This window comes from Tasmannia lanceolata, unplaced genomic scaffold (assembly GCF_043159265.1).
Source record: "Tasmannia lanceolata isolate RefF3 unplaced genomic scaffold, GAP_Taslan_0.1 ptg000023l, whole genome shotgun sequence".
Lineage (NCBI taxonomy): Eukaryota > Viridiplantae > Streptophyta > Magnoliopsida > Canellales > Winteraceae > Tasmannia > Tasmannia lanceolata.
The window spans coordinates 28,052,641-28,124,729 of NW_027518700.1; the positions used below are offsets into that span (position 1 = coordinate 28,052,641).

The 72,089-nt window shown below is 38.4% G+C and overlaps 1 protein-coding gene and 1 long non-coding RNA gene across 3 annotated transcripts; both read left to right on the forward strand.

The window, feature by feature from the left end:
• The first annotated feature begins 10,293 nt into the window (after window positions 1–10,293).
• On the forward strand, window positions 10,294–19,181 carry LOC143856408 (uncharacterized). 2 transcript variants are annotated; one of them, XR_013238191.1, is made up of 4 exons: window positions 10,294–11,473; window positions 16,215–16,424; window positions 18,436–18,491; window positions 18,965–19,181. It is a non-coding gene; the product is annotated as an uncharacterized LOC143856408 (long non-coding RNA). The 2 variants fall into 2 exon arrangements; XR_013238190.1 differs by lacking the exon at window positions 18,436–18,491 and having other exon boundaries at window positions 10,309–11,473.
• Window positions 19,182–33,627: 14,446 nt separating this feature from the next.
• LOC143855986 (uncharacterized) lies at window positions 33,628–38,758 on the forward strand. The gene is made up of 6 exons (XM_077366027.1): window positions 33,628–35,796; window positions 35,884–36,960; window positions 37,663–37,766; window positions 37,860–38,122; window positions 38,288–38,682; window positions 38,735–38,758. The coding sequence occupies exons 1-6, from the start codon at window positions 33,628–33,630 to the stop codon at window positions 38,756–38,758; spliced, it is 4,032 nt and encodes a 1,343-aa protein (XP_077222142.1).
• Window positions 38,759–72,089: the final 33,331 nt, after the last annotated feature.

The window sequence follows — 72,089 nt, forward strand, 5'->3', positions numbered from 1 at the left end:
AATCTAAGAACCATTAGAGCCCAATTTAGGAACACTGGTGTCGTGCCGTGTCCTAGGTTTTAGGGAGTCCTAGAGTTAGGAGTCCAGCCTCATCACGGACGCTTGCTATGAATAGCAACCGTACCATAGGTCTAGTTACACTAGTCACCCAATCTTTCCTTAAGACAAGCCTAGTAAACTAGGATGTAGGCAAACCTGCATTAGTCTAAGGAACAACTTGCATTTAGATAAGAATCATACAGCATCTTAGATGAAATCCTAAGATAATAAAATCCTCAACTTGAATTAAATAACTACTTTTAAAACTGTTGAAACAGTCAAATCCGTTTAAGTCGGTGTCCTAGTTGAGTTAGGCATAAGTAGCTTAGCTTAGGTGCACCGAACTACGTCGACTCTGATCCCAGTGAGGCTTGGGTACGTAGGCAGCTTGGATGTCAGATGGCATACCAACCGCGAGTCGGCACCACAACAAATTGTGGTGTTTTGTATTTTAATTTTATTGTAAATTCTTAATTAAATCACTTAGGATCTTCCATGAGATTAGAATCTTAGGAGAACTTGCACTTAGATTGAATCCAGACAAATCAAGAAATCAAAATACACATTTAGGATTCACATTGAAATTAAATCATAGGATGCATGTCCCGTAGATAACATATTAACATAGAGTTGAATGAGCCATTTAAAATAAATTTAAAAGAGTTAGCTTTTGGAATCGAAGACCGATTATCGGGCAGGAATGGTGCATGTGGTGGATAAATCCCCATACCTTCCATTCTTGTAACCAGGTAGCGAGTCTAGATTTCTGGTTAATTACGGGTCCTAGATCCCACATCTAGGTGGCGACTCTGTCAGTCTCTTTTATGTGGAATTCGGATTGCCTTAGTGATCCCAAGTTCACATAAAAGACAAATCTAAATCAACACTAAGAAGCACACGCCAATCGCGTGGGTACTAGAGACCAAGAGAGCGCGCGGCGGCTCGCGCCCCACGCCCCTCTCGCGGGATCTGGCTCCCACAGTATGGTAATTTTTGCAATCCCACTTGGTATTCCATGCATATGATTCCTCTAGTCACCATGTTAGCTCTACCTATGCTTATCGTGTAGTCATTGTTAAAAATTTTAAATGAATGCATAAATTTCTTAATCATCATAATTAGGATAAGCATATATTGAGGGGTAGGCAAATTTTGCATAATTGTTTTACTAAGGGGGAGCCTCCAACCCCACAATCAATTTAGGTTTGTCATCATAAAAAATGGGGAGAATGTAAGCCCAATGATACATCATTCTATTGTTTTGATGATCAACAAACCCAAATTGATGGTAGTTTGTTAATGGCTTCTCGAGTGTTGTGATTTAGACAGGTTTCATTCATGTCAACACTTGAAGCTAGCTAAACCAGTCTAGTCTTGGAGAAAGTCAAGTCTTGGTGGTCATCCTTCAAGCCATATGGTCTATCAAAGATTCAAGGGAACCACAAGCGCAAGGACAAGGTTAAAGACTATCTCAAGACAAGAAGTTCATGCAAGTGTCCAAGAATATTAAAGATCAAGAAGACTCAAGGTTCACATAGTTTAGAATGCATTGGAGTCCTCTTGGCATTTAGTGTTTGCATGAGTTAGTGTTTTCAGAATTCTTTGAAACTTATCCTTACAACTCATAAAAGGTATTTGAAAACACATGTACAAAGCCCACAGACCATGGCCCAAAGTCCCTTAGATCAAACTTTTCAAACCAAGTTTTTAACACAGGGCCGGTCGACCGGGCTAGGCCGGGCGACCGCGGAAGGCTTGCTGGAAATCCAGCAAACTCCGAAATTAAGCGGGCCAGTCGACCGGGTCAATCCGGACTACCGCGGATTGCTCTTCTAGAAATCTAGAAACGTCAAGGAAGGTCTTGGCGGACTACCGCAACGATGTGGTCGACCTCAAAATATTTTGAGCCCAAATTTTTATCAAACAGGTAGCCCTCGGCGGGTGACCCCGGTCGATCGCGACGGTTTAAATTTTTAAAATAAAAAAGGGCGCCCGATAAGGGCGGGCAACCGCCGTAGCTAGGTCGACCGCACCGTTCTGACAAACGAGTCGTTAGGGCCTGCGCAGGGTAGGTATGCTTACCCAGTTTATGACGGTTTTGCCCCTGAACAGTCCTAAATGAACTTGGGCTATTTAAACCTCATCAAAGACCTTCTTTTACACCTTTTGAACATTGATTATTCAAACCCTAGAGCTTTCTTCTTTGAAAATCAAAAGGAATCTTCTTCTTCCTTTTGTGCATTTAAACTTGCATTCATTTCTTGTCAAGAGGATCTCTCCAAGTATTTAGTTTCAATCATTGGGAGAATATTGTGAGCATGAAAGTTGTATATGCCTTAAAGAGGCTTCAGAGCTTTTAGTTCTTTTCTTTCTTTTGGAGTTGCAAAGAAGAGTTTATTTCTTCAAGGCGGTGGTGTAACGAAGAAGAACGTTCTCGGAGGCGGATTGTATACAAGGGTGTGTCTCCTTGTGGAGCAATATATTCAGCCTCTGTAGTGGATAGGGCGACTGAATTTCGCTTCTTGCTAAACCAAGATACAAGAGATCTACCTAGAAACTGATAAGTGTCTGCTTGTACTTTTTCTATCCACTCTACATCTGGCAAAGTCAGCATCTGAATACCCTACTAGGTTGAATTCTTTGGAATTTTCACACCGCAAACCTAGACTAGGAGTCCCTTTGAGATACTTGAATATTCTCTTGACAGCTCGCACATGGGATTCCTTAGGGCCTGACTGAAATCTATAATATAAGCAAACACTAAACATAATGTCCGGTCGGCTAGCAGTCAAATATAGTAGACTCCTTATCATACCCCTATACTTCTTTTGATCAATAGATGGGTAAAGATCATCTTTGCTTAGTTTAGTAGATGTACTCATAGGAGTAGGCTTTGTTGGAGAGCTATCCATCCCAAACTTTGTAAGCAATACTCTTGTATATTTTTCTTGATTAATGCATATGCCATTTTTCAATTGATGAATTTGTAGACCTAGAAAATATTTGAATTCTCTCATCATGCTCATTTCAAATTCATTTTGCATGCATTGAGCAAACTCATTACACATACTCTCATTTGTTGAACCAAAAATAGTATCATCAACATAGACTTGCACAATGAGTATGTCATCTCCATGCTTCTTGATGAAAAGGGTTTTATGAACCTTATCCATTACAAAGCCCTTGTCTAATAAGAAGGAACTAAGCCGATCATACCAAGCTCTAGGAGCTTACTTTAATCCATATAGGGCTTTGTCCAACTTATTAACATGGTTAGGGAATTTGAAATCTTCAAATATGGAAGGTTGTTCAACATAAACTTCCTCCACTATGAACCCATTTAGGAATGCACTCTTGACATCCATTTTATATAGCTTGAATCCTCTATGACTAGCAAATGGAAGAAGCATCCTAATGGCCTCTAACCGGGCAACGGGTGCAAAGGTTTCATCATAGTCGATTCCTTCTTCTTGATTGTAATCTTGGGCTACCAATTGAGCTTTATTCATTTGAATCTCCCCTCTTTCATCTAGCTTATTTCTATGGAACTACCTAGTACCAATCACTGGGTGGTCTCTAGGTCTAGGAACTAATTTTCAAAGCTTATTTCTTTCAAATTGGTTTAGTTCATCTTGCATGGAAATAATCCAAAACTCATCTTTTTCAGCCTCATCTATACTTTTGGGCTCTATGTGTGACAAAAAGGCAGCAAATTCACAAACATTTCTAAAGTGTGACCTAGTTGTAACTCCTTGAGAGGTATCACCGATGATTTGGGTACTTGGGTGACCGGATAGAATCATTTTCCCTTTCCCTTGATCATCAAGCTCTTTAGGAGGACTTTCTAACTTTAGTGTCCTAAGTTCTCGCTAATATTATCAACTTGCACATCATTTTCAGTTTCATTTTGGTTTGTGTTGTGAGGGTTCACTTCATAATTATAATTATCATGGGAGTCTTTGATTTCTTCACTAAGCTTCACATGAATTACTTCTTCAACACAAAGTGTTCTTCTATTGAATACTCTATATGATTTACATCTAGTAGAGTATCGAAGGAAGATACCTTCATCGGATTTAGCATCAAATTTATGAAGGTTGTCTTTGATATTCAAGACATAACACTTACACCCAAACACCTTAAAGTATCTAATATTTAGCTTTCTATCATTCCAAAGCTCATAAGGTGTTTTGTGTGTGTGGGGTCTAATTATGACTCTATTAATTACATAGCAAGTCTATTAAACCCTCTTATTTTCAAAAATCAGATTTTAATATTAAAAAATAGATTTTCCAAGAAAAATTTCAGATTATGAAATAACTTAAACCTGACCTTATCTCCCCAAAATTTCACATGCAAACACTTTCATCTTCACAACTTTTCAAAGAAAATCCTAAATTTACTCCTACCATGCTTCTAATTTAGACAACATGAAAGAGGGTTTAGAAGACCAACCTTGCTAGCTCTCCTTGTCTCTAGGGTAAGTGATCCTTAAATATACGCTTTGACTTACCCTTTTTATCATAAAAGAAGACCCCGAAGAATAATAATATAGCATCCAATATGTTGAATATGTTGAATATATGAAAGCACTTTGTGTAGAACACTTGGGGAAGAAGAAGCAAAGCACTTACAAAGGGGAAACAAATTTCCTTGGGAGAGCGAAGGGTGGGACGAATTTTCTAGTGGGACAGCAGGTTGGATGAATTTCAAGAAGAGAAAAGTCTTCGGTGGGTTTACTTTTATAGGCACAAGGCTAGGTTTGAGTGAATTTGGAAGTTTTCAATGTGAGCTCTCTCATTTTGGCTTGTTTCCAATTTGTGCTTTGACTTTCTTATTCTTTGATTTTCATATTGAACTTATTTCTAAACCATGTTTCTTGCAAGCTAAGCAATGCTAAATTACACAATAGAGATCCTTGAAGATCAATTTAGAAGCCTTCTCACATCGGAAACTAGCTTTTATAAATGATTTTCGTCCAAAGAGGGCTGCCCAACGTTTGAGCTCATTTTTTACCTATTTAGAGTCTGATTCAGGAAAACTCGTAAACTAGAAAGTTGTAGATCTTTTCGAGACGTTCGAAACAAGTATATATACAAATTTTTTTAGACAAGAAGGTAAAACGTTATGGCTATTTTATTAACCTGACCATACTAGCCCTTTTAATTATAAGTCTTCCTTCTTTTCATTCTTTTATTCATTTTTTAAAACACATCAAATATGCCATCACCATCCTACCTCATCCATATTGTGCACCCAACTAAGTGGGCTACCCATGTGGGGCGCCCACTTATGTGGCCGACCCACATGGGTGAGTCCACTTGGGCCCCTTCCTATGTGGGCTTTGCCCAATGGGCCTTCTCACATGGGTTTTGGGTTTTTCATAAAAATTTAATAAAATTCTTTTAAATTCAAAATTTTATATATGGACCCAACTCATTTAACATTTATGGTGCACCCCTAACTCGTGATCCAACCATCTTTTTTGGGAAAATAACTTTTCGGACCAAAATGCCCCTATTTGACCATTACACATCCAAATGCGACCAAAATACCCTCAAATTGGTTCACCAATAAAGGGGAAAGTTAAAAATAGAAAGACTTTGTGGTCAAACTTAAAAATAGAAACTTTTAAAGTTGGGTCCTTTTGGTGAGCAGTATCAAACAGGATCATTTGGTATCCCCTGAAAATACCCAAAATGCCCTTAACACAAAATTTCCAAATCAAGTGAAACCCCTGAGAAATTATAAATTAAGCAGGTTTTCCGAAATTCATGAAATCATCTAAGATTCCTTATATACACCTTAGAGGTCAATGAAACACATTGGAAATGACCAAATTACCCTTGAGGTGCAAAATGTGGTGAAACTAGGGAAAACCCTAAGAAATTCCAAACATAGCAAGTTTCCTAAAATTCACGAAATGACTCGAGATTTCTCAGATACGGTCCAGGGATCAATGAATCACACACGAAAAGACCAAAATACCCCTGAAGTGCAAGAATAAAAGAAACTCTAAGAAATCTAAATTTGGCAAGTCTCCCAAAACTTATGAAATTACTCATGATTCGTCAGCCATACTCTCAAGATGATTTTGGATATAATGGAAATGATCAAAATATCTATAAGAAGATGAAAATGTGGAAGCCCTATGAGTTTCTAAAAATAGCATGTTTTTTCACTTGTTTGGAAACTTGAACTTTCATCTTCCAGATACTGTTGGGAATACCCTAGAAACCTTTAGAATTGCGAAAACTTCAAAACTCCTTAAAAACGCAAGAATACCTAATCTAATGCGGAAGACTGACTGAAGACTCGACGAAACTTCAGAATCTCTTGCTTTTCAAAGTGTAGCAAAATGGGGGTGTCTACATATATGAAACAGGATCACTTGGAATCCCCTAAATATGCCCAAAAGGCCCTCGACACACAAAATTTTCAAATCAAGTGAAACTCTTGAGGAATTCTAAATTTAGCAGGTTTTTCAAAATTCACGAAATAACTCGTGACTCCTTAGACACACTCTAGAGATCAGATGAAACACATTGGAAATGACCAAAATACCCCCGAGGTGCAAAAATTGATAAAAAATAGGGAAACCCTGAGAAATTTCAAAAATAGCAGGTTCCCTAAAATTCACGAAATGACACGAGATTTCTCAAACACGGTCTAGGGATCAAATGAATAATACTGGAAAAGGCCAAAATACCCCTGAAGTGTAAAAAAAGGAGAAACATTGAGAAATCTAAATTTAATAGGTCTTTCAAAGTTTATGAAATGACTTCTCAGCCATACTCTCGAGATGATTTTGGATTTATTGGAAATGACCAAATTATCCCTAAGATGATAAAAATAGAAAAACCCTGAGAGATTCTAAAAATAGCAGGTTTTCTCAAATACTTGGAATCAACTAGAACTCCTCAGTCATACCTTCGGGATAATCTCAGACATATCAGAAATGACCAACATGCCCCCAAGATACACAAAATAGGGAAAACCCTAAGAGATTCTAAACATAGCAGGTTTTTTCACTTGATTGGAAACTCGAATTCTTATTTTCCAAAGATCAACGGAATCCCCTAGAAACCTTCAAGATTGCGAATCAACTTCAAAACACCTAAAACGCAAGAACGCTTGACCTAAGGCAAAAGACCGACTCAAAACTCAATGAAACTACTAAATCATTTGCTTTTCAAAGTGCAGCAAAATGGGGGTGTCTACAGATGCCCCTCTTTGGTAGAGATGACATAGTCATCGTATACCAAAGCAAAAGTGACAGAAGCATTTTACGTAGCATTAATCAACAAGAAATTCACTTGATAATGCAAATGTATGCAACCTAATGCAAAATCCTAAATGAAGTCCTAGAACATAATCAAGTATCAGTTATGCTTACCACCGTGAGCTGGTAGTTAGGATAACGAAGAACTTGGAATCGGTTTAAGGGTGAAAATCACATCGCTTAGAATTTATTTTTTTGGTAGGTAGAATGGGAGATGATACAACGCCGTTTTAAAACGGGCAAATGAGAATATAAGATTCAACTCTAAAATGGATTCGAGATAAGAGGCCGTATTCATACGGACTGGAAAGATTTGAGAAACCATAGTCATATGGATTCGAGAAGAATGAGACAAGAATGAGACACCGTAGTTATACGGACCAAAAAGGAGATAAGAGACTATAGTCGTATGGACTCGAAAAAAATGGGACACCATAGTCATACGGGCCCAAAGGGAATGGGACACTGTAGTCATACACGCCCAAAAGGATAAGAGACCGTTGTCGTACGGACTCGAAGAGAATGAGACACCATAGTTGTACAGGTCTCGAAGGAAATGGGATACTGTAGTCATACAGGCCCAAAAGGATAAGAAACCATAGTCGTATGGACTCGAAGAGAATGAGACACCGTAAGTGTACGGGTCTCAAAGGAAATGGGATACTGTAGTCATACAGGCCCAAAAGGATAAGAGGCTATAGTCGTATGGACTTGAAGAGCATGAGACACCGTAGTTGTACGGGTCCCGAAGAAAATGGACTACTGTAGTCGTATGGACTCGAAGAGAATGAGACACCGTTCACAAACGGGCTCAATGAGGATATGAGACCATTCACAAATGGACTAAGAAGATGAGACACTGTTCACAAACGGGCTCAAAGTGGATACGACGCCATTCATAAATGGACTCGGAAAATGAGACACCATTCACAAACGGGCTCAAGGAGGATATGATACCATTCACAAATGAACTCAGAAAATGAGATACCGTTCACAAACGGGCTCAAAGAGGATACGAGGCCATTCATAAATGGACTCAGAAAATGAGACGCCGTTCATAAACGGGCTCAAGGAGGATATGAGACCATTCACAAATGGACTCAGAAAATGAGATATCGTTCACAAACGGGCTCAAGGAGGATGTGAGACCATTCACAAATGGACTCAGAAACTGAGACACCGTTCACAAACGGGCTCAAAGAGGATACTAGGCCATTCACAAATGGACTCGAAAAATGAGACACCGTTCACAAACGGGCTCAAAGAGGATATGAGACCATTCAGAAATGGACTCCGAAAATGAGACATCGTTCACAAACGGGCTCAAAGAGGATATGCGACCATTCACAAATGGACTCAGAAAACGTGGCATCATTCACAAACAGGCTCAAAGAAGGTGAGACAACTTCGGTTGAGATGAATTAATGAATTCAACAATGAAGAATTTAGAGTTTTTTCATGAACTTGAATTTGATGCGAAGTTGAATTTGATGAACTTTAGTTTCTTGAAACTAGTGAAGGCTGAAATCGGGGACGATAAAGATCGTGACCGATGAAAACATTGACACTAGGACTTTCAGGAATAACGAGACAATAAACATTAAGAACGATGAAGTATGACTAACAAGAATGGTTTAGGAACGCCTTCTGGAAGCTTCGACAAGATCTATACACTACAACAAACGTGACATTTAGGGGCGGACATGTAGGAGCGGTCATAAAATCCGCCACCAATTGTGGATTAGCCAGCGGTCTAGACCGCTGTTGAATGTCCCTCGAAGGACTAAACTCTGCAGCGGTCATGACCGCTACTAAAGATGAAATATGACCGCTCGTATATACAAGCAAGTTGGGCGCGAAAATTTTATTCGCCCCGCGCGAGTATTTTCTCCGTCCCTCATACGTTTCATCTCTTCTCCCTTCCCACCATCAACCGAACCACCCAAACCCATTTTCCCCTGATAAATCCCTACTCAAACCCTCTTCTTCATTTTCTTCTTCCTTTAAAATTCCATCAGCCACCTCTACGGCCCTCAAACCCACCTTAGCCAATACTCCTTCCCCACCGACCACCTCATTCTTACCACTACCAAACCCTCTTCTATCTCCTAAACTCATTTTCCCCATCATCGCTCCACCATCTTCTTCTTCTTCTTCATCTTCTACCTCAAACCCATCTCAGCCAACACCCATCACCATCCCAGCCACCCAACCCTAACCTCCTTAAACCCTTCTTCCTCATTTTCTCCGGCAAGGCATTGCCGGATTCCGACCAATTTCCCCTCCCCACGTCAGATCTACTATTTCTGCCCATCTCCTTCAACCACCATCTATCCCCCATCTTGTCTTATCTGCTCCACCCCATCTCCACCTCCATAGAACCCATTTCCATTCCCATTTTTGCCCAAATCAACCACCATCAAACCTTCCTCCATTTCTCTGAACCTTAAACCCTCTTTTCATCTCTCCCGTTTAACCTCCATCGGCCACCACCTCTGCAAATCACCGTCACAGCCCTTCTACCATCTCCTCTGAAATTTGGGTTTATCATCTCTATCAATCTCTTTCTCAACTTTTAGGGTTTGGAAAAAAGGGGAAAAAGCTTTTGAGGAGAGGGTTTTTGCAGAGAAAGAAAGGAGGATGCGATTCCTTTAAGGTTTGGCTGAGGAGAAATAGGAGGAAGAAAAACGAGAAAGGCATCGGCTCTGTGCTCAATGGTTTCTTCTTGTTACTTCTTTCCCTCTCTATCATCATCTCAACAGACAACTATTTCGCCTTTCCCTCTCTTTCGATATTGCCCTAAAAATCTCGCTCTGTTTTGGAATTTCGTAGAAGAAATCCGTGGATTTCGATTTCGGATAAAGGTAATCATCTGTAGTGTTTCCATCTTTATTTTATAGGATTTCTTCTGTTATTTCTTTTTTATTGTCTCATTTCTTCTATGATTTTTCGTTTTTCTCTTTTCAGGGTCTTCAGGGTTTAGGGTTTGAAGAAGAAGAAGAAGAAGAAGAAGGTATGTTTCCTATTCGATCAAAGAGGTTGACACATTTTTTCATTAAAAATGGCCATTAATATATTTTGAGTTTTTGCACATGGTCCTTCTGAATTTTTAAAATAAATTGAACATTAAAAAAATTATGATACTTTTATTTATTAATAAATTTATTTCGACTTTGTTGAATCTGTCACTTATTCTAATTTTTTTTTTTTTTGCAGGTCAAACGAACAGGAAGCACTTAAGCCAGTTTCTTGTGTCTGTTCTATTTTTGTTCTTTAGTACATGCATGGATTTTGGTAACTTTTTGTATGGGGTTTTGATGTACTTAACCAAACACGAAGCACTTCACTCCCTTTGTCTTATTCCATTTCTATGGTTGATATATGAACCTTTATATTTCATTTCTAAGTTTGAAGTAGTGCATCATTACAGTCAATCTACACATGTAGTGTATTTTGCCACATTATGTTATTTTTATGTAAGGTATTTTGATGTACAATTCGTACAAATTTAAGCTATTTAATGTCTCTGTGTTGTCTATTCCAAATGGGAACTTTATAAGGTATAGAGATGATGGTTGTTGGGATGTATTGGAGAGGGGGCTGATGGTGGATTGTTGAAGGAGGTGATGTTGAGATGGAGGAGAGGAGGCTGATGGTGGATTGTTGAAGGAGGTGATGTTGAGATGGAGGAGAGGAGATGTGTTGACAGGGAACTACGAGTTCCATCATGACATGTAACAGATGACTTTTAGAGCATGGAACTTTGATGAATTTAACTTGATTTCCCTATACATACTTTAGTTGTTCTCTTCATTGTGTGATGGTTTTGCTAAACAGGCACTGTTAATTCAGCCTATGATGTCATACTTGAAAGAGATGGTTTAGTCAATGTGAACTGTGAAGTGTTCACTTCATTTCTGATATAAATTGATGCCATAATTTCTGCTTTGATATCTTTTCCATCTGCAGGGATGACCTTGCTATCTTGCATTCATGCTTACTGAATTCCATTTCACTAATATGATGGGTCTGCTTCTCTGTAAGAAATTTGAGGAATTTGTCTTTCTTAATACAGGTCAGTGATTTGAAAGAGAGTGAGGAGGAGCTAAATCTATTTTTAGAAATGTATAGACGTGAATGCACTGATTCAAGGTCAGAATATCTTGTGCTTAACTTTCATTTCAAGGTCTTGAATTTTACTTGCAATGTTTCATCTTATGATATTCTAAATACAGATTGATTCATTGCAATAGTTTGAAAAATATGTTGAGTAGTTGATCGGTGGTTATAATTTATTCTATGCAATGATTTATTCTCTATGCACTATTGTCATCTCTTGTTATACTTTTATTTCTCTTTTTAACAAACACAATGAAATGCGTATGTGTGTTATTTGCTAGATCTTCTCATTGTTCGTTAACACAGAACCAAGACTTAGTTGGAATACAAGAGCGCATCAACATGTCAATTTGTGAAACTTAGAACCAAGAAGAAAGTAGTTTGTAACTCCTGCTTTGCTCTTAATGCTCCATGCCTGCTAAAGTTGAGTTGCACCTGGGTGCACGAATTACTTAAATTGCTATTTGTCGTTGACTTTTCTGGCCACTTGAAAGTGGGTGTTATGCTACACCATTCTTCTTTGCTCATTAGAGATATGTTGGGATTTAGCACTTAAAGCTTTACAATGTTTCTGATCTAGGTTTTGGAGCATCGGACAAGAGTGGTTTCTCTATATTGGGTTTTTAATTTTATCTAGCTTCTATTTTAATTATTTCCTTTTAGTGCTAAGAGGATTAACTTCACTTCAGAACGTCTGTGGCGCTTCCGCCAAGATTGGGTCAGCTCTGAATAGTGGGGTAGGGAGTAAGAGCGATTATTACTTAGTTTGGACCTTCGAGTGGTTCTAGAGAATGTTCATCCATACTGCTCAATAAATTTATAAGATTCTTATTAACCTTTCCATAGGTTATCCCTTGAAAGCAGTTAAAGCATTTTCTAAGGGTAGATTTGTAAAAGTGAATCATGATGCTTCTCTCAACTACCCAGCGAACTTAGAGGTTGGGGATTTCTCAAGGTTATGTCAAAGATTTTTAACCAACTTTGGCGTAGTTGAATTGGCTAGTGGAGCATTTCAAAGGAAGGCCAATCTTTCATGGAGGGTGATGTTGTTGAAGGCTATTTGGTCCAATCTATAGAATCAGGGAGTAGAGCGCAATAAATTCAATGCTAGAGGCCAAATATGCAATTTATTTATTTAATTATTATTGTTATTATTGTTATTATTATTATTTTTTTGGGGGGGTGGGGGTTGGTCTATAACAATGGGTTATATGGCAATCAACCAAGAACCAAATCCTAAGCCAGATGACACGTCAAACAAGTCTCTGTTGATGTAATGATAAGCCTTTTTCATGTGCTTAATTATGTCTGGGCTTACCCTATTGGGCTTCAAATCTAAACAAATATGGTCATTTGAGTTATTCAAGGGAGTGGTCAGACTAGACACAGGCGCCTCCCTAGATGGAGGTAGAGCAGAGATTGGAGCCATCTTATGGGACAAAGAGGGTTCAATCCATACAGACCCGGAAGAGATCCATGCTCTTGAAATAAACACAACTCATCAAGGAGTCTGTATTGCCATGGAGAAAGAGATTGATGATATTTGGGTGGAGTTGGATTCTGTCATAGCTGTAAATGTGATTAAGGGCATCTATAAATGCCCGTGGAAGAAGAAGCTCATTCTATCAAAGATAAAAAAAACCTCGCATGCTTCAAAACCTTGAAAATATCTCGTGTGGAGAGGCAAACACTGCAGCCGATTTCTTGTCCAAAACCGACTGCCCGTGCAAAGGAGACAGCAGCATCTCTCTTTCTGTCATTCCTCCACCTCTCCTAGACATTGTATCTTTGCAGGTACTTGTTATGTAAAACTCTAATTGTTATATTTTCTAATGATCTGGTAGCGTCTGTCAAAACCCCAACTTACCTACAAAAAAAATGCATTAAAAGACTTGCACTAAGAGGTTAGTCTACACATGGGGGAACTTTATTAGAAGAAAAGATTAGGATTTAGAAGTGGTTACAGTTTGTGAGTTATATTTCTGTAATTATTTTCCCCATGTGAGAGCCCCTTGTAGATTCGGCTGAACTTCCACTTTCTTTGACTCGTTGTCCCAAACAGGCTGAGGTGCATCAATTGCTCATGATGGAACATCTAGGTCTGGAAATTTTGGATGAGTTTATTAAGAGCAGATTGGCATTTCAGTTTGACCTACTATAGGATGCCTGATTAATCTGTACACAGTAGAACTGTTGAATAGCTGAGGAGACAGCATAGTGTTATGTAAAATGCTTTCAAAGGCCCAAACAATTGTCTTATGTATCCGAAAGGCCCATCCCTATATTTGTGTCTTCTTAGTCAGGATCCACCTTGGTTCCATTTGATTCATTAAAGCAGCATAAATTTGCCTGCAACATGGGCCTTTTGGTTATGAACTTTGCTGAGTTGATATTAGAAATATGGAAGTGGAAACAAAGTCAAGGGGTCATTTGCAGTTCTATTCTGCCAACTAGTGGCTGTCACATTGGCAACCGATTGGGCTCTCACTCGAGTCAAAAAATTTGACAGAACAAGAATTGCAAGATATGATTAAATACAAGGCCGGTGGCTCCGGTTTCTCATGTGAGAAATCAACTGCCACGACTGATGAAGCAAATCACAATCAATCTAGTCTAGGCCATTAATGATGAGTACTGAAGGAAATCTTTGGATTCGAATGGCAGCGTCTTGCTTCCTCATGAAATCTAGTTAAGTTTTATGATATTTTATTTATAGATGTCTTGTGTCTTATCTCATGTCCCTGTCCTACATTTTAAAAAATTCCGAGTTGTCATTTAACAGGACATTGGGCAATTTGCTTCAAGAGTCACTTATCTTACCATTTAAAAAATTCCGCATCTCAATTTTTTCTCTTATTCAGGGATATATCTAAACTCTCTGAGGTCTTGAAATCTAAACAGGAGGAAGGCAAAGCCTACTTATCAGAGATTGAGGTTCATAATTTCTCCTTTCTTTTCCATTTGTTAGGTGGACTGTATTACTTTTGAAAACATGAATAGGGCTGTAAGTCTTGTGTTCCCTGCAGTCAATTGGGCAAGCATATGATGATATGCAAACTCAAAACCAACACCTGTTGCAACAAATTACAGAGAGAGATAACTGCAATATCAAGGTACTTCCTCTAAATATGTTTTATATTATCGCCTCACAGGAAAAAAACAATAATAAGGTTGTTTGATGTTTGTTTAATCTTGATCGTGCCTTTCCTGTTAATGTATGCATGTAACTTGTAATCTTATTTTGGTTCAAGCAGTTTGAAGTCCGTTATTTTCATTTAGCGCATATAATGATTTGTTCCATGTATGAAATTCAGTGCAAGTTAGCGTTGGCTGAGAACTGTATTTCATCATGATAACACTGACATGGACAAATTGGTTCCACAGATTTCTTAGATGGATACAACTTTTGAGACTTATTTATTCAGTTTATCGGTTAAAAGATCCAAAAGAAAATCCTAGTGTGGATTTATATGTTATATTCGACTTTTTTGGTAGGTAAGCTGGGATCACCATCGACCTCAAGGTTGAGATACAAAGCCTCAACCATTGAGCTACAGGACCAACCCTGTTATATTGGACTTCTTTCAAATACAGAACTGTATTTCATGATGATAACACTGAGATGTATTTCAATGGACAATCAGGCAACATGTATTTAACATGGCCGATGAACGGCAGAATTTCATGACTTGGGGCTTTTGGTGTATGCTTTTAGAGGTGCTTGTGCAATATTTTTTTTTGGATACTTGAATGACTGCAAATTCAGGGTGTCTTACAAATAACTGTTCTATACTCATTAACCTACAATTAATGAGAAAATCAGCAATAAAGTTCTCTCCAACAACTACTGAGCTCCAATCAAAGTCAATATGTACAGAACCCAAGTAGGAATGACCTGCAGGATATTGGGACAAAATCTCTTCATTCCCTGTGGACTGCAACTTTTGTATGGATTGAGTCCCAATTTGGGTTGTATTCATTCATTAGTTCGAATTGGGTTAGGCAGTTACCAAATTCATTTCTCTACTCAAACTTCTATTTACTATATTCACTTTATCACCTTTATGCACTTCAATTTTTAAGCTGAGCTCTACTTTCGTTTGCTTGACTGTGTGAGGTAGACCAACTTAGAGGGAAACCAGTTGAATTTGTTGCCACAGTTCATAACTCATCGGGATTTCGCTATATGCCTTCAATTGGCATTTACTTTGAGTCATCCATCTATTCACAATTTTAGTGGCTTGCAATCGAATGAAATGAGCCAAAAGGATCAATAGAGGTGGCAACAATCCCAGTTAGTTCAGCCTAGGGTCACTGAACTGTGGCAACTCACTGTGGCAACCCACTTGACCTTTCCTGTATCCATTCCCCTTGCCAGGGTCACTGAATTTCTAATTTATTTGATCATTCACTACAGCTTTAGATATCCAGATATCTTTGTTGTACGATCATATACTATTGTTTGGTTTATGTGTGGCTACTCACTGGTATTTATGGGTCATTCTGATGCAACTATTGGCACGAAATACCACTGATAGACAATCAATTTGTAACCCTTTGAGCACATTGAATAGATGTTTGAATTCCTATTAATTTTTCAAATATATATTCCTAGATAAGAACTTCAGGTTTCCATTCAATTTTCATCAGTTTTATAATTTCAAACTTGACATGCATGGACCCATATATAACCTATTTATTTTAACTGTTCTTTTTTTATTTTTTCTCTGTTTGGATATTTTTTCCTCAAGGAGCGGTTCTGTTTTGATTACAGCTTCTGCATTGGATTATCTTCACCATCAAGGTCATACTCCAATCATTCACTGTGATTTGAAGCCAAGCAACATTCTTCTTGATGAAGACATGAATGGCCATGTGGGTGACTTTGGGATAGCGAGGTTTGATTAAAAAATCATTCGCAACTCCTCTGAAGATCAAGGCAGCACGATTGGTCTAAAGGGAACTGTTGCGTGCATTGCTCCAGGTAACAATTTATTTAGTTTCAACACATGAATCAGCCCCTGTTTCATGCACATTTTGAACCCACAAATCAGCCCTGCTACTAGCATTTCAGCCCATGAATATGCTCCCTGCTATCACATTTCAGCCCATAGATATACTCACTGTTTTAGCACAATTCTGTCCTTGGATTCAGCCTTAGTTTTTAGCACAATTCTGTCCATAGTTCACTCCCCGAATCAGTCCCAGTTCTTTCACAATTCAGTCCTTTGATTCAGCCCATGTTTTGTACTGATTCGGCCCTTGTTACGCACAATACAAGTCTATTTTTTTAAATCCCAATTTTAGCACAATTCAGTCTATGTTTCAGTCCCCATTACATGCTAAGTATGAGATAGTTGCGACTGTGTCACTTTTGGATTTCGTACCCATGAGATCATTTGAGGTAGGTATCAAATGTTAATGAGGAGTTGTTTGATTAGGATCAGAGTAGCGCACATGAGAAGTCACTCATGTCATCCTTTTTATAGTTGAATATCAACATAAGTGAATGGTCATGTCAATGCTATTTTAGGCCCTTATGATTACTTGATGGTATGGACTGAGTAGGTGTAAGGTGACCATAAAATCATGACATATGTGTATTGTTTTTGGTTTCCTTCAATAGGGCATGGCTTGTTTTTCTTAATATTTACGCATTTTGGGTTCAATCGTTTGGTCTGCTATGTTATCATTTGGGGAATTTCGATATTTTGGCACTATTTTGTTTGCATCCTTGAATAAAAGGAGAGGGAAGTGATGGGCTGTTGTTGGAGGATCTGTTTGCATGCAACAAGCAAGGCCAGTACAGGTTCAGATGGGGTTTGGGATCAAGGATTGGGGTCTGAAATTTAAAGATCGAGTCACTTTTAAGAGGGCTGTTTGTTTGATTTTGGGTTGGGTTGGATCAATCAAAACAGGGGTAATCCTAAGGCTAAAGCAAGGGCTGTTTTGGGAAGAATTTGAAAGTGTTAAGCTCAGTCACAGTGGGCTGATATGGTTGGTGCAAGAGAGGCTTTCAGATAACATTTGGGAAGGGTTTCTAGAGCTGGCAAAAGCAGCCATTTAATTTCAGGGACGTATACCCCTGTTAAGTGTGTAAGCAGCTTAAAGTTTCCTAGTTCTGCTAGACTTCCGGATGAATGTTATGATTCTGAGGCACCTCCATCTGCGGCTTAGTCCTTTTCTTGCTTTCCAATCATGTTTCAGTTCGCGGCCTGTTTGTCCATCTACTAGAATAAATTTGATGAGAGCTTTCTGATCTCAGTTTGTCAGCAAGCCCGTTGGTACCCGCTGTTGAAGAATGAGGTCGCACCTGAGGATAGTAGATGCAAGCAATTCGAAAATAGTGGAGTCTAGAATTGTAAAATCTGAGCCAGTTGGGAGGGGTAATATTACCCAATTCCATCTTCCAAAGAATGATCATGGAGGGAAATATGCTGTCAGGACAAATCCCATCTTCCATCTGTAATATTACCCAATTAAACCTGCTCACGTTAGATGAAAACAACCTGACAGGAAGCATACCTTCAGCCCTAGGAAACTGTAAGAAACTGGAAACATTGAATCTTTCTAAAAATAACCTTCGTGGTGCCATACCGAGACAAGTCATTGTCCCTTTTTCCCTATCAATAGCACTTGACTTGTCTCACAATTCATTGACTGGCTCCCTCGCACTAGATGTTGGTAACTTGATACATCTAGCAATGTTGGATGTTTCGAGTAATAAATTGTCTGGTGAAATTCCATATACAAGACAGCTATGTTTTAGAAGAGATGCTGCCTTAGTGTTTGTACTTGATCGAGAAATCAAGAATGTCTTGGGCAAAAGCTCATGTATCAATTTTGACATTTCCGCAAATTAATGATATATAATTTCATCTAATGCAACAATTTTATGACATGGTTGAATCACACTTTAGCTCTTATCAGTTTTCTGGTTTTGGTAAACCTTTTCCTTTTGCCTTTTTTCTGAAATTGGAACACTGTGGTTGCAGAGGGAGCTTCTCTTAGGAGGCGGAGAGGAGTCCACAATTCGTAGACGCAATTTATAGTATGTGCTACCTATTCTTTTTCGCCTTAGTGTGAGATTTCCTTTTTTAATCCACGAAATGCTGATGCATTTACAATTAGCAGATGTTTGCCTAGAATAGAGTCTTTCACTTGTACTTATTCCTGGAACATAAGCTTATGTATTAAAAAAATTCTCAAATCACAAACCTATAAATCTTGTGAGACGTGATAAGATCAATTTTCTGTAGCTGTGGTCTTTCTTTTAATTCAGGTGTCTGCATAAGTGTAGGCATTTCATGATCCAAGGTCTAGTTCATTTGTCATGAAAGGACCATGTTTGGACCATAAAGGGGTAGGCTAGTTCTGTTAAAGTTGTTTTGGCTATCTTTCTTGTTTGAACTTTGTAATTGTAGTATTAGAGGCAACATTCCTTACCTTTATCTGGCCACATCTTATCTAAATATTAGTAAGGAGTTTTATATAAGGTTCTTATGCTCTGTAATTGTCTTTCAGGACGAAGGCTGGAATGACATCTGCTGCAGAAAGCATTACGGAGAGCCTTCGTCGCACTCGTCAGTTGATGGTTCAGGTTATGATTCATGATAGAACTCACCCATCCTTTATCATTTTGTACTTAAGTTCTTTAATGGTATAAGATATGTGATGTGTATATAACAGGTTCTAATTGTAAAATAGGTTATGTATCAAACAAATTTGTTATTCCCGTGTATTGGGATTTGCTGAAAAATAATTTTTTTTAAAAAAACTGTAACTTTTAGCGGCGGTCAAGACCGTTGCTGTATGGTGCAAAACCCAGTCCATCGTTAGATCTTTAGTTGCGGTGACAACAACTTCAGCAGCGGTCTTAACCGCTGCTATATTCAAATATTTAGCAGCGGTTTTAACTGCTGCTATATTTAGATATTTAGCAGACAACTTCAGCAGCGGTCTTAACCGCCGCTATATTCAGATATTTAGCAGCGGTCTTAACCGCTGCTATATTTAGATATTTAGCAGCGGTGAAGCCCGCTGCTATATTGGCGAACCTAGACTCCTAAGAGTTGAAAACAGTAGCGGTCATAACCGCTGCTAAATAGTTCCATACACAAGCGGTCCATTTAGCAGCGGTTCTCACCGCTGCTATAACATATAGCGACGAGAGATTTAGTAGCGGTTAAATAACCGCTACTAAAGGTAATGGTAGCGGTTTAGCCTGCTTTGAGCAGCGGTCTTGCCCGTTGCTAAAAACCATTTTTGTTGTAGTGATATATATATATATATACAAAGAGACTGTTGGTCTTTTCTGCAGGGGATTTTGATAACTGAAATCTTGATCTAAATACCTGGAATTAGTCATCTAGAACAACGGCTCTCTCGGATACTGAAATTGGAAAGTGGGAGTTTTCTTTTAATAGGTGTTTAGACAAACATTTCTTGACCAGGATAGTATTCAACTGACTGGAAGAAAATTCTGAATATTAATGGTTCATCTTTCTGAAAAATTTGCCCAACCATCATCACATCCAAAGCGCTTCCAAGCTTTAGGTACCTTTCTGGGGCATTGTCTTCTTATGAAAACTGCACTTTTCGATGTCTCTACTTCGGAATGCTTCTGAGCTGATCTTCTTTGAAATGAAGCTCCTTGACTAGATTCTAGAAGTATGTCCTTCAGGATTAACTTGGCTTAGGTATCATCGCAGGGAGCTGACGACACCGGGCCTCTTTCACTGAGACAGTTGTATCATTTGGACATAAGGACGACAATTGACTCTTCCTAAAGAGAAAATTTGGATAAAAGACACTACTCAAAGGATTGAGGAGCTCTGAAAGAGTGAACTTAGAATAACAAAGATTGACTTCGCTAACAAACATAGTGATATTTCTGCCTTAGTTAATATTTTGTTTGGTAAGTCTATCCTTTTAAGGAATAGTTTCTCAATTGATAAATACTGGACTTCTTCCTTAAAACAGTAATGCCTCAAGGATTTAATTACTACTCCTAGGATTGCTTGGTTTCAATGCCCCCAGTTTCTAGGACGTCACTTGAACTCGCTCGAACTTCTTCTTGATCTTCAGTCTTGATACTGGTTGTAGCTTTCTTATAATGATTCTCTTACCATGACCAAGTCACCTCTTCAAGGGTTTTTAACTTTGCGGTCCGTGCTAGCCTTAACTTTTGCCTGAGTCGCCCTTCCAGGTTTTCAACTCAGCAGGCTTTCCCCTTAACTTTTGCCTAAGCCGCCCTTTCGGATTTTCAACTTAGCAGGAGAATGATCTTAAATTTTGCCTAGACCGCCCTTTCAGGTTTTCAGTCTAGCAGATCTTCAAACTCCGTTCTCTTCTTTATTTCTTCTTCAGTTTTGGAGCTAGATCCTTGATTCTGAACACCGAAAGGACTTTATAGGTGGGGTAGGGCTTTTCAAGGAAAAGGCTTAAGGCTTTGCAAAGATTTCGACCGAACCTGTAAACAGGTTGCCTATGTATCCCAGAGTAGGAATCAGGTCACGCATAGTTCAGGGCGGATGCCCCTAGTTTGAAGGTAAATTGATTCTTCTTTTTATTCTTTCTTTGATCGACTCTCTTTTTTTCTTCTTGGAACAATTGAACTTTTTCTTTGATTGATTGACTTCTTTTTTTTTGGAACGATTGAGTTTTTTTTTTTTTTTTGATTGATTGACTTTCTTTTTTCTTCTTTTTAAGACGATTGAATGTTTCTTCTGAAACGACCGAACTCGGCTTGACCGAGCTGCCTACTTACCCCAGTGTAGGGTTCAGGTCTTGCGTAGTTCAGGACGGATGCCCCTAGTTTGATGGGTTTTCAAAGGAATTTTATTTAGGCTCAATGGGTTTGCAAAGGGGTATTGTTTTTTATACTGGGTCTTGAATTTGGGATTTGTTTGGCCAAAGGAGGCCTTCCGATGTTCAGGGTTGGAGTTGATCTAGGTTGATAAATTCTCTTTGTTATTTTTTTCTTGCTCTTTTTTTTTCACAGAGTTTGACGACATTTTTAAGTAAGAGATAATGGATCTTCTTCTTTCAAGATTCTGATATATGCTTTTTGACTTTGATAGAACGAACTCTTTCTCTTTCATCCTTCATCCATTAATCGATAACTCTTGATATTTGACGATCGCTTTTCAATACTTGCTCTGAATTTTTAGCTTTCTATCTATGTCTTACACCTGGTATCTGTTATAGCGGTTCTAGACAATCCTCTTATCTTCGAAATGATTTTATTAATTCTTTGCGCTCTTTCGGAGGGCAATGTATTTTCAATTGGCATTTACTGAATTAAAGTTTTTAGTGACAATGTTTATCATTTCAATTTCTTTCTTGAAAGGTTGGACGCGCTCCTCTTATTCAAGCAATTACTGTGAATCAAGCTGGGTTTTATCGACCTCTTCCTCATTTGAGGAGGGAGTCTTATTTTCATTTAAAGAAAAACTATTACATCAAATGACCTATCCTGAACATGCTCAGTATTCATAACCTTTAAAACGAAAAGAAAAACAAAAGATAACTTGCCTGGACTAGGCACTGACTCTGAATTATGGAACCGTAAGACCTGACTTCAATAGCTGGACTTACCATAATGACTTGACTCAATAAGAAATAGTAAAGAACCAAAACTGTAATTGTTGTAACCGTCTGGCTTTGGAGGCTCGGCGAAGACTTGCTCATATATAGTACTTCCAACTTCAAATTCTTTTCAGTGTAACTAGACTAAGGGCGTCTAAGCAATGAGATGGGCTGGCAACAATACTGCATCATTCGGCATAGGGTAATTGACTATATTTAGGCCTCTACTGAAATGCTAATTTCTTTTATCAATCAACTTTTGGATCCTGAATTTCAAGGCAATGCAGTTATCGGTAAGGTGACTAGGGCCTCTATGGTATTCTCAATACTGCTCTGTTCTCCAATTCGTTGGTAAAGGATTAGGAGGAGCCCTAATGCCGGGCAGAGTAATGTAGCCCGATGCTAACCCTTGCCTCAAAATAACTGATGGTGGAAATGGGAGAGGGGTAAATTCTGTTTGGACCTGTGGTCGCGGTGCAGCCCTTGACTAATTGTATTTGAATACCATAGGGTTTTGTAGCTCCTTGATATTTTTTGAAGTAAAATTGCCCCTGTTATAAGCCCCATATGCCGTGGCCTTTTTTATTTCTTGACCTGTGGAGATCAGGCTTGCAGCATTCACAGCGCATTGATGATTCTGATTATGATAATATTTCATGGGTTCTTCTGGCGGCAAGGGGTCGAGGAATCATCTGGCAACACTACATTTAAATTTTCTTCGGCATCTGAATCACTGTCACTGCTACTACTGAGTTCAATTATCGGATCTGGTTTGAAGAACTCGAATCTCTAATTTCCCACATTTGACATTTCTTGTTTCTTACCCATACTCAACCAATTCGGATCATCAGATTGTGGGTTTGAGAAGTTGATGAATTCTCTTCTTGGTTTTCTAAATGATTCTCTGTAATCATGTTCAAGAGTCAGAGATTTGAGAGGTTCTTTTGAGCTTTGACAGGCCGAGTTCCATATAACAAAACTTTGTGCTCTATCATCTTGGTGTTCGGAGTCCTGAGGTTGGGAATAATTTGTCGGCATTTGCTCCTTCATTTGATGAACCTCCTGTGCCAGGGCGGCCACTTGTTTAGAGATATTCATAGCCATTTCTTCCATTCTCATAGCCATAGGATTTTGAGATGGCTCCAAGGTATCCAGGAAGTTGGGACCTTTGTCTTTAGAAGTAACACCGGTTGAACCAAATTTCTCATTCGGTTAAGCCTTAATGTAATCTCGAAAAAGGTTACCCCTAGAGTAAGAAGAGATCAAGGATACAAGTATGATCAGATCATTAGGATTGCTTAATCAAAGTATTAAGACTTTGTCCTTGCCGATCAAGAGAATGAATGAAGACATGATTAAATAACATAAGAGAAAGATGATAGACACATGATCAAAGGTTTAGATGAGATCGCACAAGATTGCTTTGAAGGGTAGATCAAGAATAGACTAATCCTATGAGATCTTAGGAAAAATGGGATTTATATCCTAATCCCAAAGGAAAAGCTTTTAATCTTCTTATATCTTATTAGGTGTTACCTGAAGGCATCAATCCAAATCCTAATCTAGCGGAGTGGAGAGAGGATTTGGACTCATGACTTCGTTTGTGTACCTAAGAACCGATCGTAGCCATTAGAAGATGGACTATAGCCTAATCTAGACACAACTTGGTAGGATATCCTAATCTAGGCTCACAGATGTGATATACGCGTGTTCGTATACTATATGCATGTGTGGGGTAATCTAGAGGTAAGGCCAAAGTTCCCTTATCGTGAATTCGTGTTCGATATATTGTACCAGTGTCCGGTGTATCAGTACGTGAACAAGCGGATCTGTTTACACACCATAAAGGTACTAGGCTAAGAGTGGAATGCTTCTCTAACACAGAGGCATCAGGTGATGAAATCTTAGTCAACCATGCTAGATAACACTCCGGGTTGCTAATAGGATGTGTGTGCATGTGAGATGCATGATTTTGGATGCAAGTGATGTAAGTGTGTGCAATAAGTTCTCATAATTCTATGATGCCTTCAGGTTTGTTAGATTAAGTTTGCAGTAAAATGTGATGAGAAAATAAAGCATAAAATACAAACCAATCAGAAAGATATAAAATAGAGTTTTTATGAGCCAATTAAAATAAATCCAAATAAGTTATCATTTGAAAATTTAATGAAGTTGGTGGTCCCCAGCAGAGTCGCCAGTTTGTGGGACCCGATCCTGCGACGGAGGCGCAATCCGCCTCCCTCTCTTGGTCTCTCGTACCCATGCGATTAGCGTGTGCTTTTTATTATTGATTTAATTTATCTTTTTCGTGAACTTGGGATCACTAAAGCAATCCGAATTTCACGCAAAAAAGAATGACAGAGTCGCCACCTAGATGAGAGATCTAGGACCCATAAGTGACCAGAAATCTAGATTCGTTACCTGATTATGAGAATGGAAGGTATGAAAAATTACCACCACATGCACCATTCTTGCCCTATAATCCGGTCTTCAATTTCAAAAGTTAATTCTCTTGAATTTCTTTTAAATGACTCATTTAACTTTAGATTAATATACGAACTATGTGACATGCTTTCTAAAATCTAATTTCAATGTAATCCCTAATTTGTTTGGATTCAATCTAAGTGAATGTTCTCCTAAAATTCTAATTTGTGAAAATCCTATATATTTTAATTAATTAAATTAGTTAAAATTAACCTACAAAACCCCACCATTTGTGGTGGGCCGACTCGTGCTCGGTATGCTATTAAAAGCATCTAAAGCAGCCTACGTATCCAAACCTCACTGGAATCAGAGTTTATTGTAGTTCGATGCCTGAACTAAGCTACATACCTAAGACATCTAGGACAACAATCTAAATTAGACTGATTGTTTCAACAGTTTAAGGGAATTCATTTAATTCAAGTTGAATAGCTTTTATTATCCTAGGACTTCATCTAAGATACTATATGGTCCTATCTATGTGCAAGATGTTCCCTAAACTAATGCAGGTGAACCTACATCCTAGGTTAACTAGGCTTGTCTTATAGGGAAATATGTTAACTAGTGTAACTATATCTATGGCACAGTTGCTATGCATAGCAAACGACCGTGATGAGGCTAGACTCCTAACTCTAGAATACCATAAAATCTAGAACACTACGTGACGTAAATGTTCCTAAGAGGCCCTAAAGGTTCCTACGATGGGAGACCGCAATTCAACGGTACCAAAAGCATGGATCAAATGAACTTAATTTGTTAAGTTACTGATTTTTTAGTTTTTAAAGAGGTTCTTAATATCTAAAATTTAAGGGAAACCTAAGGCTCTAAGGGCTGACATATTCTTAGGCATAGGTTGCCTTCATGGAAGAGAATCGTGCTTTCCACTCTTATACAATTTAGCATATAAATTATAACACCTTATTGGCTGGCATGTTCTTAGGATTTTCGTGGACAGAAGACGTCGGAGCCAACAACATGCTATAGTTTAGATGCCTAGACTATACAAGATGGATGCAATTAATTAAACGATTATGAATTCAACCTTTGCACTTAGAATAACCTAACACTCTAAATTCCAAAGGAAACTACTAACATCTATGGCTTATGTTTAAATGATTTAAGAATTACATTCTTACTGAAAAGTTTAGATATTTTGAAAATTTTCATGGCTTTTTGGAATTAAAATTAATTTTTAAAGGATTTTATCAATTTGAGGCCAGATTAGTGATTTACAAAGCAACACATAGTAAATCTATTTCAATTAATATTAATTTTTTACAGTAATATGAAAATCATAAAATGCGCTTACTGTAAAAATTGTATTGATTTTTATTATGATGGACTATTAATTTTCCAATTGTAATAGCTTGACTCTAGGTTGTTGATTTACAAAGCAACCTATAGCAATCGGACTCTAATCAAGTTCAAATATTTAACAAAATTTACTCATAATCAGAGAAGATTACAATAAAACTCTCATAAATTAATAAGGTGATTTACTATCATAATCCGATTTTATTATGATTTACTATCATAATCCGATTTTATGAAAATATGGATATTTTAGAAGAATCATTCAAAAGGCATACTTAATGACATCCTAAAATCAAAAAAAAATTAGAGTAGATATAATATATATTATGATATTTCTCTTCCAAATTTCAAAACTTGAAAATATAAATTTCTCCAAGAAACCCAATTGTTAAAGAAAAGTTCACTTGTTTCATAGAAAATCAGAACTCGCTTTATTCAGAAAAAATCAAAAACCATATTAAACCTTTATAAATATTTATGGACATTTTTCTAAGATATGCCAGTAATATATATTACTGGTTTGTAAAGAGATTTTTTTGAATTAATCAATTTTATCAGAAGAAATAATTATGGCACGCAAAACGAAGATCGGGTTGGAAACAATAAATAAAATAAATTTTCATGAGAAATTCTATTTATATATAAACCTAATATCTTGAGAGTTTCATGAGTTTTTAAATTGGTTTGATATTTATTAGAAATAACCCAAATTTAAAATATTTTAAAATCGGATTAAAAATATTCTAAAACATTCGAAATTTTTTTAGTGAACTCGAAATCTAAAAATCGGTTTCATCGAATTTAGATTTGATTTGACCCATTTTTTATTTTATTCTTCGTGAAATAACCCTTTTCTGGGTTTACCTTCGAAAAATAAAACGAAAAATAAAATGATCAAACCTTGGTCAAAAATTATATTTTCCAGTAGTTTTTAATTTTATATTAAACTCAGAAAATATTAAGTTTTGAAAAACACAATGATTTGGAGGACTTGCTTTGAAAATCTCATTGAAAACGCATATTTTTTTTTTGATAGGTAAGCTGGGGTTAGGCAAGACCCCTACCAAATATCATTGATAAGAAAAAATGCATATTGTTGAAAGATTGAAGGAAATCAATATTGTAATGAAGAAAAATTAATTTTCCATCAAAAATCTGAAAAATAAAAGATCATGATTTATAATAATCATGATTTATATTATATCATACTCATATTTCATTCAAAAACTCCATCGTTTAGATCATATTTGAAAATTAAACCCTAAAACATCATAAACATGATTTCTAAACAAAAAACTGAAAAAGTGAAAGAACGCCTACCGTTGATCGCGAATCCTTGTCTCTAAGGCTGATATTTCGAGATATACACTTTATCCAGCCCTTATATTCGCAAAAGAAAACCCCGAAGAATGATTGTATAACCTCTAATATGTTGAGTATATGAAGAAATATGAGAGGACTTTGTGTAGAGCAAAGTGGAGGAGATGAGCATCAAAGCACCAAAAGAGGGGGAACGAATTCTAAAGGGAGAGAGAGAGAGAGAGGGACGAATTTTCCAGAGCAGTCCAAGGGTTGATGTGTGGTTGCTATTATAGAAAAAGTTAGGTTTGGAAAATGAATAGTAATTTTCAATGTAAGAGATCTTACCTTTAGCTAGTTTTCAATTTTCTTATTTTGCTTTCTTTCTCTTTAGTTACTAAATTAGATTATCTTCTAATTATGATTACTTGCAAAGCAAAGCATGCTATTTTGCATGAGGTAGATATTTTAAGACTCTTCTAGAAGCTCTTACACTATGAAAATAACATATACATGAAAGATTCCCGTCCAAAAAGGACTGCCCAACATTGGATCTCATTTTCAACCTATTTAGAGGCAGAATCAGGAAAAATCGTAAACTAAAAAGTTCTAAATCTTTTCGAGACGTTCGAAATAAGTATAATAGTAAATTTTTCAGAGGAGAAGGTAAAACGTTATGATCGTTTTATTAACCTGACCATACTAGCCCTTTCTAATTATAACTCTTCCTTTCTTTATTATTTTTCTCAAAACAAATATGATGTCACCAACCATCTCATCCCATGTTGGACGTTTTTGTATGTGGTCTCCCCATGTGGGGCGGCCACTTATGTGGCTGACCCACATGGACCCTCACCTTGTGGGCTTTAGCTCAATGGGCCTTATGACATGTATTTTGGGTTTTTTTGAATGAAAATTCAATAAAATCCTTTAAATTCAAATTTTTTATTGATGAACCCAATCCATATGACATTTATGGGGCACCCTTGACATATGGTCGAACAATCCCCTTTAGAAAAAATAATTTTTCGGACCAAAATGCCCCTATTTGATCATTACGCACCCAAAGGTTACTAAAATGACCTTAAATTGGATTGCCCACAAAGGGAAAAGTTAAAAATAGAAAGTCTTCATGGTCAAACCTAAAAAATTGTAAGTTTTTAAGTTTGCTTCTTTTGGTGGGTGATATCAAACAGGATCACTTAGAATCCCCTAAAAATGCCCAAAATGCTCTCGACACACGAAATTTCCAAATCAAGTGAAACTCTTAAGAAATTCCAAATTTAGCAGGTTTTCTAAAATTCACGAAATGACTCGTGACTCCTTAGACACACACTTGAGAACAAATAAAACACATTGGAAATGACCAAATTACCCCCGAGGTTCAAAAATTGATAAAAAATAAGAAAAACGCTGAGAAATTCCAAAAATAGCAGGTTTCCTAAAATTCACGAAACGACTCGAGATTTCTCAAACACGGTCCAAGGATCAAATGAATCATACTAGAAAAGGCCGAAATACCCCTGAAGTGTAAAAATGGGAGAAACACTGAAAAATCTAAACTTAGCAGGTCTCCCAAAGTTTATGAAATGACTTCTTAGCCATACTCTCGAGATGATCTTGAATTTATTAGAAATGACCAAATTATCCCTAAGATGATAAAAATGAGAAAAACCATGAGAGATTCTAAAAATAGCAGGTTTTCTCAAATACTTGGAATCAACAAGGACTCCTCAGTTATACCTTTGGGATAATCTCAGACACATCAGAAATGACTAACATGCTCCCAAGAGACACAAAATGGGGAAAAACTGAAATAAACAAGAGGGGGGTGAATTGATTTTAACACTTAATTAGCCCTTTTGAAAATTAATTATAAACCCTAATTTGAATTTTCTTCTCTTGATTGAATTTTTTGGTTAGTGCAAATAAGATTGAAAGACAAAGTGAAATGTTAAACCAAAAAGAATGAAAGTGCAAGATAATGGAAGAGACACACCGATGTATAGTGGTTCGGGCAAAGCCCTACTCCACTCTTCTTAAGATCGTCCTTAAGGATTTCCACTATGCGAGACCTCCACGATGCCCGGCTCCGAGACGGTTACACTTCCAAGGGATATTAAATGAGGATGCCCTTACACCTTTACAATGACTCTCCTTCTTCACCGAGTTCTAAGCGATTGCTCTCTAGGGAATTTAGATAGGATGCCCTTACACCTTTACAAGAATTAGAAGAGAGATAGCTTGGCTTCTTCCTGAAAGCTTGATGCTCTTTGTACTCCCTTGATTGCTTTTCAATGATGGTTGCAAGTGATAGCTCTAATCCAAACTCAATAGATTTGCAAGTGCAAGGCAAGTTTGGAAAAAACAAAATCTTAAGCTTCAAAGGGTTGCAAGTTTGCTTGAATGCTTAAGAGAGTTTTTCAAATGATCAAGAGAGAGGAAATAATCCTCTTGTATGAGTATATATAGTCTCTTGCAAAAATATGACCGTTTGGGCTTAAGAAAATTAAAAACCAATTTTTAAATCAAATCCCAACGGCTCTTTTTTAAGCTGTCGCGAGGTTCTCGGAGTTCCGAGAACCATTCTCGGAGTTCCGAGAGAACGGCCAGAAGAAGAAAATATTCTATTGGACCATTTCTCGGAGTTCCGAGAAAATGGCCAGAAGCTACTGGACCATTTCTCGGAGTTCCGAGGGAACTCTCGGAGTTCCGAGCTCGGAGCTCCGAGAAGCCTACAAATCAGCAGATTTTTATTTTTTATTGGTTGTTTGATTTTTGGCTTTTGGAACTCAACTTCTATGATAATTTTGGAATGTTTATGAGGGTCCCAACATGTTGGTCCACCACATAACCATTCATTAAACCTTTAAAGTTCTTAAGTGTATTTGAAAAACTCTTTTAAAATACTTTGCATTGTCTTGGAAATCTAAAGAGAAAGGATGTACAATGATACCTATGTAACCTTCAACTTCTCTTTAGTCTTGGTCTTCAATTGATCTTCCATCTTGTGAATGCTTGCTTGAGAGATGATGTGAGCTCCACTTAGCTCCTTTGACTCTTGTTGGGTACATCTTCCAGCATGACCGTGTAGTGTGTTGGTTTCTTCAATGATCAATCCTATCTTAAACACAACACTTCAAGGCAAATTGATTAGTATTCAATAACACAATCAATTATGTTTAGAATCATCAAAACAAGATAGGAGAGTAGACCCTTAGGCTTACAATCTCCCCCTTTTTGATGATGACAAACAAAATTGATTATGAGGTGTGTGTGGAGTGACATAGTAGGCAAGTGAATGCTGGAACTCCCCCTCAATATATGCACACAAAAAAATGATAGCAATTTGTAGACACCCCATTTTGACCGGACCATTTTCCCCAAAATCGAATAAATTCTCGAAATCGAATAAAATCCCAATCCTGAAGTTGAGTCGAGATCCTGGAACCGAATCTCAAAATTTTCAAAAAATCAAACCCGAAAACCCTAAAAATGCCCATTTCCATATTTTGGAAATCGTTTGAAAGCCTGGGTGATCTCTGAACCCCATTGGCATCCTCCGTTCAATTGCCCTGATCCTCTATCTCATTTTCGCAAAAATTTGAAAGAGTTATAAAATACCCGTGAGTTTTGGTATTAACGTTCTCCCATTTTTGGTACCACTAAGCTCCAAATAGCATTTTCGCTAGCCCATCGTGATTCTCGTCTCGGTGTTCAAAAAAATTTGTCAATGGTCATCACCGTTCCCAAGGTGCCCTGTAAGAGGATATCATGAAGAAAAGACAAGTCGAGTTTGTGCAAAAATCAAAATATGGTTCTGTCAATATCATTCCCCCCTTTCAAGCGTAGAAAGTACGTTAAAAACGGTTGTCCATGGAAGAAAGAGAGGGCAAACATATGTTTCTCTTTATAAAAAAGGGGTGGGATAGCCGAGCGCGGGTGCCCATTAAAGCAAATAAAAAAGGGGGTAATAGGGATGTTGATAAAAATGTAAAATCCTCCTCTCAGGAGGGCATTTTTGGAAGCTTGCATTGCTTTCTCTACAAGCCACAAGCATAGGCCATCAGATCAAAGAGGTGAAGTGTAGGGCTCAGATCATCTAGAATGTTCTAGGTTTTAGGGTTTCTAGGGGGGCATTAAGGCTAAAAGAGAGAGATGGACGGCTGAGATGAGAAGGGAATGAAATGGACGGCTCAGATTAGGAGGAGGGTTTTAACCCTAGCTATAAAAAAATAGAAATCTCGTGGGTAAGAGAGGAGGCCGAAATTTTTCTAAAGAAAAAACAGAGAGGGAGCTGAGCGAGAAAAAACCTCTTCCTTGCCTACCACCACCATCCTCAAGTCCACCACCTCCATCGAAAACCACCACCACCGGCCATCTTCTCCGGCCTCACTCTGACATCCTCCACCCATACCACGACCCCCATCCTCCACCATCACCATCTACATCACAGCCACCCAGACTTATAAAACCCAAACCCATTTCATTTGCATCTTCTTCTCCACCCAAACCAGCCACCAACTACCATCGCCACCCATGCTGTGAGTGGCACAATTTCAAGAGTTCCTTGGTAGAGCTCTCCTTCACATTGTGGAGATCTTAGAGGACCGACGGGAGACCTCGTGTCCCTCGCCACATTCGTCCTCGGGATCGGGGTCCACAGGCTGGCGACTCTGCTGGGGAATTCTTGGAACATTGCCTAACTCTGTAAAAATGTTATTTTTACTAATTTTGAAGAAATTTGGATTAAAATCGTTTTAAATGGGAACCTTTTCCGTTAGAATCCAGGGGCACCAAGTAGGTGCGTAAATAAAACGAGGGATTCACACACTGCACAACATGCATTATCATATTCTTTATTTCTTTCATTGTTTTTTTATTGTTGGCTCCATGGGATAGATACAGTACATGCCGGAGGGTAAGTCATTACCTGGATGAGATTATTGTATCTATTACCAAGCTATGCGCCGGTGCTGCAGCCGTAAACACTAGGCGTACTTGTGTTTACAGCAGCCGATGAGCAATGAAGCATACTATGTATAACATTGGGCGTACTTTTGTTATACATATTAAGTATGGTTCATACGCATAGTACCCGATAGATTGAGTCCGGAGCCCTACTTTGCTTTATATATTATGTATATACATACTGACTTAGTGAAATCTCAACTAGGAAGTGCCCGTGTTTATATATATATATATATATTGCATTCATATGGGGATGAACATGTGTTGCTTACACATGTGGAGCCTAGAGTTAGGAGCCTTGACCCATTTATAGACTAGGGTAGTTCACCTCGTGTGGCTACAAATGCGGTCCGAGTACACTCACTTGTCTGTCATGAGTCGAGACTTCCTTGACTCCGCTAGATTAGACTAGAATTGGTGCCCCTGGTTAGGGTGTATATATATGTATATATATTTATTTATTAGATTAGGGTCTGCTTAGTTAGATTTTCTTTCATAATCTAATCCATTCTCCCTATCCATCCGTCTTTTGGATTATGATCAGATCATTGGTTTCACATCATTGTCTTTATAGCCATGATCTCTTCCCTGAGCTTGATCCTTTGATCGATCTTGATCAGATCGCTCCGCATGCCAATTATGAGTCTACTTTGCCATTATCACTAATAGAGTGTGTTCTTGCTGAGAGCCATGTTTCATCTTGACCTTGTCGTCGTATTCTTTATGCTTGGTTGCCGAGACCCTCCTTGTACGGTCGTTATGCTGCCGGATTTTCTCCAAAAAGCCTTAAGCGTAACCATTATCCTTTAGGGTTATTGATAAACCATGTGCTTATCGTACCATATCTCCTAGTACAGCTGTTATGCTGCCGGATTTTCTCTAAATGTCCTGAGTGTGGTCATCATCTTTTTAGGCTGGTAGCTAAACCATGTACTTACCTTATCACATCTCTTTGTACAGTCGTTATGCTGCCGGATTTTACCCAGAATATATTGAGTGTGACCGGTATTCTTTAGGGTTATTGAGGAACCATGAGCTTACCTTACCATGATCCTTCTATGGGGCTGTTATGCTGCCGGATCTTATTTAAAACCTTCTGAGTATGACTTTATGCTCTAGTGTTAGTGATAAACCAGGAGTTTACCATGCCATGATCCTATTGTAACGCCGTTATGCTCTCGGATTTTTATCTGAAACACCATGAGTGTGATGGTTATCCGTTTAGGTTTGATGGGCCGTCATGACCCTTCTTACAATTATTGTACTGCTGGTTTTTACCCAGAGGGGAGATGTGTTTGTATTATCCCTTGTTTCAATTTGTGCATAACATTCTTTCTGATTATCTTAATTTAAATTAGTGTTCTTACTTCCATTTCAGGAGTCTGAGTTAAGCAATAGCCATTGCTTCGAAAAAAGTTACCATTTCACAGCCTACTTGGTCCCGACAATCTTCTACGTCGAGACTAAGTCGTAGATCTTCTTCACCTATCTCACCGGCTATATTTCCACTTGTCTCCCCTTGTCTTAACCAAATGGCCGAGTCAAATGAGATGTTAGCTGAAATGAGGGACATGATGAGGAACCTTACAAGAGAGGTTTCTACCCTAAAAGAAGAGGTTACTCAGTTGAAAAGTGAGAGGACCGCTACCTCGAAACAACCTGTCGTCCAGAATCCTCCCAATGTGATTCCAGGCCTTCTTCAGTCTGTCATCTCTCCTGAAAATGATTTCTATGACGAGCAGTATGTAGAGGAGAACTGTCTCCCGCAATCAGTCAAGCCAGGCAAAGAGAACGAATTGGTTGATAGAGTTGAAAAGTTGACTCAGCAAGTTGAAAGCATGCAAGTTAAGGGCCCAAAGAAGATAAATATGTCTGACTTTTCCCTTTTCCCTGGTGTCACTCTTCCTCCAAAATTCAGAATGCCGGATTTTGATAAATATGATGGGACGGGGTACCCGTGGAGTCATCTGAGGTCGTTCATTTCAAATCTAGAAGGGTATGGGCTGTCTCTAGAGCAGATCGCTAAGGTATTTCCGATGTCTCTGACAGGAGTAGCCAAGAAGTGGTTCCTTCATCTGAAACCCGAAGAGCTTGGAACTTTAGACGAAATTGCTAACAAGTTTGTAGAGCAATTTTCAATGGAAGAAGGAATTGAAGTTACGAAGAGGGATCTGAAAGCGATCAAGCAAGGGCCTCAGGAAACGTTTACCTCTTTTGTAAGAAGATGGAGGAGAAAAGCGGCCCAGATGACTAACCGCCCTTTTGAAGAAGATCAGATCAAAATTGTGGTCAAGAACCTGTCTCCGCAGTACTACCACTTCATGGCGACGCAGTATTATTCTGATTTCAATCACTTGATCAAGACAGGAACCATAACTGAAGATGCGTTGCTGAAGGGTTCTCTGGCGAAATCATCTTTTGATCCGAGGAATGGAAAGAAGCCAATGGTAGTTTCAAAGCCTGAAGTTAGCAATGTGGTTGCTGCGCGCCCTATGAGAAGAGTTGTAGCAGAAACAGAGCAGCCCATGAGGAAAGCGCCAAGGCATTTTGATCCGCTACCTTACCCTTTATCTGTCGCTCTCAAGAAGTTACTAAGAGACAAAAAGATCACTCTCTTAGAACCGAAACTTCCCCCGCCTATTCTCCCCAGATATTGGCGTGAAGATCAGCATTGTGCATATCATCAGGGAACAGGACACCTAACAGATAACTGCATGGCCTTGAGGCATAAAATTCAGGATATGATAGAAGCGAAAAAAATTGCTGTATTTATGCCAAACACTACCCGGAATCCATTACCAGCTCATGCTCCGCGCCCTCCACCTACAGTTGGGGCGGTCTTTACTGAAGAGCCTATTCTTGACCCTGCTTCCTTGATTTGTGCTATCGCTTCCGATTCACCGACTGTCTTGGCATTTGGCGAGGAAGTTGAAGAAGTAGAGGAAGAGAAACCTTATGTGCTGGGCGGAGATGAAGATGACTGTGCTGAGTCTTCTGTTGGTCCTTATATTCTTCAATGTGATGAAGAGGAAGTCCAAGATGTTGCTCCATATGTTCTTAGCTTCGATGACGATGACTTTGATTTCTTGAACGATCAATGTGACGAAGTCCGCCATGTTACTCGAGGTGGGCGAATTTTCAAACCCGCCGAGTTAAGAGCTGAGAACCCAGCTGAAGTTGTAAGAGCCGCAGAAGCGCAGAAGCAGAGCAAGCTGAGTTGTGAGGAAGAGGATGAGAGTCTTTTACGCCAACTCAAAAAGACCCAGGCTAATATTTCAATTTGGGGTTTGCTTATGGCTTCCCCAAAGCACCGTCAAGTTGTTCTAAGAGAGTTGAATGCCGCACAGGTCTCTGTAGATATCACATCTGATGAGCTGGTTGGTTTGGTAGCGATGGCTAGGGTGTCCAAGACTCTTTCTTTCACTGATGAAGATCTGACATCTGAGGGTCACAATCATACGCGTCCACTGAAGATCACTGTTGTCTGTAACGGTAAGAAGGTTCCAGATGTATTAGTTGACAACGGGTCCGCACTGAACGTATGTCCGTTAGCCACTGCTGCTGTCCTGGGATTTGGGCCGAATGACTTCATCCCTTCTGAACAAGGAATTTTGGCATATGACGGTACCAGACGCGATGTTATTGGAACGCTAGCAACCAAAATTCTGATAGGAGGAGAAATCTTTGAAGTAGAGTTCCAAGTGCTCGATATCAAAGCATCTTTCCTTCTCTTGCTTGGCCGACCTTGGCTCCATAAGGTTGGAGTTATCCCTTCCTCACTGCACCAGAAACTGAAGTTCATCAGAAACAACAGGGTGATAACAGTCAAGGGTGATCCTGATTTAGAGGTAGGCCAAATTTCGCAGGAGGGTACCTCAGAAAAGAAAGATGATGTTAGTCTGACCGGGTTCTCTGTAGAAGTCACAGCCATATCATTTGAGAAAGCAAAGAGTGAAGAGATTTTGTTCCTCACCAGCACTAATCCCCGGGTTGTAAAGATGATGCGTAAACAGGGGTACCTTCCCGGTGCAGGTCTGGGTCGCAATCATCAAGGGATAGTCGAATGGCCTGTAATGAGAAAGAATGAAGGGTTGTTCGGACTCGGATATGAACCTTCTCGTGATGAGATTAGAGAAATGAGAAATTACATGCGGAAATGGTCCGAGCTCCGACGCCGGGGTCTAGAGCTGCCGATGAAATCATTCAGTCTGATCAGAAATGGTAAATACCGCAGAGAGGGAGATGACTTTGCATTCTGTGGGTTCGCAGAGCCGTGGGTTGATGAGTTAACAGGGCAAGAGCTGCCGGGGTTTGAGATATTTTTCGATATGGAGCTGCCAGATGAATACCCGAGTTTGCAGATTCATGAGATCGAACCAGAGGTTGATTGGGCTGATATCCTTGAGTCGTGTCTTCTGAATTCCCTGTTCCAGGTTGAGTTACCGATTGTAGCCATGATCGGAGGAGATGCGCTGATCCTTGATCCTGAAAGCCTTATCACCCCAGCCGAGGGACCTCTCACGAACTGGAGTTCCCAGGTCATACCCCGAGTCGTCATCCAGTACAGTCCTGTTTCTATCAAAGAGTCTGTTGTCTCTAGCTATATGTCCATTTCCGAGTCAAAAATAGAGTTTGCTTTATCTGATGTTTCTTTTGATGCAGGTACATTCGTGATCGAGCCCGTTGATGAGGAGTCTTTCGATGCCGTTGTTCAGTCCGATGCAGAGTCCATTGCATCTTCCGTTGAGTCTATCGAGTCTGTCGAGTCTGTCGATTCTGTTCATACGATAGTCCAGTCTGATGATGAGTCTGTAAAGATTTCTAAAGATTTCAATACTGAGCCCATTGAAGGCGCGTCAACAGATGTAACTTCGATTTCTTTGAATGAAATAAAAGACTCTTCTTTTTATTCGCCTGTCTCTACTTCAATTTCTGCTTCTTTATCTGATCAAATTGATAATAATAATAATCAAGACTCCCCCTCTAATGAGGATGCCGACGAAACTCCCCCTGAAATCAAACACATGATTAGGCAGGAGGAGCAGCGTCGAGCAAAACCATTCGAAGAGGAAATCGAGACCATCAATATTGGTGATGAAACCCTAATTCGGGAAATTCGAATTGGCAAAACATTAACTCCCGAAGAGCGTGCGGAATTAATTGCCCTGTTAAAGGAATTCAAAGAAGTTTTCGCTTGATCCTATGATGACATGCCGGGATTAAGTGAAGACATTGTTCAACATAGACTTCCCCTAATCCCGGGTGCCAGACCGAAAAAGCAAAAACTTCGAAAAATGAAACCAGAGTGGGACTTGCTAGTCAGAGATGAAGTTCAGAAGCAATTGGATGTTGGCTTCATACAAGTTGTTGAATACCCTGAATGGCTAGCCAACATAGTACCGGTGCCCAAGAAGGACGGAAAAGTCAGAATGTGTGTGGATTTCAGAGATCTGAACAAAGCAAGTCTGAAAGATGATTTTCCTTTGCCACACATAGACATCTTGGTGGACAACACAGCGGGCCATGCTCTCCTTTCATTTATGGATGGATTCTCAGGATACAACCAGATCAAGATGGCTCCTGAGGACATGATCAAGACGGCTTTCATCACTCAATGGGGGACATATTGTTACAGAGTTATGCCATTTGGACTCAAAAATGCTGGAGCAACGTATCAGAGAGCTGCTACCACTTTACTGCATGACATGATACACAAAGAGGTCGAAGTATATGTTGATGACATGATCGTTAAAGCGAAGACCAGGGAAGAGCATGCAGGGGCATTGAGAAAGTTCTTCCAGCGAATCCAAAAGTTCAAGCTCCGTCTCAACCCGAATAAGTGTGTATTTGGGGTTACGTCAGGAAAACTGTTGGGATTCTTGGTCAGCCAGAGAGGGATTGAAGTAGATCCGCAGAAAATCAAGGCTATCCAAGAAATGGCGCCTCCAAAGACCGAGAAACAGATACGTGGGTTCTTAGGCAAGGTCCAGTACTTGAGAAGGTTCATTGCACAGTTGACAACGACTTGTGAACCGATTTTCAAGCTCTTAAAGAAGAATGCTTCAAAGAAATGGAACGAAGAGTGTCAAGAAGCTTTCGAGAAAATCAAGCAGTGTTTGGCTTTACCACCAGTTTTGTCACCAATCATACCAGGACAACCGATGTTGCTGTACTTGTCTGTTACTGACACAGCGATGGGGTGTATGTTAGCGCAGCAAGACCCGGAGTCAAAGCGAGAAAGAGCCATTTACTACGTCAGCAAGAAAATGTTGGAGTACGAGCAAAAGTACACCATTCTTGAGAAGACTTGTCTAGCGCTAGTTTGGGCTACTCAAAAGCTGAGGCATTATTTGTTATCGAATAGGGTTCTTCTACTCTCCCGGATGGACCCATTGAAATATTTGTTCGAGAAGCCAGCCCTCACCGGAAGAACTGCCAGGTGGTTGTTGTTATTGTCTGAGTTCGATATCACTTATGTCACGCAGAAGTCAATTAAGGGGAGTGTGATAGCTGAACAGTTAGCCGATTCACCAGCAGAAAATAATGAATTTTTGAAAGCAGAGTTTCCAGATGAGGAGATAATGACTGTGGAAGATGAAGTTCCAGACACAAAGTGGTTGATGTACTTTGATGGAGCAGTCAACAATCGAGGCCAAGGAGTAGGGGCGGTGTTGGTGTCACCAAGAAAAGAGTATATCCCTATATCCATCAAACTTCAGTTCAAGTGCACAAACAATATGGCAGAATACGAGGCATGTATTGCAGGTTTGGAAGCAGCCATGGCCTTGCACATTCAGGACCTAGATGTATTCGGGGACTCAATTCTGATTATCTGTCAAACCAACGGAAACTGGAAAACAAGAGACGATAAGTTGATCCCGTATAATACGTACCTAGAGTCTCTGGTCAGAAAATTCGGAAATATCACATTCACTCATTTGTCCAGAACAAAGAATCATTTTGCGGATGCATTAGCTACTCTGGCTTCAATGCTCGATATTTCTACAGCAATGGAGGTTCAACCATTAGAAGTACGGCTTCAATGGGCCCCGTCACATGTTAACGCTATTGAAATAGCAGCGAGGTGTTCAGATGGCAAGCCTTGGTACACGGATATCAAAGACTTCATCTCAGGCAAAGGACATCCGTCGGAAGCTTCAGGAAAAGAGCGAAGGTCTCTCCAGAAATTGGCCTCTAGCTTTGTCATCTGCGGTGAAGAATTGTACAGAAGGTCGTTCGATGGAATCCAACTTTTGTGTATAGATGAGGATCAAGCCGCTGAACTCATAGAGCAGACACACGAAGGAGTCTGTGGACCGCATATGAACGGAAAGATGCTGTCAAGGAAGATTCTCAGACTTGGTTATTACTGGCCGACAATGGAAGCAGATTGCTACGCCTATGTGAAGAAATGTCACAAATGTCAGGTCTACGCCAATCTCATCCATGTGCCGCCTTCTCAGTTGCATTCTCTTACTTCACCGTGGCCGTTCTCAGTATGGGGAATAGATATCATCGGGAAGATAAGTCCGAAGTCTTCTAGTGGGCATGAGTATATCTTGGTTGCCATTGATTACTTCACAAAGTGGATAGAAGCTGCTTCGTATGCGTCATTGACCTCGGCTTCTGTTGCAAGGTTCATCAAAGCGAATATTATTTGCAGATATGGAGTACCACATGAGCTAATTTCAGACAATGGGTCCCATTTCAAGAAGGAGGTGGCGCGGCTGTGTGAGGAGTTTAAGATCAAGCATCATAAGTCTTCGCCATATAGACCCCAAACAAATGGAGCTGTTGAGGCCGCTAACAAAAACATCAAAGTGATCATCAGCAAGATGACGGAGACTTACAAAGATTGGTCGAACAAGCTCCCGTATGCTTTGTGGGCCTATAGGACGTCGATCAGATCCTCTACAGGTGCAACTCCGTATTCTCTGGTCTACGGAATGGAAGCTGTCTTGCCTGTTGAACTGCGAATTCCCTCCCTGAGAGTGATGATGGAAGCTGGGTTGCCAGAATCTATTTGGGCTCAAGCCAGATATCAAGAGTTACAAATGATTGATGAAAAAAGGTTGAAAGCATTGTACCATGTTCAGGGGTATCAACGCCGTGTTGAGAGAGCCTTCAACAAGAAAGTTCGTGTTCGAGACCTCAAGAAGGGAGATCTTGTTCTGAAATCCTTCCGGGCACCGGTATATGATCCCAGGGGCAAATTCAAGCCGAAATGGTTAGGTCCATACATTGTTGACGAAGTCCTGCCTGGAAAAGCCGTCAGACTCCTCGATGAAAATGGAGAAAAGCTAACAGAGCCAACAAACCTTGACCAACTCAAGAAATACTATGCTTAAAGCACCAGAAGGCCTTCCTTGGCAGACCAGAGCTTCAAACCAAAAATCCTTTCTAAAACAAAAAAAAAACAAAAAAAAATATCAAAAGAATCCTTTGCAAAACCCTGTTTGAGCTTACACAAAATCAAAATCATTCTTTTTTTCAAAACCCATAATCCAGGGGCATTTGTGCCTTGAACTACGCGCGACCTGATCCTCATCCTTTGGGGGTACGTAGGCAGTCTGGCTAGTCCGGATTCGGTCGAAACCTTGGAAACTTTCCAAAACTCCATTCTTTCAAACCCTACCTACTTAAAAAGTCCTTTTGGTGCAATAGGCAAAGGTTTGTGGCTAAAGAAAAAAAGGAAAAAAGAAAAAAAAATGGAGTCTGAAGACCCGTTAGATTGAAAACCCGCAAGGGCGATCTAAGCAAAAGTTAGGGTCATTCACCTGCTAAGTTGAAAACCCGAAAGGGCGGCTTAGGCAAAAATCAAGGTGTGAGCCTGCTGGATTGAAAACTTGCAAGAGCAATTCAGGCAAAAATTAAGGTAAGCGGTCCGCTAGATTGAAAACCTGAAAAGGCAATCTGGTCAGTGGCAGTGATTTCTAAAGAAGCTGAACAACTGAGGCAGACAAGACTTGTAACCCAGTAATGGCATCATCAAAGTCTGAGTAGTGCCAGCGTCACTTGCTTTGATCTTCCTCTAAACCAGGGGCATTTAAGACTAAGCAATCCGAGGGGTTTAATGACCATGACGGTAATACCGAACAGGGAATGAATCACTTTTAAACATGGTATTCAAGTCACTCTAAGAGTGGTTAACCTTCACCAATTTAAAATATTTGTCAGGTCAAGAAGCAAGTTGAGTCTTTCTTGAAATCCAAGTTCTGTGTTTGTCAATGTCTTTTACTTGTCACTTGTCGAAGTTTGTCGCGTGTCAAGTCAAAATCTCCACGGTCTTGTATGGTCTGTACCTTTCCCAGAGCTGGGGTGACAAGCACCAAAGCAAGAAGTCTCGTCTCCGGAAGACAAATTAAATCAGAGCAAGGTTCAGAAGAGTGGCAGGCTATCAGGCCTATTGAAATTTTGTCAGCTGGCAGATTTGAAAAAGACCTTTCAGGCAGAATTGATCTTATGGTTCTCATATTTCCTCTACACAGAGAGCTTTGTAAATCCAATATTCATGAAATGAAATATTTGTTTCCCTGTATTTGTATTTGCTTTATTAAGACTCTAGTCATGGAAGTATGAAATAACTAGGGGCATCTTTTATGACTTGGCAAATCACTCCAAGTCATAAAAGTTGTCAAATCCGCAAGGACAATCAGAATAAACCAATGTCTCCAGCAAGTTGAGATGAGAGAGGCTCAAGCACATCTCGAGTCAGACCTCCAAATTCCTCAGCTAAGCCTACTCCATAGTCAGTTCATCAGCGAAGCTAATCCCCAATGGAGTCTAGCATCTTACCTCCTAGAGAGTCCGCTGTCAACTGCTCAAAGCATTCAATCCCCAGCAAAATCCTATTCTTTAAAAAAGGGTCAATATCCAGAATCCCAACAAATCATGAGAGTCCGGTCCTCAGCAAGGAACTCACACTCCCATTTTCTCGGCAAAAGACAAAGCAATTCTCAAGGGGGATCAATCTGAATCAATCAATCGATCCAAATCAATCAATCAATCCAACAAAAAAAAAAAGGTTCCCGCTTCTTTGGAGAGACAAAGTAATCTCCAAAGAAATCAATCCAAATCCATCAATCCAAATCAATCTATTCAAATCAATCAATCAATCAAAAGCAGGAGAGTATCAATCTTTTCATAAGAGTTTTACTCTTCGATCAAATTTCCGTCGCTTGTTATTGCGTGAGGGTCCGCATAACAACGCTTTCCCCTTTGATTAGTGCGTGAGGGTTCCGCCTAATTAAAGTTCCACCTTTTGTTACTGTGTGAGGGTTCCACATAACAAATTTCCGTCGCTTGTTACTGCGTGAGGGTCCGCATAACAACGCTTTCCCCTTTGATTAGTGCGTGAGGGTTCCGCCTAATTAAAGTTCCACCTTTTGTTACTGTGTGAGGGTTCCACATAACAAATTTCCGTAGCTTGTTACTGCGTGAGGGTCCGCATAACAACGCTTTCCCCTTTGATTAGTGCGTGAGGGTTCCGCCTAATTAAAATTCCACCTTTTGTTACTGTGTGAGGGTTCCACATAACAAATTTCCGTCGCTTGTTACTGCGTGAGGGTCCGCATAACAACGCTTTCCCCTTTGATTAGTGCGTGAGGGTTCTGCCTAATTCAATTCCGCCTTTTGTTAGTGTGTGAAGGTCCACATAACAATTTTTTTCTTGCTTGTTACTGCGTGAGGGTTCCGCATAACAAATCTTCCCTGTGGTTAGCGTGTGAAGGTTCCACCTAACCAAATCTCCCGTTAGTGCGCGAAGGTCCCGCCTAACTAAAAATTCTATTTTCAGGGCGTGAAGGGTCTGCCTGATTATTCCAGCCTCATTTTCAGTGCGAGTGGGTTCCGCCTGATTGTTCAAAGTCCAAATTGCCATTCAATAAAAATATGATCCCTTTTGTATCTTTTCATTTCAAATATCGGGCCGATCAAAATGTGTTGTCTCTTCAGCTTTGGCATTCGTGCGACAAGCGCCCTCTGCCAAAGAGGGGCATCTGTAGACACCCCATTTTGACCGGATCATTTTCCCCAAAATCGAATAAATTCTCGAAATAGAATAAAATCCCAATCCTGAAGTTGAGTCGAGATCCTGGAACCGAATCTCAAAATTTTCGAAAAATCAAACCCGAAAACCCTAAAAATGCCCATTTCCATATTTTGGAAATCGTTTGAAAGCCTGGGTGATCTTTGAACCCCATTGGCATCCTCCGTTCAATTGCCCTGATCCTCTATCTCATTTTCGCAAAAATTTGAAAGAGTTATAAAATACCCGTGAGTTTTGGTATTAACGTTCTCCCATTTTTGGTACCACTAAGCTCCAAATAGCATTTTCGCTAGCCCATCGTGATTCTCATCTCGGTGTTCAAAAAAATTTGTCAATGGTCATCACCGTTCCCAAGGTGCCCTGTAAGAGGATATCATGAAGAAAAGACAAGTCGAGTTTGTGCAAAAATCAAAATATGGTTCTGTCAATATCATTCCCCCCTTTCAAGCGTAGAAAGTACGTTAAAAAAGGTTGTCCATGGAAGAAAGAGAGGGCAAACATATGTTTCTCTTTATAAAAAAGGGGTGGGATAGCCGAGCGCGGGTGCCCATTAAAGCAAATAAAAAAGGGGGTAATAGGGATGTTGATAAAAATGTAAAATCCTCCTCTCAGGAGGGCATTTTTGGAAGCTTGCATTTCTTTCTCTACAAGCCACAAGCATAGGCCATCAGATCAAAGAGGTGAAGTGTAGGGCTCAGATCATCTAGAATGTTCTAGGTTTTAGGGTTTCTAGGGGGGCATTAAGGCTAAAAGAGAGAGATGGACGGTTGAGATGAGAAGGGAATGAAATGGACGGCTCAGATTAGGAGGAGGGTTTTAACCCTAGCTATAAAAAAATAGAAATCTCGTGGGTAAGAGAGGAGGCCGAAATTTTTCTAAAGAAAAAATAGAGAGGGAGCTGAGCGAGAAAAAACCTCTTCCTTGCCTACCACCACCATCCTCAAGTCCACCACCTCCTTCGAAAACCACCACCACCGGCCATCTTCTCCGGCCTCACTCCGACATCCTCCACCCATACCACGACCCCCATCCTCCACCATCACCATCTACATCACAGCCACCCAGACTTATAAAACCCAAACCCATTTCATTTGCATCTTCTTCTCGACCCAAACCAGCCACCAACTACCATCGCCACCCATGCTGTGAGTGGCACCATTTCGAGAGTTCCTTGGTAGAGCTCTCCTTCACATTGTGGAGATCTTAGAGGACCGACGGGGGACCTCGTGTCCCTCGCCACATTCGTCATCGGGATCGGGGTCCACACAATTAAAAGCATATGGTGCATATAGTCAATTGAATAGATAATCAATTTCAAACTTCTCCCCCTTTTGTCATCGACAGAAAGGGTGTACTAAAAAGTAAAGCAATTTAGGAGTAGATGAAGATTGAGTTAGGTACTCCCCCTAAATCAATGCTTATGGTATAAAAATATATAACCAAGTAATGCACATATACCTGTTCATGATCGAGATGTTGACAAATGTCAAATTGTTAGGTATTCTTAATTAAAGTGAAGGTACCTCTCCAACTTAGAAAACTAAGAAGGCTAAGAGTACCAATTGAGTGATTTTTAAGATTAATATTTGACATCTCATTCATGCAGATACTACCAAATAAGGATGATATATATAAATACTATAGAGATAAGTTGGTGAAAGGCACAGAGTATTTATTTGGCAATTTCTTTGACTTGTTCCGCACTCCAAATGTTTAAGGCACTTCTGATATAACATATTCTATCATCACTAAGGGGTTTTGTAAAGATATCCACTAATTGTTCTTCAGTGTTGATATATTTTAAGCAAATATCCCCTTTTTGTGAGTGATCTCTAATGAAGTGATGCCTAATCTCAATATGTTTTGTTCTAGAGTGTTGTATGGGGTTCTTTGTCAGACTTATAGCACTAGTATTGTCACATTGGATGAGAATATTTTCCATTTTAATTGCGTAGTCCATCAATGTGCTTTTCATCCATAGGACTTGTGCACAGCAAACTCCAGCTGCCACATATTCTTCTTCTGTTGTGGACAGAGCTACTGAATTTTGTTTCTTGCTAAACCATGAAACAAGTGATTTGCCCAAGAATTGACAAGTCCCACTAGTGCTTTTCCTATCTACTCTACATCCAGCAAAATCTGCATCTGAATATCCAATGAGAGTGAAGGCAGATGATCTTTCATACCGTAGTCCCAAACTTTGGGTTCCTCTTAAGTATTTGAAGATCTTCTTGACTACCGATAGGTGAGACTCTTTTGGATCCGATTGAAATCGAGCACAGAGACAGACAGTAAACATAATGTCTGGTCTGCTGGCTGTCAAATAGAGTAAGCTACCTATCATACCCTTATACATCTTCTGGTCCACAGATTTGCCAAATTCATCATTTTCTAGCTTAGCAGTAGTACTCATGGGAATTCTTGATGTCTTACTGCTATCCATTCCATACTTCTTTAATAACTCCTTTGTATATTTTTCTTGATTTAAAAATATTCCATTTTTGTATTGTTTAATTTGGAGTCCCAAGAAGTAGGTTAACTCACCCATCATGCTCATTTCAAATTCATTTTTCATTAGAGTTGCAAATTCATCACACATTTTTTTATTAGTTGAGCCACAGATGGTATCATCCACATAGATCTGGACAAGGAGGATATCTTGATTTTCTCTTTTGATAAATAATGTTTTATCCACCTTTCCCATCTCAAAACCTTTTTCAACTAAGAAAGTGCAAAGCCTCTCATACCAAGCTCTAGGAGCTTGCTTCAACCCATATAAGGCTTTATCAAGCCTGAAGACATGATTTGGGTGTTTGAAGTCTTCAAAACCTGGAGGTTGCTCAACATACACTTCCTCTTGGATATAGCAATTTAGGAAGGCACTTTTGACATCCATTTGATATAGTTTAAATCCTTTATGAGATGAATATGCCAAGAGTATCCTAATAGCTTCCATACGGGCAACAGGAGTAAATGTCTCATCATAGTCTATTCCCTCCTCTTGATTGTACCCTTGGGCTACAAGCCTAGCTTTATTTCTAGTGATAATTCCATTCTCATCCAATTTGTTTCTATACACCCATCTCGTGCCAATGACTAGATGATCACTAGGTCTAGGCACTAGCCTCCACACCTTGTTCCTTTCGAATTGACTCAATTTTTCTTGCATAGCCAACAACCAATATTCATCATTTTCGGCTTCCTTGATCGTCTTAGGCTCCAATTCGGATAGGAACGCCAAGTTATTGCTCACACTACGATAGTATGATCTAGTTCTTACTGGTGATGTGGCATCACCTAAAATTTGGAATTCAGGATGATCTACCAATATTCTCCTATCCCTAGGTAATGAGTCATCTTCTTCATTTTCTACTTCCTCACTAGGCAATGTATTACTTGTAGATGCATGGGGAGAGCACTTAACTTAGGTAAGAGATGTTCATTAGGTTCATCCTCATCATGTGGCATTTCTTGAGGTGTTGGCTCTCTCTCATCAAATGTCACATGCATGGATTCTTCTACAACTAAGGTTCTTCTATTAAATACTCTATATGCTTTGCTATGTGAAGAATACCCTAAGAATATGCCATCATCCGACTTCTTATCAAATTTGTGCAAATTATCTTTAATGTTTAAGATGAAGCATTTACATCCAAACACTCTAAAATAGCTTATATTTGGTTTCAAGTTTTTCCAAAGCTCATAAGGTGTTATCTTTGAAATTGGCCTTATATATACCCTATTTATGATATAGCAAGCGGTGCTAATCGCTTCCGCCCAAAAATATCTAGGGAGATCATTTTCATGCAACATAGTTCTAGCCATTTCTTGGAGGGTTCGGTTCTTTCTTTCTACAACCCCATTTTGTTGAGGTGTCATAGGTGCGGAAAAATTGTGTTTGATGCCATGTTCATTACAGTAAGTATCAAAATGTACATTTTCAAATTCCATTCCATGGTCACTTCTAATGTAAGATATGGCAATACTTTTTTCATTTTGTATTTGATTACACAAATTAAGGAAGTTTTCATAACTTTCATCTTTATGTGCTAAAAATATGACCCATGTAAATCGTGAGTAGTCATCCACGATGACAAACACGTACCTCTTTCCACCTAAGCTACTTGTCTTCATTGGTCCAAAAAGGTCCATATGAAGTAGTTGCAAGGGGTAGGTGGTTGAAATCATATTTTTAGGGGCAAATGAGCTTTTAATTGTTTTCCTAATTGACAAGTTCTACAAATGTGATCTTTGGTGTATTTGAACTTAGGCAATCCTCTAACAATTTCTTTTGAGGAGAGGGTCGAAATGAGATCCATCCCGGCATGACCCAGCCTCCTATGCCACAACCAAGAGTCTTCACTAATGGCATTAAGACAAGTCACATTTTGGAATCTAAGATCATCTAGTCCAATAGAGTAAATGTTATTGTCTCTAGAACCTATGAATTTTACTCTTCCATCTATCTTATTTTTAACAATGCATTTGTCGGGGTTGAAGACTACTTCAAATCCATTATCACATAATTGACTAATGCTAATAAGATTATGGGATAAGCCATCAACATAAAGCACATCATGTATGGGAGAGGTAGAGTTACCTATGGTGCCTTCTCCTTTGACCTTTCCTTTCTTATCATCTCCAAAGGTAACGTCTACACCATCCTTGAGTGATAGGGATGCAAATTGAGTGAGGTCTCCGGTCATATGTCTAGAGCATCCACTATCAAGGTACCATGTGTTCTTCTTGTTATGGCTTTTAAGGCATACCTACATATGAATAGGCAAGTGAGATCCTTTAGGTACCCAAATCTTCCGAATCTTGCTGTGTTCATTTATTTTCACTTTAGAGTTCAATTTGATTTTGTCTTGTTTAGCATGCAAGCAAGCAACTTTATAATGACCTTCTAGACCACAATAAAAATAAATTTTGGTACCACTAGAAGAAGCCTTTACAAGTTTTTTTTTATAGTTTGATATTGTAGTATTCCATTTATGTCCAAGTCCGCTTTTATCATGTGACATTCTTTGAATATTAACAAGCCTATCCAATTTCAATGAACTATTTTCAAATTTTTCAAAAAGTTTCTTTAGTTCATCATATTCAAAAGATAGTTTACCATTTTCATGCTTTAGCTTGTTGTTTTCAATAGAAAGTTCTTGTCGATTTTCATTCAAAATCTTAATGGTAGCATTTAACTCATGAATTTCAACTTTATATTTTTCATTTTCATCATCTAAAAATTCATGGTCTTTCTTTAACCAACCAAACTCTTTTGTCATGTTAGCAAGAGAATTTTCAAGTGATGCATTTTTATCAAATTCAAACTCAAGTTCATCATGTGCATTTTGCAAGGAATCTAGAACTTCTTTTAAGACAATGACATCATTTAAAGTGTTTACCTCTTTCTTGTCGTTTGTTGAGGCCATGAAGCAAACGTTTCTTGCTATCAAGCAATCTTCACCATCATTTTGTTCGCCTTCGCTTTCAATTTCCTCATCCCATGTGGCGGTCATTCCTTTCTTGCCTTCTCTTCTCTTGAAGCGGTTGTTTGAAGAAGGCTCATTGTTGAGTGGACAATCTGGGCGAATGTGTCCAAGCTTCTTGCATCCATAGCATCGGGGTTGAGACGATCCATCACTGAGCTCTTCTCTCTTCTTGAATGGAGGATTGATCCTTCTATTTTTCATGCCTCCTATGTTCCTTTGCAAGAATTTGATCCTTCTTGTTAGGAGGGCAACTTCATCTTCCATGTCTTCCTTTGTATCTTCATTGTCACCTACATTACAAGCAAAAGCAACTCCTTTTCCTTTTTCAATTTTAGTTTCAATTTCGGGTGCTTTTGTTTTGAAAATCATTTTATGGGTTATCAAGGACCCTATTAGTTCATCTAGGTTCAATGTATTCATGTCCTTGGCTTCGGTGATTGCGGAGGTTTTGGATTTCCATGACAAAAGTAGGGATCTAAGGATTTTGGTCACTAGATCTCTATTTGAAAATTGTTTTCCAAGTCCCCTTAGTCCATTTACAAGGTTAGTGAATCTAGTGTACATGTCGGCAATTATTTTATCGGGTGTCATTTGAAAGAGTTTATATTGCCGAAATAGATGGTTCATCTTAGATTCTTTGACTTGGTTGGTTCCCTCATGGGTGACTTCTAAGGTGTCCCAAATTTCCTTAGCCGAATTCAAATTAGACACTCTATTGAATTCTCCGGGAGACAAAGCACAAATAAGGGAATTCATGGCTTTGGCATTATAATTTCAAGCTTGTTGTTCGGCTTCGGTCCAATCATTTAGATTTCTTGTGGGTAATGTATATTCATTATTGATGGCTCTCCACATTTGGTAATCTTGGGTTAAGAAGATTTTCATTTTAGTTTTCCAAAAACCATAGTTTGTTCCATCAAAATAGGGTGGCCTAGTGTTTGAGTAACCTTCATGGTGTTGAGGATGGTTTGCCATTTTTTTTTTGAATCTTTACTCTAGACCGGTTAGGGTTTTAAAAATTAGAGACGAGGCTCTGATACTAATTGAAATAAACAAGAGGGGGGTGAGTTGATTTTAACACTTAATGAGCCCTTTTGAAAATTAATTATAAACCCTAATTTGAATTTTTTTCTCTTGATTGAATTTTTTGGTTAGTGCAAATAAGATTGAAAGACAAAGTGAAATGTTAAACCAAAAAGAATGAAAGTGCAAGATAATGGAAGAGACACACCGATGTATAATGGTTCGGGCAAAGCCCTACTCCACTCTTCTTAAGATCGTCCTTAAGGATTTTCACTATGCGAGACCTCCATGATGCCCGGCTCTGAGGCGGTTACACTTCCAATGGATATTAAATGAGGATGCCCTTACACCTTTACAATGACTCTCCTTCTTCGCCGAGTTCTAAGCGATTGCTCTCTAGGGAATTTAGATAGGATGCCCTTACACCTTTACAAGAATTAGAAGGGAGATAGCTTGGCTTCTTCTTGAAAGCTTGATGCTCTTTGTAGTCTCGTGATTGCTCTTCAATGATGGTTGCAAGTGATAGCTCTAAATCCAAACTCAATAGATTTGCAAGTGCAAGGCAAGTTTGGAAAAAACAAAATCTTAAGCTTGAAAGGGTTGCAAGTTTGCTTGAATGCTTAAGGGAGTTTTTCAAATGATCAAGAGAGAGGAAATAATCCTCTTGTATGAGTATATATAGTCTCTTGCAAAAATATGACTGTTTGGGCTTAAGAAAATTAAAAACCAATTTTTAAATCAAATCCCAACGGCTCTTTTTTGAGCTGTCACGAGGTTCTCGGAGTTCCGAGAAACATTCTCGGAGTTCCGAGAGAACGGCCAGAAGAAGAAAATATTCTACTGGACCATTTCTCGGAGTTCCGAGAAAATGGCCAGAAGCTACTGGACCATTTCTCGAAGTTCCGAGCTCGGAGCTCCGAGAAAAATCTCGGAGTTCCGAGTAGCCTACAAATTAGCAGATTTTTATTTTTAATTGCTTGTTTGATTTTTGGCTTTTAGAACTCAAATCCTATGATAATTTTAGAATGTTTATGAGGGTCCCAACATGATGGTCCACCACATAACCATTCACTAAACCTTTAAAGTTCTTAAGTGTGTTTGAAAAACTCTTTTAAAATACTTTGCCTTGTCTTGGAAATCTTCCGAGAAAATTTCTCGGAGTTCCGAGAAAATGGCCAGAAGCTACTGGACCATTTCTCGGAGTTCCGAGGGAACTCTCGGAGTTCCGAACTCGGAGCTCCGAGAAAAATCTCGGAGTTCCGAGAAGCCTACAAATTAGCAGATTTTTATTTTTTATTGCTTGTTTGATTTTTGGCTTTTAGAACTCAACTCCTATGATAATTTTGGAATGTTTATGAGGCTCCCAACATGTTGGTTCACCACATAACCATTCACTAAACTTTTAAAGTTCTTAAGTGTGTTTGAAAAACTCTTTTAAAATACTTTGCCTTGTCTTGGAAATCTAAAGAGAAATGATGTACAATGATACCTATGTAACCTTCAACTTCTCTTTAGTCTTGGTCTTCAATTGATCTTCCATCTTGTGAATGCTTGCTTGAGAGATGATGTGAGCTCCACTTAGCTCCTTTGACTCTTGTTGGGTACATCTTCAAGCATGACCGTGTAGTGTGTTGGTTTCTTCAATGATCAATCCTATCTTAAACACAACACTTCAAGGCAAATTGATTAGTATTCAATAACACAATCAATTATGTTTAGAATCATCAAAACAAGATAGGAGAGTAGACCCTTGGGCTTACAAAAACCTAAGAGATTCTAAAAAATAGCAGGTTTTTTCCCTTGATTGGAAACTCGAATTCTTATTTTTCAAAGATCAACGGAACCCCCTAGAAACCTTCAGGATTTCGAATCAATTTCAAAACACCTAAAATGCAAGAACGCTTGACCTAACGCGGAAGACCGACTCAAAACTCAATGAAACTACTAAATCATTTGCTTTTGAAAGTGTAGCAAGATGGGGGTGTCTACACCTTTGACTAAGGTACTTTCCATAAGGAGTTTATCACTTAAGGAAGATTTTTCATCTAGCTCATTCTTCAAGTTTCCAAAGTCCTTGGTTATATTTTGAAGAGACTTCTTTAATTTTTGATTTTTGGAAACTTCAAGAAGTAGTGCTTCCTTAACTTCTTGACATGTGTCTATTAGTTCATTCGTAGTAGGCTTTTCATTTTCATTATCACTTTCACTACCACTACTACTATCACTATCACTACTTGGAACAAAAGAGTCTAAGATTTGACTTACATTGAGTTTGGAGGGATCACTTGCCATATAGCATACAAAATTAGACTTCTCATCTCCACTTGAGTTGATTTGCGATGTGTCGTTCAAGCCAATTCACTTGGTAGTGAAGCTCTTCTTCTTGTCATCTTTTCCTCTTCTTCTATCCGAGTCCTTTACCAAAGGGCATTTGGGACGAATGTGTCCCTCTTTGTCACATTCATAGCATCGAACCGGTTTATCATCATTTTCTCTTCTTCTTCTATCTTTATCTCTCTTTGGAGAGTTGCTCCTTCCAGAGCTCCTATTCTACCTATTGAATCTCTCAAATCTAGGGATCTTTTTAGTGAGAAGAGCCATTTCCGAAGTTAAGTTCTCAATATTAACTCTCTCTCACTATCTTCTTCTTCACTGTCTACCTTGGTTTTGAAAGCCACATCCTTCTTCCTTGATTCTTCCTTCTTTCCTTTTCTTTTACTCTTCCTCTTCTTCATTTTCATCTCATGAGTGATGAGGTTTCCCATGAGGTCATTGAGTTCAAGGGTATCCAAGTTCTTTGATTGTTCAACCGCCGTAATCATTGGATCCCAAGAGTCCGGGACGCATCTAAGGAGTCTTTGAACCAACTCATAGTTTGTGTAAGTTTTTCCTAAAGCATTCAACTCATTAATGTTGTTAGTAAACCTTGTAAACATGTCGGAGATAGATTATCCTTCATGCATTTCAAATGCCTCTAAATCACTAATTAACATATTTACTTTTGATTTTTTGACTTGAGTTGTCCCTTCATGGGTTGTGTCAAGGTTGGTCCAAATTTTCCTTGCCGTGTAACAATTCAAGACCCTATTGAATTCTTTGGGAGATCGTGCACAAAATAGTAGTGTCATTCCCTTAGCATCCAATTGTGCCTTTTTCTTGTCCGCGACACTCCAAGTCTTCCTTTCTGTGGTAGGTTCTACATACCTTTCTTCAATTAGCTCCCACATTTCAAACTCTATGGATTTTAGATAAAAAGCCATTCTTATTTTCCAATATCTGTAGTTTAAACCCTTGAAATACGGAGGTCTATTTGAAGCTTCACCTTTGGCATAGCCGGAAGGGGCTGCCCGAAAGGGATTGGATGAGGAGGGGCTATTTGTTGCCATGAATCTTTCTCTTGTAGTAAAAAATCTATATAAGAGCCTTTAGCTCTGATACCAAATGAAATCCCAAATGGTAACAACCAAGAGGGGGGTGAATTGGGTATTTTAAAAATTTTCTACTTAAAATGCTAGGGCAAATGAGATTTACCTAATTATTTCTAACCCTTGTGCAAATTATTTTCAAATAGAAAAGGAAAGAGATTACCAATCACACCATAAGAAAAGAGAGAAAGGGAGCAGGGAGACTACACGGCGATTTATAGTGGTTCGGTCACAACTTGACCTACTCCACTACACAAGTACTAGGTCTTTTCTTGGGATTTCTCCACTATAGTGAGACTCCTCAACGGTGCCTCACAAAGCGTTAGAAATAATCACCACCTCCACAAGGGGACACACCCTTGTACACAATCCGCCTCCGAGGACGTTCTTCTTCGTTGCACCATCGCCTTGAAGAAAGAAACTCCTCTTTCGATCTCCAAAAGAAAGAAGGAAAAGAAATAAAAGCTCTCAAGCATCTTTAAGGCATATACAACTCTCAAGCTCACAATATTCTCACAATGATTGAAACTAAATGCTTGGAGAGATCCTCTTGACAAGAAATGAATGCAAATTTAAACGCACAAGAGGAAGAAGAAGATTCCTTTTGGTTTTCAAAGAAGAAAGCTCTAGGGTTTGAATAATCAATGTTTAAAAGGTGTAAAAGAAGGTCTTTGATGTTGTTTAAATAGCCCAAGTTCATTTATCACCGTTCAGGGGCAAAACCGTAATAAACTGGGTAGGTATACCTACGCTGCGCAGGCCCTAACGGCTCTTTTACCAGACCGGCGTGGTCGACCGAGCTACAACGGTCGCCCGCCCTTATCGGATGTCCTTTTTTATTTTCAAAATTTAAACCGCCGCGGTCGACCGGGGTCACCGCGATCGCCTGTCGAGGGCTACCTCTTTGATAAAAATTTGGGCTCAAAATATTCCGAGGTCGATCGGCTCGTCGCGGTCGTCTGCCAAGACCTTCCTACATGTTTTCTGGTTTCCAGAAGACCAATCCGCAGTCGTCCGGAGTGACCCGGTCAACCGGCCCTCTTAATTTCGGAGGTTGCTGGATTTCCATCAAGCCTTCCGCGGTCGCCCGGCCCTATGTTAAAAGCTTGGTTTTAAAAGTTTGATCTAAGGGACTTTGGGCCATGGTCTTTAGGCTTTGTACATGTGTTTTCAAATACCTTTTATGAGTTGTAAAGATAAGTTTCAAAGAGTTTTGAAAACACTAACTCATGTAAACACTAAATGCCAAAAGGACTCCAATGCATTCTAAACTATGTGAACCTTGAGTCTTCTTGATCTTCAATCTTCTTGGGCGCTTGCATGAACTTCTTCTTGTCTTCAGATAGTCTTTAACCTTGTCCTTGCGCTTGTGGTTCCCTTGAATCTTTGATAGACCACCAAGACTTGACTTTCACCAAAACTAGCCCGGTTCTTCTAGCTTCAGGTGTTGACATGAATGAAACCTGTCTAAATTACAACACTCGAGAAGCCATTAGCAAACTACCATCAATTTGGGTTTGTTGATCATCAAAACAAGAGAGGAATGTATCCTTGGGCTTACACTGAACCACTATACATCGTTGCATAGTCTCGTTACTCTTCTTCATGGTTTAAAATTTCGGTTTCGGTACCGATTTCGGACCCCTGAAATTTTGAAATTTCTACTGAAATTCTGAAATTTCAGTCAATTTGGTAATAATTTAAAATGCTTATTTAATTCATTCCGTCGGCGGAAATTTTGTAACATTTATTTTATTTTTTTTAAATTGCATTTTCTCAAAATTTCGGATTGAAATTCTCGAAATTCAGAAATTTCGGACCAAAAATTTGAAATTTCGGCCGAAATTTGAAAATTCGCCAAATTTCGGTTTCGGTCAAATTTCCGTACGAAATTTCGGATTTCGGTCGAAATTTAAAACCATGCTCTTCTTCCCCTCTCTCTCATGGTGTATTGGTAAGTCTTTCTTTTTACTTGCAATATAATATTTTTGAACAATGGTTAGAACTACTTAGATTAATTTAATAATCTCTTGTAGTTTAAAGAAAAATTTTAAAAACACCCAATTCACCCTCCTCTTCTGTTGCTGTAGACACCCCATTATGACCGAACCCCTTTGCACCTTGTTTTGAACAGAAACCTTTCAAATCTTTGAATTAGTGTTCCAAATGTTACCATAGAGTAAGTTAGGATCCCAGGTAGGTCTCCACAAATTTTTTAGAAAAATCGGACAAGAATTGCTTAATAAGGCGAGCATGGCTCGTTGTGTAGTGTAGTGTGGTCCAATAGATGGTGGGGCATTCATTAAGGAGGTGTAATTACTAATTTCATGCACAATAGCAATAGGGGCAATATTCATTTCATTTTCTTACCTAAGCCACCCCTTTGTGAAGCTAAAAGATCCATAGGACACTAGATGGAGGGGTGTATTATCACCATGAGTGGCTGTCCAAGATGAAAAGGGAATCAAAATGTTATATTTTTTTTATTTCCCTTGATCCCTTGAACACCCCCTGTATACGTGAGAGGAATAGCCATAATACACTAAGAGGGGCTTCCCATGGAAAGTAGGGGGCGAAATGTCATTTTCTCCTTAAAGAGAATCGATCAAGGCATTAGAGGGGAGGACTCATATTCGTAAAAAAAAAAAAATACAGAGCACGTGAGAGAGGAGGAAAAAGGAAAAACCATAACCCTAACTCCAAGCCCTAGTTTCCTCCTTCGTTTCACTATCAAACCCTAACTTCCGATCATCTCCATCTTCTTCGGCGGGATGGCTGGAGCTCCGGCTGGCCTTGATTTCTAACTCTTCATCAGTTATACCTTCTCCTTTTGATTTGATCCATCAAAAACCTTCAAATCTGACCTTTGTAGCCCTTAAAACCCAAACTCTCTAAAAACCTAGATCTACTCATGTTCTTCTCTAAAAAATCCTTAAGGATTCAATTTAAATCATTTCCTAGCCTCTTTAAATCTAATTTGGAGTTACAAATCAAAGGTCAGAGCTCAAAACCTGCTATCCACTTCACAATTCCTTCATTTTCTTTGCCCTAACCTCTTCTTAGTATTATTCTTACAATTTGTAAACCCTAACCTTAGATCTGGTGCCTCATCATCTTTAATTTGAGTTGTTGCTCTTTAGAATTCAGATTTTCTTATTGCTTCGGTACAAAAAGAATCAAAGATCAAATCAAAAGAGGAAGAGCTTCAGATTAGAAGAGAATAAAAGATCTATGAAAGAGAGAGAGAGAGAGAGAGAGAGAGAGAGAGAGAGAGAGAGAAGACCTTGAAAGAAGACATTAGTAGAGGAATTCTTCTTTTTTCTAAGGACAGCAAGGTTCGATTCAGAGAAGAAGATAAAATCAGAATCAAGCATCTAGCATCATCAGATTCTTCATTTTTCTTTTTTGTGCTTCGAATCAAGGTAATTTCTCAGGTAATTTTTTCTTTTCTTTCAGATTTGATTAAGCACATGACAATAACGTTGAGGTTATTTATAAATCTGGTGAGACTCATCTAGTTTAGGGAAGTCCATCTGAGAATTGGTTAACGTTGGTCACCTGATGGTTGTGCCATGATGCTTGTTACCTTGTCTAGTTCAGTTCACTTCTTCATATGCACTTTCACATTCCTTTGAGTTCACAAGCACATATATATAACATAGATGAAATGCTATAGAAATAAAGATGGGGATGTAGAAAAGTTTTATGACTAAGGAATGAGTTTGTGCAGTAGGTATTCCTTCAAAGGGATAGTATAGGCATAAAAATGGTGGTAGTGCTATGTTTTGATATTGTTTGTAGACTATTTTGAGGTTAGAAATATAAATTTCGCAATGCCTGTAGAGTTGTAAAACTTGAGACATAACTGGTCAATTGGAGTTCAGAGCTAGGTACCTATAGTTCTGAGCAAGTAATATGTTGTCATAAAATCTGAACTAGTTTGCATAAAACCTAAACAAATTGGCACAAGACTGAACCTGTTTATATTGTGCTGGGTTAAAAAAAATTAGTGTAGTTCATTGTCATAGAATTAAATTGAAGATATGTGTGTATGTGTGTGTGTGTATGTGTAGGTGTATATGTGTGTGCATGAGTGTAAATGTATATATTTGTGTATATGAGTGTGACTATGTGTGTGTATGTATGTGAGTGTGTGTTGTGTGAATATGTGTGAGTATGTTTGTGAGTGTGGGTCTGTAAGTCTATGTGTGTGCATGCGATTGTGAATGGTGACAAAATAGAGTTGCATATGCATTGGGGCTTCATGTTGATTTCAGTCAACTGATTACCTAGAAAGTCTTTGTGTTGCATTTCAAATGTGTAGTTATATCAACAGGATGTCATTGTACACTAACCTTGAATAACTTTGGAATCAGCCCCTGTTTTGGATCTTCTATTGTTCTTGGAATGAATAAAAAAAAATCTTTTTTAAAGCTTTGGAATCAGCCCCTGTTCTGGATCTTTACTAATCTTAGGAACTTGGTGATTTGATGAAGCTAAAAGTTGTGCTTATGTTCTATGCGATAAGATTATCATTTATATGTGATGGTTTTCATATGGTGGAAATTCGGACTTGTTTTGATGGTTTTATATAGTTGTGCTTAGAAATGGTAAGGACTTCCAGTTTTTCATCTTTCTTTCATTAGTAACAAGAAATAAAGTGAATCTAGTGTGTATCAAGATGGATTTGTTCTTTTGATTCATACCTCCTCAGGTGTTTGTTTTGGTGGTTCAATTAATAGATGAAGGATATCGTCATTTTCAATTCAGTGGTCCTTTCTGAGATTTCTTTTGATGCCTAAAGAGGTAGTAGAAATGGACTTTTTGTCTCTTTTCGATTTCAGTTTTGGAGCATGTCTAAGTAGCATAGGGGTGTGGAATAGTTTCAGCCAATCAGTTTTTGAAAATTTATCACATCGACTAACTTCTGGGCCGCTTCAGGCCGAATTCGGCCGGAGCTGCAGAAGATAAAGTTGTTCGTTATGACATTTCTTAAAACTTTGCCATTGTGTGTATTTTTTCAGAAACAATGTCTGGAGTGTTAAAAATCATTTTTAAAATTTCAATTTTCTAAAAAAACTGTCTTTACTGTAACAGCAGATTGTCGGCTATTTTTGGGGCACTTCCGGCTGGATCTGGCCAGAGCCAAAGAAGAAAAAGTTGTTCATAGAATGATTTCCTAACACTTTGTCCTTGAGCAAATGTTTCCAGAAACGATGTTTTGATTGTCAAAACTGAGCCCGAACTTTCAGTTAAAACACTAATGTCTTTTAATGGTGACGGATCGGAAGCGAATATTTTTCGGCCACTTCTGGCAGGATCCAGACGAAGTGGTTAACTGGGAGAATGTTTCTTATGTTCAGATCTACAATTTTTATTAGTAGAGTTTTTTATGGTTTTGATGTTTTAGGAGTCCAAAAGTCAATACAAAGTTGCATTTTCACACTATATGACAACTGTGCCTTTTCTTGAAAATCATGGACAACATGAGCTCTAATCATTTGTTGTGGTCGTTTTTGGATGTTTTGAGCTTGTTAGCAAGTTTTAAATTATATATTGAATAATTTTCATGAATTGTTTGGCATTTTTGACCTTTTTTGGTGAAAATTACATGTTGGGTGAAAATTTCACCTTTTTTTTTTAAAGATTGTTTTGAGCCTATATTGATTCTAATGCTTGTATTGGGATATGATGAGCATGCTCGCAAGCTACAAATCATATATTGATCAATTTTCATGACTGACTTTGTATTTTAGAGCCTTATTTGTAACAATTGCATGTTGTGTAGAATGCTTTCAATTTTTTTATGCTAAATGAATGGAACCCGTGCTATATGTCAACCTACACATCTAAACTTCTAGGATTACTTCCAAATCATGTCTAGATCTTCCAAATTCCATGAGTCTCGTTTTAGGGGGACACACTTTGTCTCATTAGAATGTTTTCCTTTTTAGGAGACATGCTCTGTCTCAATAGAAGGGTTTTCTTTTTAGGAGACCACCTTCGTCTCATTAGAGGGTTAACCCATAGGAGACTACGTCAAGTTTCATAAGTTTCACCCCTACTTTAGAAGACTAAGTCTTTTAGACCCCTATTCCTATTTATCATTGCAAGGGCAATGATAAGGTTACTTGGAGCCCACCTTTGTATCTAGAAGACTTGCCTAGTCTCACTAACATCCTTGTTTATCTTATTTTCTTTTAGAAGTCATATTTTGACTTATTTACTCCGTATTTTGATAGCGTTATTAGAGTCTTTGACTCATTTGTACCCCTTTCATTGAGTTGTGAGACATGTTTATTTTATTTGTACCCCCTCTTTACTGTTGCCAATTAGGAGTTTGTCTTTAGACTGGTAGTTAGCCCGTTAGTTTAGAAGTCTATCTTTTAGTTTATGAGTTTATCCTTTAGTATTATTATCATTCCTCTTGGTTAGAGACTATCTTAGTCTTATTAGAGCCTTGTTTACCTATATGGGATCTTAGATCATTGTCATTGTTCTTGGGACATTAGTTTACCTATTGTAAATCATTTCATTTTGGTACTCGTTACTTGTTAGGGGTTTCCCCTTTAGCTTAAGGGCTTTGCCCTAGTTTGTTGATTGTGTTTGCGTGTTCCCTTTAAGGGTGAAACATTTAAAGTCCAAAAACATTGAAACATTTAAAAATCCAAAAAAATCTGAAGCATTTTAAAATTTAAAAAAATTGAAATATTTGAAAACCAGAAAACATTAAAAACATAAGAAATTCAAAAATAAAAAACACTTGGAAACTTTAATATCCAAAAACATTGGAAAACTTAAAATTCAAAAACATCAGAAATTGAAACTTTTAAAGTCATTAGTAGTAGTTAGGAAGTTTGTTTCCGAACTACGTTGGCTTAATCCTCTTCCACGAGGTACATAGGCAGCTTGGGATCTTTATCCCAAGTCCAGTCAAACTTTTATAAAAAACATTTCAAACTTTATAAATAAACCATTTAAATCTTTCAAAAATATAAAAATATTTCAAACCTTTCGAATAAGCATTTTAAAATTTGTAAATAAATCATTTACCCTTTTTAAAAATACTAAAATCTTTCATAAAACGTGTTTTCGAAAAGCCCTTCATTTAGAGTTAGGAGTTTGTCCTAGAAAGAGAGTTTTAGAGTTGGGAGTTTGTCCTTGATATGTTGTTTGATTATTGTGTGTATGGTTTGTGTTCGTGTTAGAGGTAGAGGTAGAAGTTTGTCCTAGCTAGAATAGGATGCGTTAGTTGGCGATCAACATCGCTGACTGATGACTAGAATAAGATGCGTTAGTCTGCCCATTGTTTTCCTTAGGACATATAGCCTAGTTACACATAGGATATAGGAACCACTTGCATTAGCTTAGGGTTAAAAAACTTACATTTAGTTAAGACATATAGGGGGTCCTAAAACTCACAATCCACTTAAATTTGAATATTGCTCGAGAAGCTTTAATAACTAGTCTGCTCTTTTAGATCGAGTCTAGGATAGAGGTCTAGATGTCTTAGGCATCACAGTTTAGAATATGTGCGAAGAACTACGTTGCCTTGATTCTCGTGGAGGCGGGGATACGTAGGCAGCTTCAGATGAACATCAGACCATCCTGTGGGACCCGATCCCGCGAGAGGGGTGGGGCGCGAGCCGCCACGATCTCTCTTGGTCTCTCGTACCCACGCGATTGGCGTGTGCTCCTTTATTATTGATTTTAATTCGTCTTTTATGTGAACTTGTGATCACTAAGGTAATCCGAATTCCACACAAAAGAGAGTGACAGAGTCGCCACCTAGATGTGGGATCTAGGACCCATAATTAACCAGAAATCTAGACTCGTTACCTGGTTACAAGAATGGAAGGTATGGGGAGTTATCCACCACATGCACCATTCCTGCCCGATAATCGGTCTTCAATTCCAAAAGTTAACCCTTTTGAATTTCGTTTAAATGGCTCATTTAACTCTATGTTAGTGTGCTAACTATGTGACATGCATCATATGATCTAATTTCAATGTAGATCCTATATGTGTATCTTGATTTCTTAATTTGTTTGAATTCAATCTAAGTGAATGTTCTCCTAAAATTCTAATTTCATGGAAAGTCCTAAGTGATTTAATTAAGCATTTACAAGAAAATTAATATACAAAACCCCACAATTTGTTGTTGAGCCAACTCGTGATTGGTATGCCATCAAGCATCCAAGCTGCCTACGTACCCAAGCCTCACTGGGATCAGAGTCGACGTAGTTCGGTGCACCTAAGCTAAGCTACTTATGCCTAACTCAACTAAGACACCGACCTAGACTGGATTAACTGTTTCAACAGTTTTAAGAGAAGTTATTTAATTCGAGTTGAGGATTTTATTATCCTAGGATTTCATCTAAGATGCTATATGATCCTATCTAAATGCAAATTGTCCCTTAGACTAATGCAGGTTAACCTACATCCTAGGTAACTAGGCTTGTCCTAGGGAAAGATTGGGTGACTAGTGTGACTAGACCTATGGCACGGTTGCTATCCATAGCAAACGTCCGTGATGAGGCTGGACTCCTAACTCTAGGACTCCCTAAAACTTAGGTCACAACATGACACAAGTGTTCCTAAATGGGGCTCTAATGGTTCCTACGATGGAAGCCGCAATCCAACGGTTTCAAAAGACATGAGGTAAATTGATTCAAGTTTTTGAAGTTAATGATTTTCAGATTTCAAGGATTTTCGGTTCCTAACATCTAAGGAATACCAAAGGCTCTATGGTTCGCAAGCTTCAGCCTTGAATAGCATCCACGAAAGAGAATCGTGCGCTCTTTCCTTGTGCAATTTAATACTTAAGTTACAGCACCTTATTGCCTAGCATTTCTCTCAGGATTTTCGTGGACAGTAAACCTCGGAGCCAATAACATGCTATAGCTTAAATACTCAAATTGTCAAGGATCGATTGCAATTAAGATACGATTATGGACGCTATGGCCATTTTACAAGGGAAATCTAAGACTCCTAAGATTTCTGTTTCTATGGATTAAAGAGTGAACATGTGACAAAAATTTAAGGTTCTTTAGAAATTTTCATAATGATTTTTGATTAATTTCAATTTTGAATGGATTTTATCAATTTCAGACCACATAAGTGATTTTACAAGTGAACTTATTGCAAACAAATTCAAAATAAACTGAAATTTCTACAGCAACAAGATATGAAGGAATGTAGCTTACTGGAAAAATTTTACAGATTTTTATATTAAGCTCCTATTAATTTTTGATTTAATAACAATACGACAAGATTATTAAATTTAGACAGAAACTATTAGAAATAGAAATCTAAATTCATTGAAATTTCTACAGTAGTAAGATATGAGTAAACATAGTATTCTGTGAGATTTTCATGAATGTAGATACTATTTACTATCAATTTCGGATTTTTGAATTTTCAGACCAGATTATGAATTTACACTACATCCCTTAGGAAACAAATTCCAAATTAATTGAAAATTTTACAGCAGCATGAAATATGGGATATAAGACTACAATAAAAATGTTGAGAATTTTAATTGTGATTTGGTGTCAGTAAAAAATCTCACAAAATCTGATTATTTTCAAAGAAAGCATCAAATAATATACCAAATAAAATCCAAAAATCCTTAAAAATTCATGGTAGAATGTATTAGCACCATATTATTTTCCCACGAAATTTCATTAATTTTGGAACCTATTTAGTATATTTTCCATTTTTCTTCTCCAAAAAGATGTTTTTGAAGAGTTTTCTATTTTTAAAACATAATTTTTGAGAAAATTACGACTTCGGAAAATGTCCTTTAACCTTGTTCTGATGTGATGAACACAATAAAATTTTAATATTCCAAAAAATAGATCATCCTGAGATAGCTATTTTTTCCAATTTCTTAATTTCTCAGTCATTATTTTAAATGAAATTCCATTCTTCACTCAAATTCTCAAAATCCTTTGATCCAACGTCCGATCCGATCCGATGGTTCTTTTAGTTTATTTAAACAGATCAGTGTATTAAATTTCGAGACGAATCGGACTTGAAACACTCAAGTAAAACACGATTTTGAACACACACATATAATATTGAATTAAATTCGATTAAATGCTAAAACCATGCAAAAATATATATATATAAAAAATCGAATAATTCTAAAGAATCTGAGAATAAAGAACCTACCTTTAGTCGAGATCCTTGCCGAATCCAAGAGCCGAAGAATCCAAAAAATCTCGCTGACGTGCAATCCTATCCCCTTTCTTTTTTTCTTTTTTTTGTTTCTTTTTTCTTCACCACTCAGATAAACAGAGAGAGAGAGAGACAGAGAGAGAGAGAGAGAGAGAGAGAGAGAGAGCGAGACAGAGAATGGAGTAAAAGTGAGAGGGAGTGAAACAAGGAATGGAGTGAGAATGAGAGTGTGTGAGAGTGAAACAGAGAGTGGAGTGTGAGACAGAGATCGAGAGAGTGAGATTGACAGAGTGGGATTGAGAGTGAGAAAAACAGAGATCGAGATTGAGAATGAGAAAAACAGAGTGTGAAATTGAGAGAAAAACAGAGAGTGGAGTGTGAGACAGAGATCGAGAGGGGGAGTTGGCTGATGATATACGTGAAAAACACGATGCTCTGTTTTTATAGAAATGGAGAAGAAAAGATAGAGACGGCTGTTGAGTGTGGGAGAGGGTGAGAGATTGCTATGTTTCTCTATTGAGAGAGGATGAGCGAGCGAGACACAGAGTATGCGGTCCTCCTCCTCGAAGACCACCGATCCACCTTGTTATTGTCTCACCTTTCCTTTTCTTTTTTTCTTTTTTTTTCCATAGAAGGCATTTTCCGAAATTTCTAAAAAAATTTCCGATTCAAGAGAGATATTTTTGGTTCCTCTTCTTCTTTTCAATGGACTATATCCCTCTTCCCTTAAGATAGATTCTCCCCTCCTCCTTTTTTTCTTTTTTTTTTCTTTCCTTCTGCTGCCTCCTACCCAAAAAGAAATTTCGAGGATTGTATAATTCAAAGTTTCCACTTGCAGCCTTATTCAAAGGAGAAGGTAAACGAAAAATACCTTATAAAATATATATGCCTTTTTTCCATGCCCTTTAAATAGAAACCAAAACTTAATGGGAATTCATTTCTTTGGATTCGGCATTAATCCCAAGTGGGTCCCATGTTGTATGGCTGAATTCTACATCTTGCCTTGTTATTACTATTATTTTAAGAAAATGGTGGGGCTCACTCCATAGGATAATCTAAACCATCCGATTAACAAGTGATTAATGGGATATGCTCAATAAATCATTTCTTATAGGGTAATCCAAACCGTTCACTTTATTGGGCCACTATATAACTGGGTAATCTTATAGGTCATTCATAGGATGATCCGAACCCTTTATTTCAATAGGCTGCCATATAAATAATTTGTGCTTCTCTAATTCATTGTCACAAGCTGATCTTGGCCATCCAGTTGATAGGCCGCAATGTGGATCTGTTACACCACCTCTTAAATCACTCCATATTGTTTACTTTGTGCCCCATAAATCTTTTCCGTTAGATTTAAGTATGGACCCAGAAGAATAAGATTGAATCACTTTGGGTGGGCCCCACGCATATTTAATGGGCCGCTCAATTTTAAATCCCACAACCATATGCTAGGCCTATTCCTTGGCCGAATTTTCCATGACATCAATTCATCGAAATTTTGGGTGGGTCCGCTTGTTTCAACTTAGTGAACCTCATTCCATGTTGGGCACACTTATTCTTCTTGTAAAATTTGATTGTTAATATCCATAGTAAACTCCACAGATGACTTGAATATTCCTTACATGGGCCAACTTGCTCGATCCAAATTTAATCCAAATGCTCAATGCCGGCCCAGCAAATGGGTAAAAATTCTCCCTTGCTTGGATTCTTCTGAATAACCCTTCTTAACACATGGCGAAAAAAAATACGGAACATTGCGGAAATGACCGGAGAGATTGAGAAAAGGTAAGAGACGGACACGAAAATGGAAAACGGTCGAAAACCGATACACTAACTTCTTTGTTGATTAAAGCGGAGCAAAATGGGGGTGTCTACAGATGCCCCTCTTTGGTAGAGATGACGTAGTCTTTGAATACCAAAGCAAAAGTGACAATACCATTTTGCGCAGCGTTTTGCCAAGAAAGGACTCTCTAGACAAAATGCAACATAAATGCGAATGCATGCAACCTAACCTAATGCAAGACCTTAGATGAAGTCCTAGAATTTAAACATCTATATAAAATCATTTACTCTAAACACCATGAGATGGCAGTTTAGAATAACGGAAAATCGGCTTCACTCTGGGTGCAAAAATCTTGCCATCCAGAACAAAAGATGATTACGATGCGATGCCGTTTTCGAACGGGCAAAGAAGGAGTGGGATACCATTTTCAAACGGATTTTCAGAGGGAAAGGAATACCTTTGTTGAACGGTTTCAGAGGAAACGAGATGCCATTTTCAAATGGTCTTAGAGGGAATAATTGATGACTTTTGAAAGATTTTTAAAGAAAACGAAGTATCATTTTTGAACGGGCTCAGATAAAATGTGATACCATATTTGTATGGGTTCAAATAGAACAGGACACTGCAATTATACAGACCCAGAGGAAACAAATTCCAAATTAATTGAAAATTTTACAGCAGCATGAAATATGGGATATAAGACTACAATAAAAATGTTGAGAATTTTAATTGTGATTTGGTGTCAGTAAAAAATCTCAAAAAATCTGATTGTTTTCAAAGAAAGCATCAAATAATATACCAAATAAAATCCAAAAATCCTTAAAAAATCATGGTAGAATGCATTAGAACCATATTATGTTCCTACGAAATTTCATTAATTTTGGAACCTATTTAGTATATTTTCCATTTTTCTTCTTCAAAAAGATGTTTTTGAAGAGTTTTCTATTTTTAAAACATAATTTTTGGGAAAATTACGACTTCGAAAAATATCCTTTAACCGTGTTCTGATGTGATGAACACAAGAAAATTTTAATATTCCAAAAAATAGATCATCCTGAGATAGCTATTTTTTCCAATTTCTTAATTTCTCAGTCATTATTTTAAATGAAATTCCATTCTTCACTCAAATTCTCAAAATCCTTTGATCCAACGTCCGATCCAATCCGATGGTTCTTTTAGTTTATTTAAACAAATCAGTGTATTAAATTTTGAGACGAATCGGACTTGAAACACTCAAGTAAAACACGATTTTGAACACACACATATAATATTGAATTAAATTCGATTAAATGCTAAAACCATGCAAAAATATATATATAAATAATCGAATAATTCTAAAGAATCTGAGAATAAAGAACCTACCTTTAGTCGAGATCCTCGCCGAATCCAAGAGCCGAAGAATCCGAAAAATCTCGCTAACGTGCAATCTGATCCTCTTTCTTTCTTTCTTTTTTTTTTGCTTCTTTTTTCTTCACCACTCAGATAAACGGAGAGAGAGAGAGAGAGAGAGAGAGAGAGAGAGAGCGAGACAGAGAATGGAGTAAAAGTGAGAGGGAGTGAAACAAGGAATGGAGTGAGAATGAGAGAGTGTGAGAGTGAAACAGAGAGTGGAGTGTGAGACAGAGATCGAGAGAGTGAGATTGAGAGAGTGGGATTGAGAGTGAGAAAAACAGAGATCGAGATTGAGAATGAGAAAAACAGAGAGTGTGAAATTGAGAGAAAAACAGAGAGTGGAGTGTGAGACAGAGATCGAGAGGGGGAGTTGGCTGATGATATACGTGAAAAACACGATGCTCTGTTTTTATATAAATGGAGAAGAAAAGATAGAGACGGTTGTTGACTGTGGGAGAGGGTGAGAGATTGCTATGTTTCTCTGTTGAGAGAGGATGAGCGAGCGAGACACAGAGTATGCAGTCCTCCTCCTCAAAGACCACCGATCCACCTTGTTACTGTCTCACCTTTCCTTTTCTTTTTTTCTTTTTTTTTCCATAGAAGGCATTTTCCGAAATTTCTAAAAAACTTTCTGATTCAAGAGAGATATTTTTGGTTCGTCTTCTTCTTTTCAATGGACTATATCCCTCTTCCCTTAAGACAGATTCTCCCCTCCTCCTTTGTTTCTTTTTTTTTCTTTCCTTATGCTGCCTCCTACCCAAAAAGAAATTTCGAGGATTGTATAATGCAAAGTTTCCACTTGCAGCCTTATTCGAAGGAGAAGGTAAACGAAAAATACCTTATAAAATATATATGCCTTCTTTCCATGCCCTTTAAATAGAAACCAAAACTTAATGGGAATTCATTTCTTTGGATTCGGCATTAATCCCAAGTGGGTCCCATGTTGTATGGCTGAATTCTACATCTTGCCTTGTTATTACTATTATTTTAAGAAAATGGTGGGGCTCACTCCATAGGATATTCTGAACCATCCGATTAACAAGTCATTAATGGGATATGCTCAATAAATCATTTCTTATAGGGTAATCCAAACCGTTCACTTTATTGGGCCACTATATAACTAGGTAATCTTATAGATCATTCATAGGATGATCCGAACCCTCCATTTCAATAGGCTGCCATATAAATAATTCGTGCTTCTCTAATTCATTATCACAAGCTGATCTTGGTCGTCCAGTTGATAGGCCGCAATGTGGATCTGTTACACCACCTCTTAAATCACTCCATATTGTTTACTTGGTGCCCCATAAATCTTTTCCGTTAGATTTAAGTATGGACCCAGAAGAATAAGATTGAATCACTTTGGGTGGGCCCCACGCATATTTAATGGGCCGCTCAATTTTAAATCCCACAACCATATGCTAGGCCTATTCCTTGGCCGAATTTTCCATGACATCCATTCATCGAAATTTTGGGCGGGTCCGCTTGTTTCAACTTAGTGAACCCCATTCCATGTTGGGCATACTTATTCTTCTTGTAAAATTTGATTGTTAATATCCATAGTAAACTCCACAGATGACTTGAATATTCCTTACATGGGCCAACTTGCTCGATCCAAATTTAATCCAAATGCTCAATGCGGGCCCAGCAAATGGGTCAAAATTCTCCCTTGCTTGGATTCTTCTGAATAACCCTTCTCAACACTTGGCGAAAAAAAATACGGAACATTGCGGAAACGACCGGAGAGATTGAGAAAAGGTAAGAGACGGACACGAAAATGGAAAACGGTCGAAAACCGATAGCAAAACACTAACTTCTTTTCTTTGTTGATTAAAGCGGAGCAAAATGGGGGTGTCTGTACATCCGAAGAATCGGGCGACAACATTTAGAGTCTATGGTTTGTTGTGTTGTGTCATGTGTGGTATCGAGTCGTGTTGTATGTTTTGTTGTGTTTTCTTACTTTCCTGTACAGACCTTATACCCTTCGCTGTAGCATTCATGTGTTTGCCCACTAGAACTTAGACACCCATTAGGCATGACACTCATAACTTAGCTATGATTAAGTGACACTTATTTTATTTATTTTTGTATGTGCTTATTATTGCCAGGTTATGCATGTTTAGGTAGACATTTGTTCTCGGGGATATTTGTTCCCATTTCACATGATTTTCGCCCAAAACTCTTCAAAGTTAATAATAAATGGCATAAGAGACCAAGTGCTTGCACTTGGGCGGATTGAGATGCTCTTCGGACCTTCCTCATCCGTAATCAGGCACGGACCCATATATATTTCTGGTTATCCATTGCACAGAGGATTTTATTTTTGGGTTCCATGGCCTATCCATGGATGGCGACTCTGAGTTATTTTAGGTACGTCTTGGTTTCGAGCCTTAGCTCTGGATCAAGAGGTATCTCATTCATTTTATATCACCACTCGTGCTATGCTATGAGGGTGGCACCTGTTTCGAGAGTTCCTTGGTAGAGTTCTCCTTCACGTGGATGATCCAAATGACCGACGGGGGACCCGTTTTTCTCTGGCCGCCTCCTCAGGATTGGGGTCCACAGTTGCCCTTTGGGATTTCACTTGGTATCAAAGCACTAGGCTCTTATAGGGATTTTTGATCCAAAAATCTACAAGAGAAAGATCCATGGTAAATAATATCCCATCTACATCCAACTCCTTTCCGGTAGCTCCCTCTGGGTACACCGAAGGTCAAGCTTCAAATAGACCCCCATATTTTAATGGACTAAACTATGGATATTGGAAAATTAAAATGTCTTTTTATCTTAAATCCATTGATTTTGAAATGTGGGAACTAATTGAAGAAAGATATGTTGAACCAACCACAAAAAGGAAGACTTGGAGTGTCGCGGACAAAAAGAAGGCTACATTGGATGCTAAGGGAGTGACATAACTCTTTTGTGCACTATTTCTCGAGGAATTCAATAGAGTCTCAAATTGTAGGACTGCAAAAGACATATGGACCACTTTTGAAACAACCCATGAAGGGACAACTCAAGTTAAAAAATCTAAGGTTAATATGTTGATTGGTGATTTTGAAGCTTTTGAAATGCATGAAAGTGAATCTATTTCCGATATGTTTACTAGATTTACTAACATTGTAAATGAGTTGAATGCATTAGGAAAAACTTATACAAACTATGAGTTGGCTTAAAGGCTTCTCAGATGCTTTCCGGACACTTGGGATCCAATGGTCACGGCAATTGAACAATGTAAGGACTTGGATACCTTAAGGTGACCTCATGGGAAACCTCATCACCCATGAGATGAAGATGGAAAAGAGGGAAAGCAAGAGAAAACCAAGAAGGAAGAATGAAGGAAGAAGGATGTAGCTTTCAAGGCTAAGGTGGATAGTGAAGAAGAAGACAGTGACAGAGAGTTAAGTCTTGAAAACATAACTAGGAGATGGCTCTCCTCACCAAAAGGATTAACAAATTTGGGAGATTCAATAGGAAGAATAGAAGTGCTAAAAGAAGCAAATCCTCAAAAAGAGACAAAGATAGAAGAAGAAGAGATAAAGATGATGATCCGGTCCGGTGCTACGAATGCGGCAAAGAGGGACACATTCGTCCCAAACGCCCATTGCTAAAGAAGGGCAAGGATAGAAGAAGAGGAAAAGATGAAAAGAAGAAGAAGAGCTTTAGTGCAAATTGGGATGGTTCGATTGGCTCATCCGTGAGCGACTCAAGTGGAGATGAAAAATCAAACTATGTTTGTTACATGGCAAGCGATCCCTCAAAACTCAATGTAAGTCAAATTTTAGATTCATTTCTTCAAAATAGTGATAGTGATAGTAGTAGTGGTAGTGAAAATGATGATGATAATGAAAAACCTACAATGGAAGAATTAATAGAAACATGCCAAGAAGTTAAGGAAGCATTACTTCTTGCAGTTTCCAAAAGTTAAAAATTGAAAAAGTCTCTTGAAAAGATAACCAAGAACTTTGGGAACTTGAACAGTGAACCTGATGAAAAATCTTCCTTAAATGATAAACTTGTTATGGAAAACACCCTACTAAGTGGAAAATATGAAAATCTTAGTTGTAAATTTTACCACTTAAAAGAGGAAAATGATAAACTTTATATTGATATTGAAAACCTATGTATTGAGAACAAAAGATTAAATAATAATTATGATAAACTTGTTCTTAAGCATTCATATGGAAAGAACAAACTTGATGAGATCTTAGAGAGCAACTCTTGAAAAGCGTGATCTTGGTTACCAAGATTCCCAAAAGAAAGTTACTTACAAGAACAAGTTTGTTAGGTCCAAAACTCCATATACTAGTTTTAGATCAGTTTCTCCTACGCGTTATTATTGTGGATTACTTGGACATTATAACTATGCATGTAGATTTAGAAGATCCCCTCACCTTGTTTGGGTAAAGAAAGACAAGTCTTGTGGCACTAACAATGAAGGACCTAACATCACTTGGGTACCTAAAGCCAAGACTTAAATCTTGTTTTGTAGCGGTGCTTGAGTTCAAGATCTGCAACTGATAAATTGTACTTTGATAGCGGATGCTTAAGGCACATGACGGAAGACCCCGCAAAATTCTCTAGCATTGTTATGGGAGACAAAGGACATGTTACATTTGGAGACAATGGCAAAGGAAAAATCATCAGGGAAGGTACAACTAAATTTAAAGGCCTTAGTATTAAAAATGTATTTCTTGTTGAAAGTCTTTATTTAAACTTGCTTAGTACTAGTCAACTATGCGATGTTGATTGTGAAGTTTTGTTTAAAAATAACAAGTGCTTAATTAAGAAAAAAAATGAGAGCAAAGTTAAATTTGTAGCGGCTAGAGACGTAAGTCTATATTCATTGGTCCTAGAAGAGCTTGATGACCAAAAAGTGAAGTGTCTTTCTATCTTGGAAGACAATTCATGGATTTGGCACAAAAGGCTAGGCCATGCTAATATGGACCTCTTGTCTAGGCTTGCTTCTAAGGAGATAGTTAAAGGACTACCTAAGTTGAAATATGAAAATAATCTTGTATATAGAGGTTGTCAACTAGGTAAACAACATAAAGACTCCTTTAAACCTAAGAATATCATCTCTACTTCTATGCCATTACAATTATTGCATACGGATTTGTCAGGACCGATGAAAACTTGTAGTCTTAATGGTAGGAGATATGTTTTTGTCATTGTGGATGACTATTTTAGATTTACATGGATTTCTTTTCTTACATCTAAAGATGAGACTTTTGAAGAATTTTGTACTTTATGTAACAAATTGCAAGTAGAAAAAATGATGTAAGACTTTTAAAATTAGAAGTGATCATGGAACCAAATTTGAAAACATTCATTTTATAACATATTGTAAAGAGCATGGAATTGATCATAACTTCTCCACACCTAGAACCCTACAACAAAATGGTATAGCTGAAAGAAAGAATAGGGTTCTTCAAGAAATAGCTAGGTCTATGCTTTATCATAAAAATTTGCCTAGAATCCTTTTTGTTGAAGTCGTTAATACAGCTTGTTATGTAATTAACAGTAATGATTAGGCTCCCTACACATAAGACACCTTATGATCTTTGGAATTGTAGAAAACCAAATATTAAGTATTTTAAGGTGTTTGGTTGTAAATGCAATATTTTGAATATCAAAGATAACCTTC

Coding starts and splice junctions, on each gene's coding strand:
- LOC143855986 (XM_077366027.1), top strand. CDS start 33,628: ATGGCCGAGTCAAATGAGATGTTAGCTGAAATGAGGGACATGATGAGG. Junction 37,767..37,859: donor CTCAAAAATGCTGGAGCAAC/GTATCAGAGAGC, acceptor AGCGAAGACCAG/GGAAGAGCATGCAGGGGCAT. Junction 38,683..38,734: donor CAGATGAGGAGATAATGACT/GTGGAAGATGAA, acceptor TTGATGGAGCAG/TCAACAATCGAGGCCAAGGA.